The sequence below is a fragment of the Gossypium arboreum genome, chromosome 13 (assembly GCF_025698485.1).
Source record: "Gossypium arboreum isolate Shixiya-1 chromosome 13, ASM2569848v2, whole genome shotgun sequence".
Classification (NCBI taxonomy): Eukaryota; Viridiplantae; Streptophyta; class Magnoliopsida; order Malvales; family Malvaceae; genus Gossypium; species Gossypium arboreum.
In genome coordinates this window covers 33,076,121-33,148,209 of record NC_069082.1, presented here as the reverse complement: position 1 = coordinate 33,148,209, position 72,089 = coordinate 33,076,121, and the positions used below count along the sequence as shown (strand labels likewise).

General features: G+C 37.3%; 2 non-coding genes across 2 annotated transcripts; both read right to left on the bottom strand.

The window, feature by feature from the left end:
* Positions 1 to 38,137: 38,137 nt before the first annotated feature.
* Positions 38,138 to 38,243, bottom strand: LOC128287054 (small nucleolar RNA R71). Its single transcript, XR_008277753.1, has one exon. It is a non-coding gene; the product is annotated as a small nucleolar RNA R71 (small nucleolar RNA).
* A 17,723-nt stretch (positions 38,244 to 55,966) lies between these two features.
* On the bottom strand, positions 55,967 to 56,072 carry LOC128287115 (small nucleolar RNA R71). The gene has a single exon (XR_008277812.1). It is a non-coding gene; the product is annotated as a small nucleolar RNA R71 (small nucleolar RNA).
* Positions 56,073 to 72,089: the final 16,017 nt, after the last annotated feature.

Below are 72,089 nucleotides of genomic sequence, written 5' to 3'. Positions count from 1 at the left end.
AATTAATTCATGCTCATGACATCATATAAGGCCAAAAAAACATAGATATTTGCATCACAATCACAACTTTCATTTCGTGCATCATCATGTACATATCATTACAATCATATAATTCAGTCCAATAATTTAACATAGATAAGTTCATTTCATTATAATCCTTTATCTCATAAAAATTATATATCATTAGCATTCATCAACATTCGGCGTCCAAATCAAGACAAAGACATTTTCATTCAGTATCATAATATTATGACTTTTATTCATACCTCTACTACTTTCTATTTATTCCGTTCATCTTATCAAGTAAGCCACATACACTACATCATATGAGCATTAAGCAAATATGAATATTTATCACATATGTATCATAAACTTTTATTCATACTTTTCTGAACCGAGACTTATCATAATCATAATTTTACTCAAATACCTTCACATAACATTGAACATGGTCGGCAGCTCGGTTTGGAGAGTACCTGTCTAAATAAGACGGTACTCATACGCGTCGGAATACATCACACTATCACGGATCGCTGGCATGTATAGCTAAACTTTTACACATGCTAGGTTAGTCGAGAACCGACTAAACCTGCTCGATAGCACCAAATGTAACGCCTGCACTCGAGACCGTCACGAGTCGAACACGAAGTGTTAACAAACTTAATTCATTACTTAAACAGCTCAAACAATTTATTTTTAAAATTTTCAGTCAAGCTAGCAATCTGCATCACAGCAGCTTAAAAATTCATATCTCGAGTTCCAAAACTCGAAATCCAATTCCGTAAATTTTCCCTGAAACTAGACTCATAAATCTATTTACTAATTGTTTTCTAGAATTTTTGGTCAAGCAAATTAGTACATTTTATTAGTTAAAGTCTCCCCTGTTTCAGGGTTCAACTGCTCTGACCTCTATGTATTACGAATCAGATATGTCCCTGTTTATTTCTAATAAAACTAGACTCAATAAGAAATCTTTACATATAAATCATGACTTCTAATTATCTTTGAACAATTTATGGTGAATTTCAAAGTCGAACAGGGGATCCAAAATCGCTCGCCCTGTTTCACAAAAATTTAAACATCTCATAAAATATAACTCATATACTGTTTTGTTCCATCCATATGAAAATAGACTTATAATTCTTCAATTCCATATTTTATTCATCATCTAATTGTATCTCTACTATTTTTAATGATTTTTCAAACTCATGTCACTCTCGCTATCTGAATCTATTTTATGGTAAATTTTACCTATTTCATGGTTTCCATGAATTAGCTAGCAATTTAGCATACATAACACCAATATGATCATGATTAGCCATTCCAATGGCTAATCATTACCAAGCATTTCCATACCACTCAATAACCATATCATAAGACCATATATACAAAATGATTATAATGCTATACATGCCATACTCAAAATATGCAAGCCATTATGCCAAGATGGTATACTGGATAGTGTGAGCATGCCTCCATTGTTCCCGATTTCCGAGCTGGCTTGTCAACACTACAAGGAATGAAAAGGAGGAAGTAAGCATAAATGCTTAGTAAGCTCACATGCAAATAGCAAGTAACACAACTATATAAGCAAACATAAAACATCATTTGCATAATCATCACTGAGACATTCATATCACATTTTCATTTATCATCTTACCATATTGTTGTTATATCAAGTTTTCAACCCGAGGGTTAAGTACATACCTGTTCAAAGTATTCATTTCACAACACTTATCAATACGTCCCTTTCATCTCAAGTATTCCTCCATTTGAGTAGAATTTTACCCGTTGAACACATCGGAATATAATTCGGATACATGGAAAGTTTGCACATAAGTGCCACATATGTAGCCAAGCTACCATGTAACCCGCCCATAAGTGAACTCGGACTCAACTCAACGAGCTCGGGCATTCGCATCCATAAGTGAACTCAGACTCAACTCAACGAGCTCGGATGCCTAGTTACATCTCTCGAACTCGGACTAAACTCAACAAGTTCGGACATTCGCATCCATAAGTGAACTCGGACTCAACTCAATGAGTTCGGATGCCCAAATATTCTAGTGACATGTCACTTGTACCTAATCTATTCCTAAGGTTCAAACGGGATTTTCCTCGAACACATCTCTATGCCATCTTCCGTAAAATACCGAAACCAATACTCGGTAGCACTTTATATTTAACAAATAATTCACATAATTTGCATTTTATTCAAAAATAACCACAAAGCATATACTTCATGATAAAAATCAGCATATCATATAATTAACATCAATAACTTAAAAATAACAATTATACTACATTATTTACACATGAACTTACCTCGTATGCAAAAATGGCTACTTTTACCATTTCGTCCACAACTTGGTACTTTCCCCATTTTAGCCCGAATTTTAGTTTTCCTTGCTAACCGAGCTTCGAAGCTTGAAAAACCCTATCCATGGTTTCTCCTAGCTATATTCGGCCATGGGGTTGAAGATGAGCAAAATTGGCTTTTAGTTTTTTATTTTAATTCATTTTACCCCTAAATGACCAAAATGCCCTTACTACTAAACTTTCCAAAAATTCCATCCATGTCCAATTTTTGTCCATAGACTTAGAAATTGGTAAAATTACTATTTAAGACGTCCTAATTAATATTTCAAAACAATTTCATGCTAGAAACTTCTAGAATACAAGTTTTGCAAATTATTCGATTTAGTCCCTAATTTCAATTTAAGCACTTTATGCATAAAATGTCTTCACGAATTTATCACAAAATCATGCAATCATATCATAGACCTCAAAATAATCATGAAATAATTATTTCTATCTCAAATTTTGTGGTCACGAAACCACTACTCCGACTAGGCCCAAAATCAAGATATTACAGACTTTGCCAGTTGAGTCTATTGAATTTGTGATTCGAGTGTCAAACCTCCTGGGCCAGTGTGTTCTGGTTGACAAAGTGTGTAAAAATTGCCCGTTGATGATTCGAGATTCATGCTTTCCGGTAGATTTGATGTTGTTACCTTTTGATGAGTTTGATATAATTTTGAGTATGGATTGGTTGAATTTGCACGATGACGCTGTTAATTGCAAAAGAAAGACCATTGATTTGAGATGTTAGAACAACGAGATTATTCGAATTGAATCTAATGATTTGAATGGTTTACCAGTAGTAATATCTTCGATGTTAGCTCGAAAATATGTGAGAAAAGGTTATGAAGCTTACTTTGCTTATGTACTTGATAGTAAAGTAACTGAAAAGAAGATTGAATCTATACCAGTTGTGTGCGAGTATCCGGACGTGTTTCCTAAAGAATTACCGGGTTTGCCACCTATCCGAGAGGTAGAGTGTGGTATTGAGTTAGTACCGGGGATGACTCAATTTCAATAGCTCCATATCGATGGCACCTACTAAATTAAAAGAGTTGAAAGCATAGTTGCAAGAGTTAATAGATAGAGGTTCTGCACGACTGAGTTTTTCTCCCTAGGGTGAGCCAGTTCTATTTGTGAAAAAGAAAGATGGAACTATGAGAATGTGTATTGATTACCGCCAGCTAAATAAGGTGACTATAAAGAATAAATACCCATTACGATGGATTGATGACCTATTGGATCAGCTGAAAGAGGCTTCAGTGTTTTAAAAGATAGATTTGAGATCAAGTTATTATCAGTTTTGAGTCAGAGACTCCGATGTGCCAAAAACTAATTTTCGAACAAGGAACGGACATTATGAGTTTCTAGTTATGCCATTCGGACTTACTAATGCACCTGCTTGTTTTATGGATTTGATGAATCGGATCTTCAGGCAGTATTTAGATCAGTTTTTGGTTGTGTTCATTGATGATATACTGATCTACTCCCGTAATGAAACCGAACATGCCGAGCATTTGAGACTTGTGCTACAGAATTTGTGGGAAAAACAGTTGTATGCGAAGTTTAGTAAATGTGAGTTCTGGTTACACGAAGTTAGATTTCTAAGACATGTTCTTTCAACATCAGGTATTCAGGTTGATCTAAGTAAAATTTCAGCAATACTTGACTGGAAACCTCCGAGAAACTGTAACAGCCTGATATAGACCCTAGTCGGAACAGTGGTTTCGGGACCATGAATTCGAGTCAGAAATATTTAAAAATTATTTTCTATGTTTATTTTGTGTGAATTTATATCTGTGAAATTTTTGTGATTTAATATTGTTGTTTGAGTGTCTGATTTAATAAAAGGGCTTAATCGCGTAAAATGAAAATTTGATAGTTTAAAGTGTGATGACCAAATTAAATGTGTCTTTATAATTTGGAGCATTTATGTTGCAATTATGCCATTGTATAAGTGATGGACGGTAGAAACCATGAATTATAATGGTTTTATATTTTAATATAAAGGTTATATATGTAATTTGGTTAATAAATCATATTAATATAAAACATAAAATTTAAAAGCCATAGCTTATATTTTCTTCCATGGCCGAATATCAAAATAAGAAGCAAAGAACAAGGTTTCAAGGTTCGGCCACCTCGCAAGCATGATTTAAGGTTCATTTTTACTCAGTTTTTGATAATTTCTACGTTTTTGAGATCGTTGCTTCGAGTACTACAAAACCCATGCTTGAATTTTTGAATTTGATGAGTATTTTGAGTTATGCCATTGATGAGAGCTTGTGATTTTTGTTGTTTGATGATGAAATATGAAAGATATGTTTTAGATTAACATGTTTTGTGTTGGAGTTGTTGATGATTTCGAGTAATTAGGACTAAACTGCAAAAAATAATAATTTGAGGGACTAAAATGTTAAATAAATAAAATATATGGATTTGTTTGAGAGTGGGTAAAATTTGACTCAACATGGGTATGCTAAAATTTTGTGTATTTTGTGTTTTGTGTAATAGGGACTAAATTGTAAAAAGTGTAAATGTCAGGGGTAAAATGGTAATTTATCCATTTATGCATTTTTGGACTAAATTGAATGAAAATATGTTTGAATGAGCTTAATTTGAAAATGTTTAGATCAAGAACCAAAGAAATCAGATTTGGATCGGGGGAAAACGAAAGTTGTTGACTAGCTGTCCCGTTCCGTTTTACATTGTCCGAGGTAAGTTTATAAGCAAATAGATGTCGTTAATTTTAATATTTATGTGATTTTGATTTATGTGTGCGAGTAAGACCCTGTTTGGGACAGTGGCATTAATATGTGATTACATGTAAGACCACGTCTGGGAAGTTGGCATTGTACAATATGTGTGATTATTTCGAGTGTCCTATCCAATATCGAATGGCTCATCGGACATCAAAAAGTTGTGAACAAATGTGCTGAAATGATCTAAAATGATCAGGTACGAATTGGTTTATTATAAACTTGAAATAATGTGAGTAAGTTACTTTATATTTGTTGCAAAACATGCTTGAAGTAAAGTAAGAATGTATATGAATGTAAAGAATGTATTCGGCCTTGTGAATAATTAGTATGAATATTAGTGAGATGGTTTTTGAATATGGTTAATTGGTGGTATATTCGGCTATAGATATAAATATGTATATAATTGATATACTTTTACTTACTAGTATAAGCATATAAGTGTATGTGTATTTGGTATGATAAAGATGTTTTGGCTTAGCCATTGAATGATAGTTTGTTAATGTATCTTTATATATATAAGTGTTCATTCGGTTATTGCTTTGCTTATGCATATGAAGTTATTTTAATTCATGAGTATAGGCATATGGGTATAAAAGTACGTGGTCACTAAATGATTGTGCTTTGAAACTGAAAAATGCTTTGGTAATATATATATGTATCGTCCATAAATAAGTATATGTGAAAGTATAAGATAAATGTTAAATCATAATATTGAAGTTTAATTTGACTATGATAGTATAATTTGGTATAGTTTAAATGTATGAATTATGTCCTTGTATAGTTTATTTGTTTATGACTTACTAAGCTATAAAAGCTTACTCTCTATGTGTATGTTTGTTTTTCTTTTATAGATTTTGGATTCAAGTTACAAGCTTGGGAATCATCAGAGAAGCTTATCACACTATCGACAGTCTTCGGTATCTCTGAAGTGAAGTTTCGAATCTATGGCATGTATAGGTTGAGTTTTACTTTTGAAATGTTAGATTTTGGTTAATGTAACCATGAGCCATGCGAAAATGGCTTAATAATTTGTTATGCTCAAATTTAATGCTTCGTTTTGGTGATGGTTGTGTTTGGTCGTGATTTTAGTGGTTTGGCCTTTTATATTGTCACGTGAATCATAGTCACATATAATGTTAATGGTTGTGTGGATATTTGGCCTTGGTTTGAGCTTATATTGGGAGTGTGTCCAAGGTATGTGATGTTTGAGGAGCTTGTTTATGTGTCTCGGTCGTATGACATATAATGGTTATAAAATGAACTATGATATATCATATATTAGTTAGATAAAAATCAAAATATGTACAAGGATATTTATATACAGTGTTCTTTCATTAACAATTATAGTGATATGTATAATTCACGATTGGTTGATATGGTCTAAGTTTATTTGGTTATAATGTTACATGTCAAAAATGGAAGGTATTTGTGATATATGTTTCATAAATTGAATGTGGTTGATGACTTAGGGTATGATGAGATTGATTTAGCCATAGTATATTTACAAATATGTTTTAAGCTTGCTATGATATTTGCGATTGAATGATTAGGTTATAGTGCATGCATAGATAGACATGTATGTGAATTGGTACCTAAAAGTAATCAGCTATACTTTAATGTGAACGGGATTTATTCAGGCTTAGGTAATATATGATATGTTTATATTTAAGGATGATTTACTAATCTTGGCTTAGTATTGAAGTGAAATAATTACGATATGTATATATTTTAAATGGTATTAGTTATTTAAATTCAGTGGCTATAGTAATGAATAAGCGTATATACATATGTGCATAAGTCATGGTTATTAATATAATGAATTGACCAAGCAGTGACAAGTTAGATATGTTATTTTGACTTATTTATATACTACTTTGTGGTTCGGCAAATGTGATTAAAATAGGTCACAGTGTGCCATTTGTATGCTCGTGTTATAATTACGGTTAAGTAATATGTATTATAAGGTTTGATAATATTTGATAAATGAAATGGACATTGTGATATATGTTATTTATATGAAGCGAAATGATGTATAATAATATTAATTAAAGTTGGTGCGTATGAATTATAAGTTAATAGATTAATTTGTATGTAAACCATTCATATATTTTAATATTAAATTTGCATATATGATTTGAGCATGAAATGAATTACATTGGGTTACAAGTTAAACATTCAGTTTCTATGATTATTTATTTGTACTGTATTAGTAGTAATTTGAATAATTAGATAAATGTTAATGATTGAGACATGTTAATTTGGTTTAAAAAAAATTATTAGATGGTTTACTTTGTAATGAAAGTCTGTTTTAGAATGTCCTATGATCGGTAATGCCTCATAACCCCATTTCAGCGACGGATTCGGGTTAGGGGTGTTACAGAAACGTTTCTAAAGTCCAAAGTCTTCTAGGACTTGCTGGTTACTATAGACGATTTGTGAAAGGGTTCTCATTAATTGCAACCCCGATGACCAAACTACTACAAAATGATGTTAAGTTTGAGTGGTCAGAAAAGTGCCAGAAAAGTTTTGATCAGTTGAAAACTCTTTTAACTGAAGCTCCAGTGTTAGTTCAGCCAGAATCGGGTAAAGAATTTGTTGTATATAGTGATGCATCTTTAAATGGTTTGGGCTGTGTTTTGATGCAGGAAGGAAAAGTTATAGCTTATGCCTCGAGACAGTTAAAGCCGCTTGAAAAGAATTATTCGACACACGATCTAGAATTGACAGCTATTGTGTTTGCATTGAAAATTTGGCACCACTATTTGTTCGATGAAAAATGTCATGTTTATTCCGATCATAAAAGTTTGAAGTACTTGATGACTCAGAAAGATCTGAATTTGAGACAGCATCGATGGTTAGAGTTGTTAAAAGATTGCAAGTTAGTGATTGACTATCACCCGGGAAAGACTAATGTTGCTGCTGATGCTTTAAGCCGAAAATTACTATTTGGTTTGCATACAATGAATGCGCATATGGCTATGTTAGATGATGGTGCGATAATAGCTGAGTTAAAAGCAAGACTGTTATTTATTCAGTAGATTTGTAAAGATCAGAAAATCGACAATAATTTTATAGTGAAACGGGTTCAATGTGATTCAAATGAGGATTCAGAGTTTCGAGTTGATGTTGATGACTGTTTGAGATTCAGAAATCGAATATGTGTTTTGAGAAATACAAATTTGATTCAGATGATCTTGAATGAAGCTTACAACAATCGGCTATCTATTCATCCTGGTAGTACGAAGATGTATAATGATCTGAAACAGCACTGTTGGTTGCAAGGTATAAAGCGAGACATTTCTGACTTTGTATCAAAATGTTTAGTCAATCATGATACTTGAATGGAAATGGGACAAAGTCCCAATGGATTTTGTATCTGGTTTACCGTTGACACTGAGCAAGAAAGATGCAATTTGGGTTCTTATAGATAGATTGACTAAATCTGCTCACTTTGTTCCGGTTCGTACAGATTACTTGCTTGATAAACTGTCTAAATTGTATGTTTCTCAGATCGTGAGGCTACATGGTGTGCCTATATCTATTATTTCAGAAAGAGATTCGAGGTTTACATTGCGGTTTTGGAGGAAACTGCAAGATGCATTAGGTACTAAACTGCATTTTAGCACTGCTTTTCATCCCCAGACAGACGGTCAATCCGAGAAAATCATTTAGATACTTAAGGATATGTTGAGATGTTCCATTCTCAAGTTTGAAGGTACGTGGGAAATATATCTACCTCTGATTGAATTTGCATACAATAATAGCTTTCAATTGAGTATCAAAATGGCACCTTACGAAGCTTTGTACAGTCGTAAATGTCATACACCTTTGTACTGGACTGAGCTCAGTGAAAATAAGATACACGTGGTCGATTTGATTAGAGAAACTGAACAGAAGGTGAAAGTGAACCATGAAAGTTTGAAAACAACATTAGATCGTCAAAAATCGTATGCAGATTTGAAACGTAAAGACATAGAGTTTCAGATCGGGGATAGAGTGTTTTTGAAAGTCTCACCGTGGAAGAAAATAATCAGATTCGGTCGTAAAGGCAAATTGAGTCCGAGATTTTTTGGACCATACAAGATTATAGAGAGGATTGGACCGGTTGCGTATAGACTGCTATTACCACCTGAGCTGGAAAAGATCCATAATGTACTTCATGTTTCGATGCTTTGACAATATAGATCCGACCCTTGCATGTGATTAGTCCATCAGAGATTGAGATTCATTCAGATTTGACTTACGAGGAAGAACTGATTCATATTTTGGCTCATGAAATTAAAGAGTTACAAAATAATAAAATTTTCTTGGTTAAAGTACTGTGGGATAAACATGGAGTTGAGGAAGCAACGTGCGAGCCAGAGGATACAATGAAAGAGCGTTATCCGAACCTATTCACCGGTAAGATTTTTGGGGACGAAAATCCCCAATGGAGTTGTAGCAGACCGATTAGACCCTAATCGGAACGGTGATTTTGGGACCACAAATCCGAGTCAAAAAAATATTTTTCGGTGTTTATTATATGTGAATTTGCATGTGTGAAAGTTTCGTACGAAAATTTAATTGTTTGTGTGCGTAATTTGATAAAAAGGACTTAATCGCGTAAATTGAAAATTTGATAATTTAAATCATAAAGGCTAAATTTTTAGTGGCTTTTTAATATGAGGTGTTTATGTTGCAAATTGCCCATGATATTATGCCTTGGACAGTTGTAGCCTTATTGATTGCATGATATTCGTAACAGGTTTTAAAGATTTATAAATGAATCGTTCTTGAGACTAACTTATTATCACAATTAAGGCAAGTGTACTTATCAAACAGTAGTATAGTTCAACAAGACCGGATTGTCGAACCCAAAGGAACTATGAGTACTAGTATTTACTTCCTTTTTATTATCTAGCCTAAAAATTAAGAGGTTTGGTTATCTAAACTAATTACTAACTAAGAATGCACAGAAAGAAAACTTGGGAAAATACTTTTGGAAAAATTCGATTGATTGAGACAATACCTAAGGAAAAATCCACCTAGACTTCACTTGTTATTTGACTCTGAATCAAACGATTTATTCATTTGACTTAATCCGTAGAAATCCCTAAGTTATATTATTATCTCTCTCGAGACTAAAAACACCTAACCCTTGGTTGAATAGTTGAAATCTCTTTCTAATTAACACCCTAGAATTTCATTAACTCGATCTGTGGATTCCCTTATTAGGTTTCACCCTAATCCGACAAAATCTTGTCACCCTATCTCTAGGGGCGCAATCAACTCCACTTAATTATGACAAATTTACTCTTAGATAGGGTCTATTCCTCTTTTGAATAAGAGCTTAACTTGAATCAATATCCTGGAATATCAAAACAAGAATTAAGAACACATAATTAAGAACAAGTCAAATATTTATCATACAATTCAGATAATAATAACAAGATCCATCTTAAGTTTCATTCCCCTTAGGTATTTAAGAGGTTTAGTTCATACTTATGAAAGAAAACATCTCAAAAGCATAAAGATAACAAAACATAAGAAAATCCAAAACTCCTGAAGGAACTTGAAGGGAGATCTTCAGTCTTGATGATAAATCTGGCTTCTGAGATGGATCAATCGGCTTCCCTTGAGTAATTCCTTCCTTCCTCCTCTGCGTCCCCCCTCTAAGTGCCTCCTCAGGTGTTTAAATAGGCTTTGGAATGCCTAAGAGCCCTCAAAATTGGCCTTTTCTGAATTGCACTAAACTTGGGCTCGGCAGGGACACGCCCGTGTGACATGCCCATGTACGATTACTTAAGGCCGTGGTCAAGGCTGTTAAATGGGCACGTACGTGTGATCCACTCGTGTAAGTCGTGCTTCAATCCTGCCAAAGGGACACGGCTGTGGGACACGACTGTGTGAGAAAGTCCAAGCCATGTTGATTTCCCGAGTGGGTCCATTTTCTCCATTTTGGCCCGTTTCCCGCTCTTTTTACGCTCCTATGCTCACTTAAGTATAAAACATGAAATTAAAGGATTAGGAGCATCGAATTCACCAATTCTAAGGAGAAGCCATCCATAAATGCACTAAGCATGGGATAAAAATATGTATAAATTATGGTTTATTATTTGATTATAAAGGTTATTAAAGTAAATTATGAAATATTATGTACATTAAATAAAACAAACAAAATATAGCCATGCATTTTAGTTCATTTTGACCGAAACAAAAAGAAAAATAACGCTTTAAAAAGTTTCAAGCATTTGGCACTTTGGAAACTTGATTAAAGTTTAGTTTTTGTTCGGTTTTTGATAATTTTTACGTTTTTGAGATCGTTGCTTCGAATACTACCTGACCCATGCTTGAATTTTTTATTTCGGTGAATATTTTGAGTTATGCCATTGATGAATATTTGTGTTTTGTGATGTTCGATGATGGAATATCAAAAATATGTTTTAGATTAACATGTTTTGTATTGGAGTTTTTGATGATTTTGAGTTATTAGGACTAAATTGCAAAAATAATAAACGAAATATATGGACTAGTATGAGTATAAGGAAGATTCGGCCTAACTATGATGTGGTGAGATTTTGTGTATTTTGTGTTTTAAGCAATTAGGACTAATTTGTAAAAGTATGAAATACCAAGGGTAAAATGGTAATTTGCCCATTTATGTGTTGTTGGATTAATTTGAATGAAATTGTGTTTAAATGAGGTTACTTTGAAATTATATAGATCAAGAACAAAAGAAATCGGACTTGGATTGGGGAAAAGAAAAAATAGTCGAATAGCCAATTTATAATGTTTGTTGATATCCGAGGTAAGTCTTTAAGCAATTAAACATCATTTATTTCAAATATAGAATGGTTTACTATGATGATTCAAATTTTATAGTTGTATAGTAGGGTAGCCGAATGTGGTTTAACATTGAATTAATGTGGTTGAGTTTTATTCGACTAAGTTAAAACCTCTGAAAGTTTTATGAACTGTTTATGGAATGACTTTATAATAGCGATATTCGGGCTTTGAGCCTACCAAGCCTTGTGCTAGTGAATTTGATCAGGCTTTGTGCCTAGCAGGCTTATTGTCGGTGAATAAATATCAGACCTTGGGTCTAGTAGGCCTTGTGCCGGTGTGTGATTCAGGCTTATGCCTAGCGGGTTTTATACCGGTGATTTATTTTCAAGCCTATGCCTATAAGACTTCACATTGATGTGGAAATTGAGCATGTAAGTTGATCTATATGACCTTGTATATTCGGCCACATAGATATGTACATATGTGATGATATATTGAACTTGTATATTTGGTCACATATGATGTTATATTGCATGTGATATTGAAATGGGCCTATGGGCCATACCGATTACAGTAAAGGCTTCGGCCCAGTGATATGATTTATGAAAAGGCTTTGGCCTAGTAACCGTTAAACGAAAGGCTTCGGCCTAGTATATATTGATACTGAACTTGGGCTTAGGCCCAATACGCTGATATTGTTTGGGCTCTGAAAGGGGCTTGTTGCACACTGAGTTTCCAAACTCACCCCCTTCCTCAACCTTGTAGGTGAGCCTTGATGTGGGGACTTGGAGTTGGAGGGGATTCAGCGTGGCCACGGTGATCGCTCTTGGACTTTACAATAAGTAGCCGGTTTCCTTTAGTTTATCTTAAATACTATTTATTTTTGGGTTGTAATAAGGCCATTTTAACTATTTTTTTCTGGGATTATTTTATTTTTAATAACTCTAAATATTTCTAATAATAATTCAAATGGTCTAGACTTAGGGCGCGTTTACAAAATGATACTCGTTTTCAAAATAACGCAACGACATGAGTAACTGGTTTATCAAGGATATCTACTCAAATAAATTTCAACTCGTTTATCAAAGTGTGGCAATGGTTGTGGGCATGTCTAGGATTGGATCCAATCGAGAGCCTGGTACTAAAACAGCCTTCATGGCACACCTCCTCTGTTTCGGATACCTACCTGGTGCACAGCTTCCATTCACTTTGTTAACTTTGCAAAAGACGATCTTTTAAAACTCTAATATGAGTCATGGGTTTTTAAAATTTCAATGTGACACGCCGGATTCGGTCATAACGTCTGGGCCGAGTTTGGGGTGTTACAACTTCATCTGTTACTATCAATCTAAATTACGTAATTTCGTTACTTAGTAACTTGATCCTAGAAATCCCTAAATCATGTTAATATCTCTTTCGAGAGTAAGAGAAACTACATCTAGGTTGATTAATTGAAATATTTTTCTAACTAAAACCCCTATTATGGTGAAGTATCTATTGCGTAAAATAAAAATCAAATGACAGAATAACCACAAAAACAAAGAAACTCATGATGCCTTCCTAAGAAATCAAATGTGAATCTTTAATCTTGGCAGAAATCTTCTTCGAAATCGGCTTCAATGGTGTTTCTCGGGTTATTTTCTTGAATATTCTATGACGGCTCTCTCCTGTCTTCTTTTTTTCTTGTCATAACTATGTCTTAGAATGCCCAGAAAAACCTAAAAATTACATTTCTTTTTGTTGTTCAGAGTGAAAATTTGGCAATTGACACAACCTACCATGTGACAGCCCAAAATTGACCCTAGTCGGGAAGTGGTTTCGGGACCGCTAAACCGAGTCACCGAAATGTTTGAACGTAATATTTATTGTCTAGAATATGTAATTATGAATGTGTGAAAATTTCAAGCTTCGATTTGGTCGATTGCATGTGAATTCAGTTAGTAGGACTTGTGTGACACTTTTGAAAAGTGATAGGCTAATCGATAAGGACCTAATAGTGCATGTAGTCAAAAGGGAGGACTTGCATGTCAAATTTCCCCCCCAAGTGCTAGTGGCCGGCCATGACAAAGAGTGATGGGCAAAAACATGTCATAAAACATGTTGTGACAATGGTGTATGTAAGAAAAAAATAATGAGCATGGGAATTGAATAATGAAAGGAAGAAAAAAAAAGAGAATGGTGTGAGTGTCCCCCTTGCCGTGAGTTGAAGAAAAAAAAGAAAAAATTGTTCATCCTTTTCATTTCTCCGAGCCAAATTCTAAGGAAGAAGGAAGGGTTCTTGCATCATGCTTGGTTTGGAAGAGGATTAGGAGGAGGTCCGCCATACTTGTGTCTAGATTAAGGTATGTTTGAGGTTGTGCCATGAGATTCATGCATGTTTTTAGTTGCTAGCTTGATGTTCTTATTAGCCCATGGTTCAAATCTTTGCTATGTCATGGGGATGATATTCGGCCAAGGTGGATGTTGTGTTAATGCCATTGCATGCTAAATATGAAGCTTAATAATGATACATGTGATGGTGGATTGAGGACTCTTGGATTTTCTTTTAGCATTTTTGAGTGAGACATTAAGTTCTTTGTTTAACCATGACCAAAATTGAAACGGTATGGTGTTGTGGTCTATTCGGCCATGGTATATCCATAAGTATGATTTATGCATATTGCATGGTAGGTAAGATTTGAGCTTTGGATATATGTTTATATTTGGATATAAGCAACTTGAGATTCGGCCCTTGCACCTATATGTATATATGTTTGCACATGATGTATTGGTATGACATATATACTATCTCAAGGTATATATTTACTTATGATGATGTTTCGGATATGAAGTAAATGATAGATGTGTATTGAACTACAATATGTAATGCATTAGTTAGTAAAATGTATGCCGTTCATGTGTGGTATTAAACATGTAATTGGCCTCAACATCAACATGCATAATCGGCCACATGAATGAGTACATAGGTTGATGTGTTGTTCGGCCATAAGTAAGCATGTTGAAGGCTTTATCTCGACCTAGAAAATTCGGCTAAGGAGAGTACTAACTAATGTGTTGAGTTTGATGCATGATTTCACATGTATGTGACTTTAATGTCTAATGTATAAGTGTGGGCTAAGTGCCTTGTGTTCCTCTTTTCGATGCTCAAATGATTAAATCGATTTATTTATTTAATTAAGCTCAAGAGCAAAGGGGATCCAAATCCGATAAAGGGAAGGAAAAAGTGGTCGAATAGCCATCGAAATCGCTCGACAACATCCGAGGTAAGTTCTTGAGTAATACACTTAAATTATGATTGGATTAGATCATGTTTTAAGCAAATCGAAATCATGCTCTTTGTGTGTGGATATTGAGCTGAAATTTGCAAGAGTGATAAGTGTATTGTGTTTGAGTTTTGCTAATGAAAATGAAATGCGAATGTGTCATGACTTAGTGTTAAATGTGCATGGTTATTCAATGATGTCCGGCTAAGTCCCAAGGCTTTGTGCTAAGTGACCATATCCGGACTAAGATCCAAGGCATTTGTGCGAGTTCCCAAATCCGGGTTAAGTCCCAAGGCATTTGTGCGAAGCTATTATAATCGGGCTATGTCCCAAGGCTTTTGAGCGAAGTCGCTATATCCGGATAAAATCCGAAGGTACGTGATTCGTGAATGAGCAATCTTGCTGTAAAAATTTCAGTTAATACGCCGCAAAATTCCAGCAATGATGTATGTTTCAGATGTGCTTTGAATTAGTTGAGCCCTTACAAATAAGTATTCGCCGGTTGATAAACGAGCCATCGGCCTTTGGCTAAGTTGATCTTTTGTGTATGAACATAAGGGTTGGTAATGTGAAGTAAGTATGATATTGAGAATGTGTGCATATGAAATTATCCGTTTAGCTATATGAATGCTATGCTTTTGTTGTGCTGGAATCCCTTGCTCAAAACTTACTAAGCATAAATTGCTTACTCCATTTCTTTGTTCTCTGCTTTTATAGATTTTGGCTCGTCACCATCGGACTCGGGATTTTTGGAAGTCAAGTCTCCCACACTATCAAAGACCCTTTTGGTACAATTTTGGTTGAGCTTTGAAATGGCATGTATAGGACTACCCTTTGCTGTTTTTCAAGTACGTTTTGTGATGTATGTGTGTACAGCCATGCGAAAATGGCTTGTAAAAGTGGAGTATAGCATTAGACCATTTGTGCTTATGTATATATTTATGGTTTCATGATGTGACTATGGACTGGAATGGAAGTGTTGGGCAAATGATCAGCCATTGGAATGGCTAAATACGATTATATGTGGACCTATGTATGACTTAAACTCTAGTTGGTCCATGGAAACCACGAAATAGGTAAAGTTTACCTTGAAAACAGATGTTGACAAAGAAGAAGGTGTGGATTTGAAAAATCACTAAAATTTGTAGCAATGGAATTAAATAGTGAATAAATTATGTAAATTAACCTTGATGAATCTACTTTCATATGGAAGAAACGAAATGGTCATATGAGTTATATGTTAAGAGATATTAAAGTTCTCGTGAAACAGGGCCAGAACGGTTTCTGGATCCCCTGTTCCGACTTTGGAAATTCATTATAAATTAACCAGAGATAATTAGGAGTCATTCCATATATATATATTCCTATTTGAGTCTAGTTTCTATATAAACAAACGGCATCAGCATTGAAGCCCTGTGCAGGAGATATCCAAGTCGTAATGCCAAGGTCGTGTAGTCGATCCTCGTAATAGGGAGAATTTAACTAATAAACTGTACTAATTGGCCCGACCAAAAATTCTAGAAAAAAATATGTAGATGGAAATATGAGTCTAATTTCAGGGAAAAATTACGAAACTGATTTTCGAGCTTTGAAACTCAAGGTATGATTTTTAAGGCGACAGTGATGTAGTAACCAGCTTGTCTGGAAATTGTCTGGAAAATTTTTTTTTTATGGACTGTGAAAATAATTAAGTTAAGTCTGTGTGCACCTTGTGTTCGACTCCGGTAACGGACTCGGGTACGGGGTGTTACATACCACACAGACGTGTGGTAGCCTGTGTAGGTCACACGATCGTATGGAATGGGTCAGCCCATGTGACTCCTATAGCTTGCTCTGATTTTCACTCATTTTTCCGTCCTTTTGCTCCCAGATAATCTACTAGGCATAAAAACATGAATTTAAAGGGTTGGGAGCTTAAAATTCATAATTAAGATCGAATACTGACCCAAAAATTTATTATGAACAAAGTTAAAATATGTTACTTTTAGCACTTTTCATTTATGTATTATATGTTTGAATTAACATATTGTTTGTAACGCCCCAATTTTCGGGAATTCCTTGATTGTTTGGTAAAATTTAAAATTTTGTGTTCTGTCTGCTTGATGAACGTTTATTTATGATAGGGGCCTCCGAAGGCCCAAGCTTAAGCTAAAACCCAAGAACTTTGTGTGATTTTAATCCATAAGAGGAAAAGGGGTTCAGTTAGCGAGGGTCTTAAATATTATTTGGGTAAAATAAGACATAAGGAAGCAAGTGGAAAAGTGGCATGTGGCGCCACTGGGAAGGCTATAAAAGTGGCGTGTAGAAGGGTAGGAAGAGCCTGAGTTCGAGCATAAGACAAGCAAATAAGGTGTTTATTTTTTTTTTTGTGCACAAAAGGGAGGTGATGGAATTCAAAGGGAACTCTGTTAGGAGAGTTTAAGATGATAAGGGATTGAGTAAGGATAAAGATAAGGAGGAAATCTAGGATCGATCAAGGAACAAGAGGTGGCCGCCAAGGGACTTTAGCATGGGAAATTCGGCTAGGGTAGTGCTTGTATAAATTCGGCACAAGGGGGTAAGTGAGCCATTTTCTGATCACTCTTCCTCTCCTTTTATTTTTCTTTTTCTCTCCATTTGTTATTCTTTTCTTCTTCTTCTCCCCATAGCCGAATCCTTTAGCCACCTTACTCTATACCACCTTTCTTCCATTATTTTTAAAACTATAGCCGATTGCCTCAAATCCTGAAATCCTGAAAACTTGATTCCTCTTATACCGATTTCCCTAGCCAATTCTCTTAAATTTCTCATCATCTTTGGCCGATTCTCTTATCCTCTAAACCCCAAGTTTCTGTCGACAATACCACAGTAAAACCCTCATCTCTTCTTCACTATACTAAAAGTCGAAAACCCCATATTTGAGGGGCATAGCCGAATTCTTAGATCATTAAAGGATCTACTGCTACTAGGATGTGAGGGTTAGATCCACATATCAAATAAGAGCTTAAGTGAAATCGTTGACTGAAGAAACTAGTGGTAAGTTTTCGAATCTATTCTTTATTTAGGGATTTAGAAAAGCGGAAATCCCTAAAGGCTTAGGGAGGCTGTCGATTGGGCTTTAAGGCTCTAAGGGTTGTGACAATTGTTTATTATAATGGTAGTGTGATTCAGAGGCTACTGATCAGAGGCTTGGACAAGGGGAAACGACCGAATCTAAACACAATCGCTAGTTTCGGCAAAGGTAGGTTCGCTAGTGCCAAAGTGCTTTGGGCCGAATGTGGTAAGGGGTTACTTATAGTTTGTTTTTAGTAGTTAGATTAACGTGTTAGTAATCAATTGTAGGCAGTTCGTACGTGGATCTCGTCGGCGAATCGTCATAAAATAGGTGTGTAACTGACACCCTCTCATAGACTAGATTGGCAAAAGCCGAAAAGCTGAAATACCGAAAAGTCGGTATTTTGGGAATTTGCGAGTGTGCTAATGCTCGCAAGATAGTTTGTTTGTATATTTGGTAATCTAAAGTAGCAAACTACAGTACGCACGATTTCATGCATTTTGATAATTTGGGCTTAATGGGCCAAAAATCGGGTTCATGGGCCAACAGGCCCAATTCGATAAGTATGCGTGGTAAGTGTTCTGATGGTACGTAAATCGTTAGGATATGCATGAAAACCCTAAAAGTAGCTAAATTACTATAATACCCTTATGTATGGAAAATTACCATGATACCCCTGGGTGTAAATGACCGATATGCCCCTAGAGTTAATTTTGTCTGAAAAGCATGTTGATTTAAATTTGTATGATGTATGCCATGAATGAATCTTTGTTGCATGGGGACATGGGTTATATTTTGGAGGAAGCGTCCGGGTGGCTATGCCACAATTATCGATCCGTGGCTCGCCACATGTTTACGATTCGGTGGCTCGCCACGATTATCTCAGATCTGTGACTTTGTCACATTATCTGTTCTGGCAGCCATGCTACATATTTTTGAGGCGTGTAGCGGTTGGGTGAGTCGAGTAGTCTCCCCACATGGTGAAAGGTTGGTAAGGGGGTGCATGTGGTTGGTTATGGGTTGGGTTTTGCATATACATGAAATATCTGATCTGATTTGTTATGGGCCTATGGCCTTAATTTTGTATTCTGTTCTGGGCTAAGGCCGATTTATTCTATTTCTGTGGGTTGAGCTAATATGGGCTATGGTTGGGTTAATTTTACACACTAAGTTTCCCCAAACTCATCCCCTATTTTCATCCATGCAGGTAATCCCCAACCATAGTGGGCTTGGAGCTGCGAGGGATTCGAGTGGCCACTGCTCGCACTATGGTTTTCTTCCGTGAATTGGACTTCATTTTCATTTACTTTGATGATTTGGGTTTTATTATGTAATAAGGTCGCTCTATTATTTTTTATGGGTTTGGTTTATATTTTATTATGATGAACTTAATTTATATTAACTATCAAAATGGGCTAGATCTAGGGTTGGTTTTCAAAAACATAAATTGATTTCAAAGTAACACGATCTCGAACAAGGCTTCTACTATGATAGTGTTTCCCAAAATTAAATATGTTTTATTTTAAAATGAACATAATTACAATGGTAACCTAAAGGAATACACGATGTTAGAGTGTGGCAATGGCGGTGTGCATGTCTAGGATTGGATCCGAAAGAGCTTGGTACTTAAGCAGTCCGATGGACTCACCTCCTCTTTTCCGGTTTCCTACTTGGTGCGCAGCTTCCATTCACTTTAACCCTTAATGAATTAATCCTTTGAACATCAAGTACGATTTTCTGGACTAAGAATGGAAAAATGTTTTAGCGCTTTGATGTGGCGCCTCGGATCCGGTCATAACATCTAGCCGGGTTTGGGGTGATACATTTAGTGGTATCAGAGCCAAGTTGCAACAACTCGGCTATGGAATGGGTTTCAAAAACAAAGTTTAAAAAAAAAAGAAAAAAATTTTTGAAAGAAGTTCTCGGTTTTTAAAATTTGGATCTTCTAAAGGTGGCATTCCGATTCTCCGGCCCAAGCTTGTAAGTATCATTCTGAATTTCTCTGAATATTTTTCTGGATTATCCATCTGTACTGAAACTCTGCTAGGATACTCTAGATAGGATGATACTAAGACCATAGGAAAATTTGATAAGAGACTGAAACTATAGCTAGACTTCGGTTCTGCAAAAACAATCTCTGAAATACTGTCCGATTCATAAAACATCTGTAATAAACATTGGAATGTTATTAATGCATAAAATTTGTAAATAGATAATACGATATGAGTACAAGAGCCACTCGTGGAAGAGGCCGTGGACGTGGCTGAGGAAGGGCTCAAGTGGTAACTTCGTCTTGAGGACATATGCCGGCAGCAGATGCACTGGTACCGTCGGTAACGAAAGTGGAGTCTCATGATCGTGGTACCGGGGATGACGCCCTATCGCAGGCAATGCTTCGTGTTCTGGAAAGGGTTGCCGGGGCAAGTACGGGCAATGGAGTTCAGGGATCCATTTCTAAACGACTCCAGGCCAACAGAGCGGAGATCTTTAAGGGTGTGTCAGGTATCGCCCCGAATGTGGAAGAATATTGGTTGGAGGCCACAGAACGAATTATGGATGACTTGGATTGCTCGTGGAGCGGCGAAGGGAGCCGTGTCGTTGCTACGGGACGAGGCTTACCAGTGGTGGCTCACTGTGAGAGAAGGAACCCCAGCTAATAGGGTAACTTGGGAACTATTTAAGACAGCCTTTAAAGGTAAGTATGTTGGGGCAAGTTATGTGGACGCTCGCAGAAAGGAATTCTTGAATCTGGTGCAATGAGGTAAAACAGTTGCCGAGTACGAGGCTGAGTTTCTGAGGTTGAGTCGGTATGCCGTGGGCATAGTTGCTACAGAATATGAGCGAAGTGTGCGCTTCAAGGATGGTTTTAGGGATGACCTGAGGGTGTTGATTGCTCCGCAGAGGGAGCGAGACTTTGCAGTCTTGGTGGAGAAGGAAAAAATAGCAGAGGAAGTTAGCGGGCTGAAAAGTAGAATCTGGAGAAGGATCGAAACCGTTTTCGGAGGGATTCAGGTCCCTCGGGTGGTGCTAATAGGAATGTTAAGAGAGCAAGGGTGGAGGAACCAGGACGAGCAGTGCCGATGAATGTGGTTAGACCACCAATCTATGGAGACTGTGGTAAGTTACATTTGGGCGAGTGTAGGAAACGTTCCGGTGCATGTTTCTGATGCGGATCTATGGAGCATAGAGTTAAGGACAGCCCTCAGAGAGCAGAGCAGGCTCAGGTTGCTGTATAGAGGGTTGTTCAACCCATGAGAGGTGGACCACAACCACCGAGAGGACGTGGACAAGGTAGGGGTGGAAACGGAAATGGTCGAGGTCGAGGGGCACCTGGCAGGGGTGTCGAAAATGTTGAAGCTCGATAGCTAGCTTTGGTATATGTAGCTCGTCGTTGAGAGGAGGGCGACACACCTGACATCATAACTGGTACGTTCTTGGTTTCTGGCATGCCATATACTGCTTTAGTGGATATTGGATCTACTCATTCTTATGTTGCATGTGCCATATCTGGGTCGTTGGGTGTGCACTCTGAGAAGATTGTGAGTGGGGTATCTGTGTTAAGTCCTTTGGGTCACTCGGTTAGGGTAGACAAACTGTATAGGAATGTACCCTTAGAAACTCAAGGCAAGGCTTTTCCTAGAGATCTGATGGAGTTATCGTTCGGAGAGTTTGACCTCATTTTGGGAATGGATTGGCTTATTAAGCATAGGGCGACTTTGGATTGTGCTATAAAATGAATGGTGTTAAGGACCACGGAGGGTGAGGAGGTTAAGATGATAGGCGAGCGAAGGGATTATTTGTCTAATGTGATGTCGGCATTGAGGGCTGAAAAGTGGATTCGGAAAGGTTGTGAGGCCTATTTGGCATTTGTAAGTCAGTTGAAAGAGGAAGGGCTGACAGTGACAAGGTTAGGACTGTAAAGGAATTCCAAGATGTGTTTCCAGAGGAGCTTCCGGGATTGCCTCCAAACTGAGAAGTGGAGTTTGGAATCAACTTGTTGCCTGAAACGGCGCCAGTGTCTATCGCACCGTATAGAATGGCACCGAAGGAGTTGGTGGAGCTAAAGGCACAAATTCAAGAGTTGTTGGATAGGGGCTTCATTAGGCCAAGTGTGTCTCCATGGGGAGCACCGGTGGTATTCGTGGAGAAGAAGGATGGTACAATGTGGATGTACATTGATTATTGCCAGTTGAACAAACTGACAATTAAGAATAAGTATCCACTGCCAAGGATTGACGATCTATTTGTCCAGCTTAGAGGGGCTTCTGTATTTTCTAAGATCGACCTTCGATCTGGATATCATCAGTTAAGGGTTAAGGAGTCAGATATCTATAAGACGGCATTCAAGACTCGGTATGGTCATTACGAGTTTTTGGTTATGCCGTTTGGGCTGACGAACGCTCCTGCAGCATTTATGGATCTAATGAATCGTGTGTTCCAACCATTTTTGGATCAGTTCGTAGTCGTCTTTATTGACGATATTCTGGTATATTCTGAAACTGAAGCAAAGCATGATGAGCATCTCCGTGTAGTGCTATAGTTGTTAAGGGAAAAGGAATTTTATGCGAAGTTCAGCAAGTGTGAATTTTGATTGAGGTAGGTAACTTTCCTAGGACATGTGGTCTCTGCTGAGGGGATTAAGGTGGACCCTCGAAAAATTGAAGCGGTTTTGGAGTGGAAGCCGCCTAGGTCGGTGTCGAAAATACGGAGTTTCCTAGGTTTGGCAGGATACTACCGAAGGTTTGTGGAAGGTTTTTCTGTGTTGGCTACACCTCTGACAAAACTCATAAGGAAAGGGGTACCGTTTGTATGGACTGAGACCTAGCAGGAAGCTTTTGAGAAGTTGAAGAAAGTTCTGACTGAAGCACCTGTGTTAATTCAGCCGGAGTTTGGGAAGGATTTTACTGTGTACAGCGACGCATCACATGTAGGTTTGGGCTGCATGTTAATGCAGGAGGGTAAGGTGGTTGCATATGCGTCACGGTAGCTAAAGCCTCACGAGGGGAACTATCCTACTCATGATTTGGAGTTGGCGGCAGTGATATTTGCACTTAAGATTTGGAGACATTACTTGTATGGAGAAAGGTGTATTATATACACAAACCATAAGAGTCTTAAGTATTTATTGACGCAGAAGGAGCTAAACCTTAGGCAAAGGAGATGGAATGAGTTGCTTAAGGATTATGACTATTCGATCGAGTATCAGCCAGGCAAGGCTAATGTGGTAGCCGATCTTTGAGTTGTAGAACCGTAGCTGATCTAAGAGCAATGTTTGCTCATTTGAGTCTGTATAATGATGGCGGTTTGTTGGCTGAATTGCAAGTAAGGCCAATCTGGGTGGACCAGATTAAGGAAAAGCAGTTGGAAGATGAGTCTTTGGTCGATCATTTTCAACAAGTTAAGGAAGGGGGAACTTCGGAGTTCGGTTTAAATGGTGATGGAGTTTTGTGTTTCCGAGGAAGAATTTGTGTTCCGAAGGATTTTGATTTAAGGCAGACAATATTGAAGAAAGCTCATGGGGGACTATGTGCCATGCATCCTGGAGGGAATAAGTTGTATCATGACTTGCGAGAATTGTACTGGTGTCCTGGACTTAAGCGAGAAGTAATGGAATTTGTAGGAAAATGTCTGACATGCCAACAAGTGAAAGCTGAGCATCAATTTCCTTCTGAACTGTTACAGCCGGTGAAGATACCACTTTGGAAGTGGGAGAGGGTAACCATGGACTTTTTGAGTGAGTTGCCATTGACACCATCGAAGAAAGACTCGGTATGGGTGATTGTGGATAGGTTGACCAAATCGGCCCATTTCATACCAGTACGTACTGACCTTTTGCTTCAAAAGTTAGCCAAGCTGTATATGGCGGAGATTGTACGACTTCATGGAGTCCCAGTTTCGATTATCTCTGACCGGGATCCCAGATTCACATCTCGGTTTGGCAAAGGTTGCATGAGGCATTTGGGACGCGTTGAACTTCAAGACGGCTTTCCATCCCCAAACCGATGGTCGATCGGAAAGGGTCATTCGATTTCGGAGGACATGTTAAGGGGATCGTGATTGACTTTCGAGGTAGTTGGGAGGATTACTTACCGTTGGTAGAATCGCATACAATAACAATTATCGTGCAAGTATTCGAATGGCACCGTATGAAGCATCAGATGGACGAAGGTGTCGTACACCTAGTTCTTTGGATTGAGCTAGGGTAGCGACAAGTTCTTGGACCAGAATTGGTGGCTGATACTGAGGATAAGGTCAGAATAATTAGGGATCGTTTAAAAGAAGCATCGGATAGGCAAAAATCGTATGCAGATTTGAAGCGTAAGGAGATTAAGTATTCAATAGGAGATATGGTCTTCTTAAAGGTTTCTCCTTGGAAGAATATATTGAGGTTTGGTAAGAAAGGCAAGTTGAGTCCGCGGTTCATTGGGCTTTATCGGGTTTTGAAGCAAGTAGGCCCAGTGGCTTATCAATTGGAATTGCCTCTGGAACTAGACAGGATTCACGATGTTTTTCACGTCTCCATGTTAAGGCATTATCGTTCTGACCCTGTTCATGTCATGCCGTTACAGAAATTGAAGTGCAAACTGATTTGACATTCGAGGAAGAGCCGGTGCAAATATTGGATCGAGATGTTAAGGTTCTGAAAAGGAAATCTGTCCCCTTAGTGAAGGTGCTTTGGCGTAATCATGGCAGAGAGAAAGCTACTTAGGAGCTGGAAGAGGCGATGCAACGACAATACCCTCATCTGTTTGGACCAGGTAAATTTCGAGGACGAAATTTCTTTAAGGAGGGTAGAGTTGTCAAGCCCCAATTTTTGGGAATTTTGTGATTGTTTGGTAAAATTTAAAATTTTGTGTTCTGTCTGCTTGATGAAGGTATATTTATGATAGGGGGCCTCTAGAAGGCCCAAGCTTAAGCTAAAACCCAGTAACTTTGTGTGATTTTAATCCATAACAGGAAAAGAGGGTTCTGGTTAGCAGGGGTCTTAAATATTATTTGGGTAAAATAAGACATAAGGAAGCAAGTGGAAAAGTGGCATGTGGCACCACTGGGAAGGCTATAAAAGTGGCGTGTAGAAGGGTAGGAAGAGCCCAGGTTCGAGCCGCAAGACAAGCAAATAAGGTGTTTTTTTTTTTTGTGCAAAAAGGAGAGGTGATGGAATTCAAGGGGGAACTCTGTTAGGGAGAGTTTAAGATGATAAGGGGATCGAGTAAGGATAAAGATAAGGGAGGAAATCTAGGAGCTGATCAAGGAACAAGAGGTGGCCGACCAAGGGACTTTAGCATGGGAAATTCAGCTAGGGTAGTGCTTGTATAAATTCAGCACAAGGGGGTAAGTGAGTCGTTTTCTGATCACTCTTCCTCTCCTTTTATTTTTCTTTTTCTCTCCATTTGTTATTCTTTCTTTTTCTGTTCCCCATAGCCGAATCCTTCAGCCACCTTACTCTATACCACCTTCCTTCTATTATTTTTAAAACTATAGCCAATTGCCTCAAATCCTGAAATCCCGAAAACTTGATTCCTCTTATACCGATTTCCCTAGCCAATTCTCTTAATTTTTCTCATCATCTTTGGCCAATTCTCTTATCCTCTAAACCCCAAGTTTCTGTCGACAATACCACAGTAAAACCCTCATCTCTTCTTCACTGTACTAAAAGCCGAAAACCCCATATTTGAGGGGCATAGTCGAATTCTTAAATCATTAAAGGATCGACTGCTACTAGGATATGAGGGTTAGATCTAAATCGGAATCAAATAAGAGCTTAAGTGAAATCGTTGACTGAAGAAACTGGTGCTAAGTTTTCGAATCTATTCTTTATTTTGGGATTTAGAAAAGCGGAAATCCCTAAAGGCTTAGGGAGGCTGTCGATTGGGCTTTAAGGCTCTAAGGGTTATGACAATTGTTTATTATAATGATAGTGCAATTTAGAGGCTGCTGATCAGAGGCTTGGACAAGGGGAAACGACCGAATCTAAACACAATCACTACTTTCGGCAAAGGTAGGTTTGCTAGTGCCAAAGTGCTTTGGGCCGAATGTGGTAAGGGGTTAGCTATAGTTCATTTTTAGTAGTTAGAGTAACGTGTTAGTAATCTAATTGTAGGCAGTTCGTGCATGGATCTCGTCAGCGAATCGTCATAAAACAGGTGTGTAACTGACACCCTCTCATAGACTAGATTGGCAAAAGCCGAAAAGCCGAAATTTTGAAAAGTCGGTATTTTGGGAATTTGCGAGTGTGCGAATGCTCGCAAGATAGTTGGGTTTGTATATTTGGTAATCTAAAGTAACAAACTGCAGTACGCGCGATTTCGTGCATTTTGATAATTTGGGCTTAATGGGCCAAAAATCGGGTTCATGGGCCAGTGGGCCCAATTCGGTAAGTATGCGCGATAAGTGTTCTGATGGTACGTAAATGGCTAGGATATGCATGAAAACCCTAAAAGTAGCTAAATTACTATAATACCCTTATGTATAGAAAATTACCTTGATACCCTTGGGTGTAAATGACCGATATGCCCCTAGAGTTAATTTTGTCTGAAAAGCATGTTGATTTAAATCTGTATGTTGTATGCCATGAATGAATCTTTGTTGCATGGGGACATGGGTTATATTTTAGAGGAAGCGTCATGGTGGCTATGCCACAATTATTTGATCTGGTGGCTCTGCCACATATTTCTGTTCTGGTGGCTCTACCACGATTATCTGTATCTGGTGACTCTGTCACATTATCTGTTCTGGCAGCCATGCTGCATATTTTTGAGGCATGTAGCGGTTGGGTGGGTCGAGTAGTCTCCCCACATGGTGAAAGGTTGGTAAGGGGGTGCATGTGGTTGGTTATGGGTTGGGTTTTGCATATACATGAAATATCTGATCTGATCTGTTATGAGCCTATGGCCTTAATTCTGTATTTGTTCTGGGCTAAGGCCGATTTATTCTGTTTCTATGGGTTGAGCTGATATAGGCTACGGTTGGGTTAATTTTACACACTGAGTTTCCCCAAACTTAACCCTATTTTCATCCATGCAGGTAATCCCCAACCATAGTGGGCTTGGAGCTGCGAGGGATTCGGAGTGGCCAGTCATTCTGCACTATGGTTTTCTTCCGTGAATTGGACTTCATTTTCATTTACTTTGATGATTTGGGTTTTATTATGTAATAAGGTCGCTCTATTATTTTTTATGGGTTTGGTTTATATTTTATTATGATGAACTTAATTTATATTAACTATCAAAATGGGCTAGATCTAGGGTTCGTTTTCAAAAACATAAATTGATTTCAAAGTAACACGATCTCGAACAAGGCTTCTACTATGATAACGTTTCCCAAAATTAAATATGTTTTATTTTAAAATGAACATAATTACAATGGTAACCTAAAGGAATACACGATGTTAGAGTGTGGCAATGGCGGTGTGCATGTCTAGGATTGGATCCGAAAGAGCTTGGTACTTAAACAGTCCGATGGACTCACCTGCTCTTTTCCAGTTTCCTACCTGGTGTACAACTTCCATTCACTTTAACCCTTAATGAATTAATCTTTTGAACATTAAGTACGATTTTCTGGACTAAGAATGGAAAAATGTTTCAACGCTTTGATGTGGCACGTCGGATCTGGTCATAACGTCTAGGCCGGGTTTGGGGTGTTACATTGTTTGAGTAGGTGTAACCATGGGCCGAGTTATGTGGGATAACTGGACCAGCTCGAAGGTCTTCGATTGTTGTTAGATCAAGGCTTGAAAGTAAAGGTTAGTTATTGAAATTTCAATCAAATAATAATTACACAATGATTTGGAATTTAAAATTTTGCAGATAAAAAAATTATAATTCTACATTATAGTTTGAATGGATGTCATACGTCGATCCGGATATCATAGAATGCATCTAGCCTAAATTTTTTGGCATTCGGAGTATGTAGGATGCAAAGGTGTCATTTGTAGTTTATGTGACAATGGAGATGCATGAATCAGAATGAATGATGCAATAGTTCAGGTGGAGGGAAAATATTCTACCGACATTGGCTGCATTCGGACGTACTAACGTCCAGAGTGTGAATATTGTAGCAAAAGATATAGATTTATGAGGCGGTATCTACAAATATACGGGTTTAGTTGTATCATAGTTACAGTGGAGAAGGTGAATACTTCGTGGATCGTACCCAAGGGAGGCAAGTGCTAGGTCAATTTTAACCTAAACACCGAAAGATCTAATTAGTACTTTAATTTAATTATAGTACGATGGTAAAATAAAAGAGATTTTTTAGGATTTTTATTATAATAACAAAACAAAATAAAATAAAGAAATAAACTTCAAGAGATCAAAAAATAAGATAAATCAAATTTGGTTATGGGTGATTAACTCGCTTCAATATTTCCCATCAACTATCAGTTCGAGTTCCTCGTCAATCAACTTGTAACAACCCGTTTTTAGTCGAATTGAAACAGTGGTTTTGGGACCACAAATTCGAAGTCAAAATAATTATATTATTATTATTTTAATGTTTACAGTATGATAGAATAATTGTGTGAAAGTTTCGTTAAGAAATTTTATCGTTTGAATGCTTAATTTGATAAAAAGGACTTAATCGCGTAAAGTGCAAAAGTGATGTTCTAATAGTTAAAGGTATTAAATGACTATGAAATTAAATTTTTGAGGGATTTATATTGTAATTAGACCACTAATATCATGAGTGGACAATTATGGACATAAATTAGATGTTTTATAATGTTTATATTAAAGGTTAAAAAGGTAATTTAGTGAAATAAATAAGTAAAATAATAAAACAACCAAGTTGTCATCATTGTTTAGACTCCACCAAAAATTTGAAAATAGAAACTCCATGGATGCATGTGGTATTCGGCCAAGCTTTCTAGCTCAATAGGTGAGTAAATTTTGTCTCGTTTTTAATGGTTTCTATGTTTTTGAGATCATTGCAACTTAATCTAGCTAGCTCAGGGACTATTTTGCAAAAATGTTAAGGGTTTATTGTTTTTCCATTGATGAATTCATGCATGTTTTTATGTTTGATAATAGAAAATGCATGTTTGTTGTTAGATAAACAACATTTGTCAAGTGATTTTTAGTAGAATGTCCAAATAGGGATTAATTTGTGAAATGTTGAAATTTGGTGAATAAATTGTGAAATAAATTAAAAATATGGACTGCTATGGACCTAATCGAAATTCAGCTAGCATGGGTTGTGGTTGAATCGCATGAATTTGTGATTTTATGAAATAAAGACTAAATTGTAAAAATATGATATGTTGGGGTAAAAGTGTAAAGTGGCTTTAAAGTGTATTTTGGACTAAATTGAATAGAGAGATTATTAAAAAATCTGAATTTGATATTATATAGATCAAGAAAAGCGAAATACAAACTTAAATTGAGGAAAGAACAAGGTTTTGGATTAATCGACTCGTTCTACAGTTTTTGCATTCGAGATAAGTTCGTATGTGTTAAAAACTATTACACTTGTGTATTAAATGCTTTAATATTGCATAAATTGTGAACACGACATTACAGACTTATTCGACGAAGATTCAGCATTGGAAATCCCTGTTGAACCTTAGGAATAGACTAGGATACAAAATGACATGTCATGAGGGGTTGTTATTGTTTTGGGTGCTGGTCTGTATGTCCTACAAGTGGCTGAGTTATCCAGTATGTGTTGTGGATACTGTTCAGCTTGTGTGAGCAACACCGTGTAGCTACCTCATGATCGTCAGCTTGTATGAGCAGACCCGCTACAACTCGAGAGTGAGCACCATTGAGATAGATTTGGCTATGTATTGGCACTTCGTGTGTGAAATTCATTGAGATAGCTTCGACTATGTATTGGCACTTAGGGTGTGAGTTTTCGAGTATCTGATAGTATTTCGAATGGTTCAACGGGTATATCAAAGATATGAAATGGTAAGAATAGATATGTAATAGTACATGTATGTACGGAAACTATGTGAACATTGAATTTATAGAAATTATAAGTTCATGGTTATAGTTGTGATTGAATACAAGTTAACATTTTGATTTGAATGTTTTGTAGCATATTATGTTTATATTATTTGATTGTAAATACATGGTGAGTTTTCTTATTAATTCATACAAGCTTATTAAGCTTTATAGCTTGCATCGTTTGTTTTTTTTTTTTTTTTTGTTTTATAGTGATTTCAAAGCTAGCTCAGATTCGAGATTGTCGGAGACTTTGTCACACTATCCTACTATCATTTTGGTGCTTTTGAACTTAAGTATATTAAGTATATGGCATGTATAGGAGTTTGGTTATTTTGGTACATATGTGTTAGCTATGAATTTAGCCATTTAAATTGGCTTGTAAATGTCTAAAATTGTACATATGTTGTAACAACCCGTTTTTAGTCAAATCAAAAAAATGGTTTCGGGACCACAAATCTAAAGTCAAAATATTTATTTTATTATTATTTTAATGTATACAGTATGATATTATGTTGGTGTGAAAATTTCGTTAAGAAATTTTATTGTTTGAATGGTCAATTTGATAAAAAGGACTAAATCGTGTAAAGTGTAAAACTTTTGTTCTATTATTTAAAGGTGTTAAATAGCTATAGAACCTTAAATTTAAGGTCCTTATGTTGTAATTAGTCCATTTATAATGTTAATGGACATTATTGGACATGTGTTAGGTGAATTTCATGATTTATAGCAAAGGTTAATATAGTAGTAAATTAGTAAATAAAGATTAATTAAAATAAAATAATAGTTCCTATCATATTCCATTATCATTCATCCACCAAAAATATAACTAAGGAAGCCATTAACATAGCTTGAAGCATTCAGCTCATTCTCATGCTTGCATGTAAGTGAATTTCATCCCGTTTTTAATGATTTCTATGTTTTGTGATCGTTGCAACTAGGTTTAGCTAGCCCAGGGACTAATTTGCAAAATTGTTACAGATTTTGAATGTTTCCATTGATGAATGGGAATGTATTTTGGAGTTTCTTGATAGATTATGAATGCTTGTTGATAGATATACAAGTTTTGTTCAGTGATTTTTAGTGAAAATGCAAATAGGGGCTAAATTATGAAATGTGCAAATTTAGTGGTTAAAATGTGAAATAAATGAAAAATATGGGCTGCTAGGAGTATAATAGTAATTTTTCTAGTATGGGTTATGATCAAATTGCATGAATTTGTGTTTCTGTGAAATAAGGACTAAATTGTAAAAATGTTGAAATATTAGGGGTAAAAGTGTAAATGTGCCTTAAAGAGTGTTTTGGACCAAATTGACTAGAGGGATAATTAAATGAGCTAAATTTAATATTATATAAATCAAGAAAAGTGGAAATTGGAATTAGATCGGGGAAAAGACAAAGTACTCGATTAATCGGCCAATTTCATCATTTTTGAACCCGAGGTAAGTTTATATATTATAAGTTTTAATACAAATGTATTTCATATGCTTTGATATTGCATAAATTGTGAATACGAAACTATGAATATGTTCCATAGTGATTCGACGACAATTTGACATTTGAAATTTCAGTTGAACCTTAGGAATAGTTTAGGATACTAGTGACATGTCATTAGGTGATACATTGAGATGGCTTCGGGCCATGATATTAGCACTTCGGGTGCAAGTTATATCGATTTGGCTTCGAGGCATGAATATCAATTGGTTTGGCTTCAGGCAATGCTATAGTTACTTATTGTGCGAGACTATTGAGTATCCGACTTCTATTCTGAATGGTTCAACAGGTGAACGAAAGATGTAATTGAGTATGAGAATGATATGAGATGGTACAGTTATGTACGTGACATGTATAAGCTTTTGTTCGAAAAAACTTCTGAAGAATGTGTTTAATATCATAATTGTGTATATGAAAGGTTTATTAGCTAATAAATTCTAAATATTGATATATATATATATATATATTCAAATTGTTGAATTGTAATCTTGAGATTGAGTTGAGTTTATTTTATACAAGCTTACTAAGCTTTAAAGCTTACTTTGTTTACTTTTCCGTGTTTTATAGTGTTTTCAAGCTAGCTCGAATTTGAGGATCGTCGGAGATCGCTTCACACTATCCACATATCACTCCATACCTATGAAATTTGGTATTTTAAGTATATGGCAAGTATAGGGACTTGGTCTTTTAGTATATGTATTTTGGCCATTTGTGTTGGCTTGTAAATATTAGGTTTGGTTTATATATACATAGCCATGTGAGTTGGCTTATAATGGTGAATTTGATGATATATAAAAGTGTGCATATAACGCCCCGAATTTCTGGGCCTAGAAGTATTGGGCCTTGTACGTGGGAGCTGCTAGGAGACTGCACATAAAAGTTTATGTGTGGAAGAAATATCACACAAGAGTGTATATGCTTAGTGGTTAAGTGTTCTGGGTGTGTTGGAGAGGTCTTAGGTTGAATGTACCCCTTTGTAAAATAAACTAATGTAACTAGGATTTTACTCAAGTTTTCAAATAAGAAGGGTTTTCAATGAAAACATGGTTTTTGAAAAACACTTCAATGTGACACGTCAGATTCGGGCCTAACTTCTAGGCCGGGTTTGGGGAGTTACATTTAGTGGTAACAAAGCCAGGTTGCAAAACTTGGCTGTGGATTGGGTTTTAAAATTGAATTTCTGAAAGAATTATTTCAAAGGATTTGAAAGGATTTGGAGTATTCAAAATGTTTTCTAAATGTTTTCCTGAAAGTGTGGGTTACTGAGTCTCTGGCACCGAATCCGTAAGTATTTTTAAATATTAGACTGTACTTAAAATTAGATTTTTGTATTTATTTATTCTGTGTGTGCTCTGGAAGTGTAGATTCTTAAGCGAGCAACAGTAGCGTAATGGATTCTGAAGGCAAGCAAGGTCGCGAGGAGCTGCTTGTTTCCCCAGAACATGAGATTGTTCAGGAGACGGAGGTCAAGGTAAGTCTACCAACTTCGGGTAGCGATAACCCGGATCTTAGTACAGAGGCACTGACTCAGTTGGTAAGGGAAGTGATGGAAGAAGTGTTTGAGGCAAGAGTTAAGGCGAATGATGAAACACTTCAGGCTAGGTGCTTGGATTGTAACAAGAAGAGAGATTGTAGTCCGTTGAAGCAGGAGCCTCATTCTATGAAACGTATTAAGACGCGTCCGAACTTTCTAACTTGCGAGCATGGTAAAATGCGTCATCCGGGTGATTGCCAGAGGAAGACAAGAGCATTCTCTGATGCGGATCTAAGAAGCATCGGTTCGGGATTGCATAGTTCCTTTTAAGTCAGGTGTGTTTTGTTTGGATGTGATGTTTGGATATAGAAATTGTATGCATGTGTGATAAATATCTATTTGCTTCTATGGTTAGATGTTTGATTAGGTGTAAGAGGTTAGATATTTGTTTAGGTGTAAGAGGTTTCGAGATCAAGTTAAAAGTGTATTAGTATTATTTAGATGAGAGTGCGTAGCAGTAACTACCCAGTTAGTTGGAAATTTCGGGGACAAAATTTCTTTAAGGAGGGGTGAATTGTAACGCCCCAAATTTCTAGGCCTAGAAGTTTTGGGCCTTGTGCGTGGGAGCCGCTAGGATACTGCACATAAAAGTTTATGTGTGGAAGAAATATCACAATTGATTGTCTGTTGTAGTGGTTAAGTGATTAGGAGTGTTTGGGAGTGTTGGAGAAGTCCTGGGTTCAAACCTGGGCTTTAACAAAAATTTATGTTTTTCTCTTAAAGGAGCCTTGATGTTAGTAGGTAGGCTTTAAGAATATTTTTGATGAATTTATATCATAATGAGCAATGTAGTCTAGTGGAAGTGGCGTAACAAGTGAGCTAGTGGTCTGAGGTTCGAATCCCCACTTGGGAAAATAGATATTATTTTTACTGATAGCCATAAAAGGAGGTGGAGTTCGACTAAGACTCTATGGATGACTTGGTCATGAGTGTTTCAAGGAAATTTGAATTGAAGGTTAAGTGATTTAGGGGAGTGTTTCAAGGGAAGAAGATTTGGATGAAGGGATTTGTTTGTAGTTCAAACTCGGTTGGTGGCTTAATTCAAGGAGAAAATCAGGGAATTTGAAATGGGAAGGGTTGGTTACCGAAATTTGAACTCCCCATTGTGCAAATTCGGTCATAGGACTTTTTTTTCCCAGAGTTCCGAATTCTTTTGTGCCATTTTGGGTTTTCTTTGTTTTCAGTTTTTTCTTCTTTTCTTTGTATTGCCGTGCATATTTTGGAATTTTACCGTTCATGCAACCTTTCTACCTCTTTGCCATTTTAGTATAGAATTGAAAGGCTGAATATAGGAGTTGTTCTTACATGTTTGTGGCTATTCTTTTCTTTCATTTCTGAACTGAACTTCTCCACCCTCTCCCTCTCTCATTTATTTTGCGTGAGCGAATAGCTTTTGGTCTCTTCTCCTCTTTTATTCCTTCTCTCAATTGCATTTTCCTTCTTTGTGGTTTAGCCAAATAGCACTTGCCTCCTCTCCATCGCCACTCATTCGGTTTTTCTTGGCTAGTCGATTGTCTTTCTGTTTAGAGCCGAATCCCTCTACACTTGAGTAAGGTAATTGATTTTGTTTGGGTTCACGGCTACTCTTCTCCCTCTTTCTCTCTTTGTCAATATAAGTTTCCTCCTTAACACTATCTTCATACACTATTTCGAATAGGAGTGTGACTATTTTTCATGGGACCCAAATCCTAGAATGTACCTTTGGAGGCCGATTACTCTTAAGTAGTGGTAAGTTATTGTTCTTTTGTTTCTAATCTTTGTCATTCACAGTATTAGTTAACAAGGTGGTAATGCTATACAGATTTTGTCAAGTTTTGGAAGGTGGCTTTGATCGGTGGTTAACGAGAGGAATCAGTTGCTATTCAAGGTAGTCAGTCAATACCATTTGGAATCAGGTGCTATGTAAGGTTGTTAATTTTAACGATTAAAGGACTAACGTGGGGTTATGATTGAATCTAGGTTTAGCGTCGTGGGATTTGCTCACTTATCACAAAAAGGTGTGTATCCGTACTCTATAAGCGGTATAGGTGTAAAGGTTGTAAATATGTGTGTAACCGTATGCCGTGTTTTGATAACCGGCTGAAAAGCCGAAAATCTGTGTGTTGTTTACTCTGCTATGACTGTAGATCGGCGAAATGTCGAAAAACCAAAAATATGGCGTATGATGCCACACGAGCCTGCGATTGCGCGTGTGGTGAACCGAGCTCACAGAACGTGGGCGTACGATGAGGAAGGCCACCAAGAGTGAATTTGTGGGCTTAGGCCGTAGTGGGCCACTTAGGCCACGAAATGGGCTGAATAGGCCCAATGGGCCCGTAGGCCCGCTTGTGTCAAATCAACTGCTAGGTGGAATATGGTTGGGCTTGTCATGTCGCATACATGGCATAGGCCGTTTTGGGCCACGTTGGGCCAAACTAGGCCATGTGGGCCCAATGGGCTTGTGGGCCCACATGGATAAAATGTATGTTATGTGGTCAGTTTTGGAGTGGGTTACGTCATTCGTATAGCCGTGAATGGTTCTGGGTTAAATAGGCGTATGGGCCCAATGGGCCCATGGGCCCGCGTGGGTAAATTTCGCTGTTAAGCGGGAAGTAGATAGACTTGTCATATCGCGCACATGACTTAGGTTGTTTTGGGCCTCGATGGGCCGCAATGGGCCGTATGGGCCCAATGGGATCATGGGCCCACACGGATAAAATCTGCGATAAGTGACTATTAATGAACTGGGCTATGGTGTAAACATAGCTGTATCTAAATTTGGGCTAAATGGACCACACGAGTGTGTGGGCCAACTTGGGCCGAGTAATGGGCCTTAGGCCTACTTGTACCGTTATGTCTATTTAGGTTACTTAGGTAGCTCAAGGAGTCAATGGACCCTCGGTTGGGTCGTTAAGACCCCCGACTTGTAAAATTACTGAAATACCCCCATTTTGTAAAATTATCGAAATACCCCTATAAGGTAAAATGACTGTTTTGCCCTTATGGGTAAATGACCGACTTAGACTATGAATTTGACCGATTTGACTGTGATCGTATGACTGTGTTTTAACTGACTTGACGGTGGTTGCACGATTGATATGCTTTTAATATATGTTTAAATGATTGTTATTGAGCATGACCATTTGGCATACACGTGTGATGGTTGAGCATAACATACACGACATATTGCAAATGTTTGGGACATTGATACAGAGGAAGTTCTGATAGGATCTCATAGGTTGCACAAGACGACTATGGATCCAGTGTTGATCTATTAAGGTCGCACGGGCTGTACAAGATGACTGTGGACCGATGGACGGCTTAGTGCCGCTTAATCTGATTATGGCTCTGTGCCAACCTAAAAATGGCTCTGTGCCATCTTGACTATGGCTTTGTGTCAAACGTATTTACTCATGGCTATGTGCCTAACATATTTATTGATGACTCTGTGTCAATCATATTTACCTAAGGTTGTGTGCCGATTATATTATCGTCGCTGATGGTTATGTGCCAAATATAATACAGTTACCGATGGCTTTGTGTCAATTATAATACTGCTACTGAAGGCTCAAAGTTGCATATATACTAGCAGCTTTGCTGTGATTTTAGTTAGTGTCGCAACCGGTGCTAACATTAGTGTGCTGGCTGGGTGGGTCAATTTTATCCCCACGTAAGTGTAGGTTTGGTACGGATGGTGTGTTAGCTGGATCGTGGTGGGATGCATCCTCATACTATTGCATATTTGTTTATGAGATCTGTCACTGCATTGGGCTTAGGCCCACTTGTTCTGTTATTGGTTTGGGCTAGGCCCAATTGATTCTGTTATGGGCTGTGACCCAAATGATACTGTAATGGGCTTTGGCCCACGTATGCTCTGAACTGAACTGTACTGTTACTGTTAAAGGGCTCTAGCCCAGATTGTTTCTGTTTCTATTTCGGTACACTGACTGTTATTCTAGTAAGGGGATTACACACTGAGTTTTCATAAGCTCACCCTGCTTATTAACTGTGCAGGTAATCCTTCTATTTTCTATGAATTCTTAGTTTAGTTAATTAGTTAGTTAAAACAAACCCCATTATTCTTAGGCTAGATAATAAAAAGACAGTCATTACTAGAACTTTTAGTTCCTTTGGGTTCGACAATCCGATCTTGCTAAAACTATACTACTGTTCGACAGGTACACTTGCTTTCATCGTGATAATAGTTAGTTTCAAGAATGATTCATTATAAATTTGTAAAACTTATCACACACAAAATCACGATCAAGTTTTTGGCGCCGTTGCCGGGGAACTAAGATATTAGGAACACTCAATTTTTATTACTTTAGCCATTTTATTTTTCTTGCAAGTTAATTCTATTTTATTTTTATTATTATTTATTAATTTACTTTTTCTTTCTCTTGGAAGGTTTTTATAGTTTATGACAAGAAGAAACCCATCAGGACCACTACTTTTTGACGAAGAAATCGATCGCACAGTTCGCAAAACCGAAAGAGAAATAAGGCGAAGCTTAAGATACAAAGAGAACACGCAAGAGGATGATATTCAAACCCCAACCGAGGAGATGGCTGAAAATCAAGACAATCAGCTACCTCCTGCGATACCCGCTGAACTAGCAAATTAGAATCCTACTCCTTGTACTATGTATGATTATGCTAAACCTACTTTAACAGGAACTGAGTCAAGTATAGTTAGGCCTGCTATTGCTGCGAATAATTTTGAACTAAAACCTAACACTATTCAAATGATACAGCAATTTGTTCAATTTGATGGTTTGCAGGATGAGGATCCAAACACTCACTTGGCAAATTTCTTGGAATTCTGTGATACATTTAAAATTAATGGCGTTTCTGACGATGCCATTCATCTTCGGTTATTCCCTTTTTTATTAAGGAACAAAGCTAAACAGTGGTTGAACTCGTTACCACAAGGGTTATTTACTACTTGGGAACAAATGACCGAAAAATTTTTATTAAAATATTTTTTGCCGGTTAAAATGGCCAAATTACGTAATGATATCTCTTCATTTGTGCAGATGGGCTTAGAAACTCTTTACGATGCATGGGAGAGATACAAGGACCTACTACGTAGGTGTCCTCACCATGGATTACCTCTATGGTTGCAAGTTCAAACATTCTACAGTGGTGTGAATCCCTCGACAAGACAGATGATTGATACAGCAGTCGAGGGAACCATCAATAACAAAACATCTGAAGAGGCTTATGAATTTATTGAAGAGATGTCACTGAATAGCTATCAGTGGCAAGTCATGAGGACTAAGCCAACCAAACAGCAAGCGTTTATAATGTCGATTTGGTTACTATGCTTTCAAACCAGGTAGAGCTTCTAAATAAAAAGATTGATGGTTTACTTGGTTCTTCGCAGGTTCATCCAATAATGCACTGTGAAGTTAGTGGAGGTGGATCAAGCAATTCAGAATATCAATCCTATGGCCACAGCATGGAGAATGAACAATTAAATTACATGGGTAATAATCCTCGATGTCAAAATAATCCATATAGTAACACTTATAATGCAGGTTGGAGGAACCATCCCAATTTCTCCTGGGGTGGTCAAGGGAATCAAAGGCCACAGAATCCTCTGGGTTTTCAACAACCACCCTATCAATAGGAAAAGAAACCGAACCTTAAAGAGATGCTATCTAAATTTATCTCGGTGTTAGACACTCGTTTCCAGAACACCGAGACAACACTTAAAAATCAACAAGCATCAATCCAAGGGCTCAAAACTCAAATAGGCCAGCTGTCCAAACTAATCTCCGAATGACCACAAGGTAGCTTGCCATGTAATACTAAACCCAACCCAAGGGAACAACTCAACGCAATCAATGTTCAAGATAAAGAAGGATTCGTTGAGCCTGAGCCAGAACCGAGGCAAGAAACTATGGTGGTGAGCCAAGGTCAATGTGAGGTAGGTCATAATAAAAAGAAATCAGTGAATGTCAAATATAAACCTCGTGTGCCGTAACCTAATGCGACAAGGAAAGACCGCTCAGATGAAAAATTTGGTAAATTTCTTAAACTTTTAAAAAATTACAAATTAACTTACTATTTATTGAAGCTCTATCACAGATGCCAAACGCAATGAAATTTTTAAAAGACCTTTTAGCAAATAAGCGGAAGTTGGACGAGGCATCGCATGTGGAGCTAAACGCAGTTTGCTTAGCTATTCTGCAGAATAACCTACCCAACAAATTAAAAGATCCAGGGAGTTTTACGATCCCTCACTTAATTGGTAGTTTAGATGTTAATCATGCTTTAGCTGATTTAGGGGCTAGTATTAACATCATGCCCTACAAAATGTTCAAACAATTAGGTCTTGAGAAACCCAAACAAACTAGGATGAGCATTCAATTAGCAGATAAAAATATAAGATTTCCTAGGGTATTATTAAAGATGTGCTAGTTAAAATCGATAAATTTATATTTCCCGTTGACTTCATTGTTCTAGACATAGAGGAGGAAAGCAACACTCATTTGATTTTAGGAAGGCCCTTTTTAGCAACTACTAAAACGATTATTGATGTTGGCACAGGTGAGCTCACACTTCGTATGGGAGACGAAACAATCACCCTTCAAGCTCGCAATTCTGGCAACACATCAGAAATTGAAGGTGATTGTCTAAACCATTCTACTAAAACTAACAATATGGTGCAACCTACTTTGCAGGAAATGAGTCTGAAGGAAGTACATGAGCCATTCTCAAGCAATAGTAGAGGACCTATTCATGAAGAACGAAGGCTACAAATTGAGGAGCTAGATGAATGGCAAACGCATAAACCGAGAACACATGATAAACAAAAACTACGCCAGGATGAGCTCAATACCTTTCCAAATCAACTTAAGGTTAGAGATAAAGTTTTATTAGATGCCGCAGATCCTCACATTATCACTACCAAACCGAATGACGAAATCCCTCTTACGGTACTTAGCATTTTCCCATTCGGTAAAGTCGAGGTAAATGATCCTAAGTTTGGCACTTTTAAGGTAAACAGTACCCGCCTAAAACGTTATTTTGATAAGATTCACAGCCGGAATGAGGAGTATAAACTCCTCGAACCACCATGACCATTCAATGGAGAAGCAAGTCGAGCTTAGACTATAAATAAGTGCTTCTTGAGAGGCAACTCGAGCACTAACAGTATTAACTTCTTTAAATTTTAGTGTTTTAACACCTAACTTACTAACGGAGCTCTTGAATACAGGTTTCCCATACAGACACGGCCTAGCACATGGACGTGCCTTAGGCCGTGTGGAAATAGGGCAAAGCTTTTTCCTAGCACGAGCTACGATAAATCGCCATGGCCGTGCAACATGGCCATGGGCGAAGGTACCAAAAAAAAAATGGGCGTGCGACACGCCCGTAACTTAAGACCGTGGCTAAACCTGTCAAATTAACACGGGTGTGCGACACGCCCGTGCCAAGCAACTGTGGTCGAACCTGTTAATTGAACACGGGCGTGGGACTATATACACGGGCATGGGGGAAGCGAGGCCATGTGCACCCACACGCCCAAGGAACACGGGCGTGGGGCAACTGTCAGACGCGCACAAATTTAAAATTCGTGAATAACACAGGAAAAAATTGGGGAACACGAGCGTGTGTCCCAAAATCTATAAACACCTTGCACTATTCATTGTCTTCTTCACTCAAAATCCCTAACCCTAGCTGTTGCAAGTCCACACGGCCTCCCTGTCACGCCCGTGCACCACTTCCCACTCCATTTTTGACGCCCAATCTCTGTCCCTTAGCGTTTGTTTACTCTTTTCACTCCTATTTTACTTATTTCTAATGCTTAGTATCAAAATAATCTTCATTCTTCTCATAATATTTTCATTTTGCTCATTATTCTATTATTTAATTTGCATTCTTAGGTTATTTATCATACATTTCGTGTTGAATCTAGTTGTTAGGAAAGCCTCATTCTATTGTCATACCCATGCCATTACTATGCTCATTCTCATGCTATTACCCTACTAATGTCACGAAATTATGCTATCAAATTGATTATTTTGGTTGAGTTTTGTTAGAATTAGTAGTTTTGGCTGACATTGTTAGTTCAAATGTATGGCTTTTTCCTTTTTAAATTCGTTTACCTACTATTGTTCTTTTTATATTGCAAGTATACAATGTCGTCTTCACCTGGTAAAAAGGTCGACGTCCTTGCTTCAAAGAAAAGAAAGGGAGCATCATCTTCCTCGGGTCCTACCGCGAAAATTCGCCACCCTTTCCTGCAGTTCCCCATTGGGCCCCAAGAAAAACTTTTCCAAATACTCCGGGCCTGACCTTTAATTGCGGGCCGCTGCATCGACTGGGCTACAGTAGAACAAGTTTAGTTGACTGATGCAATTCGGGCTCTCCTAACTGCCGACCCTTAGGAGCTTTTATTCGGGATCATCGAGCCAACATATCTCTAGCTCACGATGGAACTATGCTCAATGTTTCATCTTCAGACCGTAATGACAAACTACGATGATCCCAGCACGTTCCAATTTTGCCTCAGTGAATTAGTCCACCAGCTAAGTCCCAGAATTCAGTACTGCACTGGGCTTATATACGAAGGAGGTCAAGGAGGAGAATGACTTACATGCTCTCAGCCGCCACATCTATCGTTCCCCCTCAAAGTGCTGGGATGCCCTCGCCCCCGTCGCTACCTCCTACAATCCTAGCCACTCCAAGGCATCGGCTCTGCCTCCGTATCTGAGGTACTTACATGCTATTTTGGCTCACACGTTAACCGGAAGGAGAGAATGTGTAACACCCCGAATTTGGGCCTAGAAGTATTGGGCCTTGAGTGCGGGTCCGTAAGGAGGTTGTATATAGGTATTTAATTGTGCAATGAAATGACACAATTAAATGTCTGCTTTGGTGGTTAATGGCCCTAAGAAGTGTTAGAGAAATCTTGGGTTCAAACTTGGGCTTTAGCAAAAATTTTGGTATTAAGTGAAAAAAAAAACCTGGATGCTTGGATGAGGGCCTTTTAAATTATTGTGTTAAATAAATGACATAAGGAAGCTTGTAGTCTAGTGGTTGTGGCGTCATTAAGGTTGTATGGGAGCCTGGGTTCAAGCCTTGGCTCTTGTAATTTATTTTGGTTTTTTTAAGGGAACCTGGACTTTGCCCTTTAGACTTTATAATTAATTGGGGATAAAATATGACACAAAAAGCCTTGTGGCTTAATGGCAACTAGCGTGTGGAGCATCTGAGGAGAGGCATGGGTTCGAATCCCATGGCAAGCAAGGAGCATTTATTTTGCTAATAGGGGGCGGCAAGAGTTGGTGTTGAATTTAAACTCTGATGTTGGAGGATCCCACATCGGAAGCTAACATAAGAGTGGTTCTGGTCGGCTTTAAATAGAGGAACCATGAGGAGAGTAAAGGTACCTTTCTTGGTTGATCCCTTTCGCTGTATGGCGTGCTCGTTTGGGTTGGGCATCGGCTAAGAGTGCTCGGAGAGTGGATTAACTCCAGTCTCCTATCAGGTGTGTATTTATCACTACTCTAGCTGTAGGATGGCTACTTCGGGCCGTGATGGGCCGAAAGGGGCTATGTGGGCCCAATGGGCCTGCGGGCCTAATTGGATAAGTTGTTTGATTGTGTAGTAAATATTAGACTAGGCTAGGTGAATCCCATATTCGTGGCTAGATTTGGGCTAAAAGGGCCACACGAGCGTGTTGGCCTATTTGGGCCGAGAATGGGCTTTAGGGCCATTTGTATTGTTATCCCTGTTTAGAATACTTTACTTTACCAATTATTGAAATGCCCTCTTGTAAAATTACCAAAGTACCCTCGATTTATAGAATTATCATTTTACCCTCGATTTATAAAATTACCATTTTACCCTCAGTTTACAAAATTATCGTTTTACCCTCGATTGTGAAATTACTGAAATACCCACAGAGGATAGAATTACCAAAATACCCCTAGTTTGTAAAATTACCAAAATACCCCTAGTTTGTAAAATTACCAAAATACCACTGGTTTGTTAAATTACCGAAATACCCTCAATTTGTAAAATTACCAAATACCCCTAATTTACAAAATTACAGAAATACCCTTTACTTTCTAAAATTTATAGAAATACCATTGGTTTACAAAATTACTGAAATACCCTTGGTTGTTAGATTTACCAAAACACCCTTGTAGGATGAAATGACTAAAACACCCTAATAGGTAAAAAGACCGTAAAGCCCACAGAGGGTAAAGTGACCGTAATACCCACATGTGGTAAAATGACGAATATGCCCTTATGTTCCGTATGGTGATGTGCTTAGGATTTACATATATTGATATTGGATTGGTTAAGTTTGAGTTATAGGTGGTGGTTATCGTAGGTGATTGATTTTGGAAACGTTTCAACTTCAACCCATAACAAGTGTGTAATAACCCTCGCAGTAGCTTAGATTAATATTCGCCGAAAAGCCGAAATGCTAAAATTCTGGCATTTCGGGAACTTGTGATTTTGCCTTTGCTTAAATATGCGATAGATATGATATGATCGGTGTTTGGATCGATGGAGCCGGTAAGAGCGCAATTTTGTGCACGATGGTAAGTTGGGCCTCAATGGGCTGGAATCGGGCCCAATGGGCTTTCGGGCCCATTTGGGTAAAACTGATAGAAAATGGAATCTGGAAAAGTTGCATGTTAACATGGTTAGTACTGTTGTAAAATTTGGATTAAGCAGGCTTAGTGGCTAAATCAGCGTTCGTAGGGCCCATTAGAGGTTTTGGGCCCAAAAGCCCGAATTTGATAAAGTGGGTTAAAGATCATTGTTTAAACACTCGAAAATATTGATAATTGTTAATGAACATGGAAAACCCTGATATTTGGTAAAATTACGAAATTACCCTTATAATATGAAAAATGACTGTTTTGCCCTTGTGGGCAAGTGACTGACTTGGACTGTGTGGTTGATGGATTTGATTGTGAATATATGTTGGTGATATGAATGACTTGGCTGTGATTGTTTGATTCAACTATGGGCATGACATTCTGCATACATGACATGTTGCATGGGTTGGGTTTTATAAATGGAGGAAGTGCTAAAAGGGCTATGCCCTAGTTTACCGAAAAGGGCTTTGCCCGGTTTATCAAAAACGGCTTTGCCCAGTTATTAAAGAGGCTAGGCCTCGGTTATATGATAAAGCACTATCTTGCCGAAGGAGAGTTTGGTTGGGTGGGTCGAGTTATTCCCCACATGGTGTGTTGGTTGGTACGGGTGGAGAGTAGCGGATGGTAGGTTGAGTAGTCTCCCCAAATGGGCTTGCATACATTCATTGATATTACATGTGATATTGAAATGGGCCTTTGGGCCATACCGCTTACAGTAAAGGCTTCGGCCAGTGATATGATTTATGAAAAGGCTTCGGCCCAGTATATGTCGAGACTGAATTAGGGCTTAGGCCCATATCGCTACTATTTAAGGGCTAAGGCCCAGACTTTACTGTTACTGAATAGGGCTTTGGCCCAGATTGTACTGACACTGTGTTATTCACTATTTGTTTGTTGTTGGGGATTACACACTGAGTTTTCGTAAACTCACCCCGTTTCTAACTGTGCTTGTAATTCTTAAGCTTAGATGGTTTGGAGCTGCGAGGGACTCGGAGATGGTCACACTACTGTTTTTGTTTCTTTTAATTGCAATAAGTAGCCAATTTATTTCTTTATAAGTTTTATCTTATTAATATTATTATTTGGTTTGGGTTGTAATAAGGCCATTTTAATTATTTTTCTGGGATTATTTTATCTTATACCCTATATTTTTCTAATAACAATATGAGTTAGACCTGGGGCGCGTTTCCAAAATGATAATTGTTTTCAAAATAACGCAACGATACAATTAATTGGTGTATCAAAAATATCTACTTAAATGAATTCCAACTCGTTTTTCTCAAAACCTAACCTAGCACCAAAGTGTGGCAATGGTTGTGGGCATGTCTAGGATTGGATCCAATCAAGAGCTTGGTACTTAGCGACCTTCATGGCTCACCTCCTCTGCTTGGATACCTACCTGGTGCATAGCTTCCCTTCACTTTATTAACTTAGCAAAGACTATCTTTTAAAACACTAAGAAGGACGTTGAAAGAGGCATGGGTTTTCTTAAAAACTTTAATGTGACACGTCGAATCCGGCCATAATGTCTGGGCCGGGTTTGGGGTGTTACAAAATACACTGGCTTCGTCAACACTCACAATGCCTACTTTTTATGGTGTATGTTGCACGGGCACGTCATAGACCTTGCTTATTTCATCGCCCTCGCCATTCAACATCAGACGGAGCGGCATAGGAAAGGGGCCATCTCAATTGGCCCTTATGTGACTCGACTGACGTGACACTTTGGGCTCCTCAACATAGTAGCCTAATCATCCTCCCTCACCCTCATGGGCCAAATATCCCCACAGGGCATCTCGAGCATGCTAAGTATGAGGATGATCGAGAAGCGCCGAGGAACCTACCCTCCTCAATATCATCTTGCCTGATCTTCCGAGGAAAAGGCCGCCGAGGACATTGACGATGTCCCTCCACGTCACGAGGACCCACCGTCTCAGCCACCACCACCTTCTCGTCCAGTTCATGCAGCGGCTTCATATGCTAACATCTCTGAGTGCCTCACTCGATTCGAGCAGCAGTGTTTTCAATGATTTAATAACATTGATGCTACTCTACAATAGATTAGCACTTCCACATCTCATCGCCGCCACCACCTCGCGAACCATTTAGCGATGAAGATGTTTAAAAACTTTTATTTATTATTTTATTATTTTACTTTTATTTTATTTTAAGACTACTTTTTATTTTTCTTTCACCTTATTTTTATTAGGACTTATAATTATTATTTTATAATTTTTAATTTTGGCTAATTCATATTGAGTACTTACCCTTCCTTATATATTTCCTAAAAGAGTTTCTGATTCTATCACAGTTATAAAGAGCTCCAAAGCTCACTATTACTCAGGGACTCGAAACTCCACTGGGAAAGGTTCTCCACGACTACCATGTCCTGCTCGACCACGACCATAAACCAACTTTAGATATAATATTCTTTTGGCGCAGGACTTATGGACTAATAAACCTCTACCACCACCGGAGTATCCTCCTCCTCCCTCACGCCAATTATTTTCCAAAACTCCAGTTCAAGGAAATCCATTATCACTTAAGAAGTTTCACTTCTTTCCCATTCTTATTTTTATATTCTTTTCTACATATCTATCTTTGTACATTGAGGGCAATGTACATCTTAAGTGTGAAGGGTATTCATTTCACTATCAGAAAAATCACTGAATGATTTCCTTGTTCTCTTGAAAAGCTCTCATATCATGTTTGGGATAAATTTTGATTGATTTATGACTTTTATTGATATATCTTGAATTAAAACATAGGCATTTATGCATTGATTGTTTAAACTTTAAGACATCAAGGAATCAAGTATGATAAGTTGATTTTTGAAGAATTAAAAACTTTTAGGTTGTTTCCTTAAGTTTAGGTATTATCTTAAGTTGGAATTCACAAGTTTAAACATCAAAAAGTCATAATTTTTGTGAGATCTTGAGCCTTTAGAGCATCTATTATTTCTTTCATGCTCACTTTCATTATGAGTGCGTCAGTATTGAATTGTTATTCTAGAACTTGCTTGATTATGCATGTCAAGACCACACGATTTGATTTGATATGTCAAAATGATAAAGGCACTTAGGTTTAACCCACTCACTCCATAAAAGCCTACCTTCACAATTAACCCTTAGTGAACCGCCTTGAGCCTAACAACCCATTCATTTATTTACCCTCAATATTAACCCATAACTCATTATTGTTGAAATCCCCTAAATTAATTTGATCCCTATTTTTGTCGAGATTTGAGTTGGAATAATTGCTTCGCTATGTTTTATTCTTTTTTTTTTAGTAATTTGACTTGTTCTTAAAAAAATGTATACATATTAGTAATAGTGATCTTCTGAGCTAAAGAAGTTAAATTCCATATTCTGAGAAGAAAGCTTTGTTGTACGCAATTGTTGACTAGTCATTTTTCTAGTTAGGTAATTTTTCAATTAAATCTTGATTCTAACCCTTTCTTTCAGCTTGTGACCACACCCCCTAACCAAGCCTCATTACAACCCTCTAAAGACCTTTCAATTGATGTTTCATCTCAATTTATAGTGGTGGAGATTTGATTTTCATACAAGCCTATGGTAATGACTTTTCATTATTGACTATTAAGTGCCTCATTTATTGTCCTTAAACACCTCGAGTGATTTGAGTGAATCTTTAGTGAGATGTGAAACTCTGTGAAATTTTGAATCAAAGGTAATTACTTAGACGAGGGAAGACACCTATGTTTTCATGATAAAATACTCAACTTGGAATGTTTGAAACTTTGATGTTCTTTCAGTTGAAATTTCAATGTATGATTGCCTATAGATTATTTTGAGATATTATCGGTAGAAATTATAAGTTGAGAAAAATTTATTTTGATTATGAGTTGAGGATTTTGCTCGAGGACAAGCAAATGCTTAAGTGTGGGGGTATTTGATAAACCATAATTTATACATATTTTTACCCCATGCTTAACACATTTTATAAATGATTTTTCCTTAAAATTGGTGAATTTGATGCTTCTAATGCCTTAATTTCATGTTTTATACTTAGGCGAGCATAGGAGAGCGAAAGGAATGAGAAATAGGCCAAAAACAGAGAAAATGGGCCAACATAGGAAATCAACACGGCCTGGACTTCCTCACACGGGCATACCACACAGCCGTGTCAATTTGGCAGAATTGAAGCATGACTCACAAGGAAAGAACACACGCCCGTGCCATTCTAACAGGTTCAAGCACGGCCTGAAGTAATCACACATGGGCGTGTCACGTGGGCATGTCCCTGCCGAGCCCAAGTTTAGTCCAATTCAGAAAAGGCCAATTTTGAGGGCTTTTAGGCATTCCAAAGCCTATAAATACACCCTAGAGGAGGAGGAAAAGGACACACAGAGGATGAGGCAGGGAACTGCTCAAGGAAAGCCGATTGATCCATCTCAGAAGCCAGATTCATCATCAAGACTAAAGATCTCCCCTCAATTTCCCTTCAGGAGTTTTGGGTTTTCTTTATGTTTTGTATTCATTATTCTTCTGAGATGTTTTCCTTTTTAGTTATGAACTAAATCCCTTAAATACCTAAGGGGAATGAAACCTAAGACGAATCTTGTTATTATTTTCTAAATTGTATGATAAATATTTGACTTGTTCTTAATTATGTGTTCTTAATTCTTGTTTTGATATTCCAGGATATTGATTCAAGTTAACCTCTTATTCAGGAGAGGAATAGACCCTGTCTAAGAGTACATTTGTCATAATTAAGTGGAGTTGGTTGCACACCTAGAGATAAGGTGACAAGATTTTGTCGGATTAGGGTGAAACCTAATAAGGGGATCCATAGATCGAGTTAATGCAATCCTAAGGAGTTAATTAGAAAGAGATTTCAATTATTCAACCTAGGGTTAGACGTTGTTAGTCTCGAGAGGGATAATAATATAACTTGGGGATTTCTACGGATCAAGTCAAATGAATAAATCCTCCGATTCAGAGTCAAATAACAAGTGAAGTCTAGGTGGATTTTTCCTTAGGTATTGTCTTAATTCAATCGTTTTTCCAAAAGTAATTCCCCAATTCTATTTTCTGTGAATTCTTAGTTTAGTTAACTAGTTAGTTAAAACAAACCCCATTATTCTTAGGCTAGATAATAAAAAGACAGTCATTACTAGTACTTTTAGTTCCTTTGGGTTCGATAATCTGGTCTTGCTAAAACTATACTACTGTTCGATAGGTACACTTGCCTTCATCGTGATAATAGTTAGTTTCAAGAATGATTCATTATAAATTTATAAAACTTATCACACACAAAATCACGATCAATTATACATATTTTTATCCTATGCTTAGCACATTTATGGATGATTTCTCCTTAGATTTGGTGAATTCTATGCTCCTAATCCTTTAACTTCATGTTTTATACTTAGGTGAGCATAGGAGAGTAAAAAGAGCGAGCAACGGGTTAAAAATGGAGAAAATGGACACATGTGGGAAATCAACACTGCCTGGACTTTCTCATACGAGTGTGTCACACGGCCGTGTCCCTTTGGCAAGATCGAAGCATGACTTACACGGGTAGACTACACGTCCGTGCCTGATCAACAGCCTTGACCACGGGCTGGAGTAATCGCACATAGGCGTGTCCTTGTCGAGCCCAAGTATAACCTATTCGGAAAAGGCCAATTTTGGGGGCTCTTAGGAATTCTAAAGCCTATTTAAACACCTGATGAGGCACTTAGAAGGGGGACGTAAAGTAGGAAGCAAGGAATTACTCAAGTAAACCCGATTGATCTAGCTTAGAAGCCGGATTCATCATCAAGACTGAAGATCTCCTTTCATGTTCCTTCAGAAGTTTTGGGTTTTCTTATGTTTCATTATCTTTATGCTTTTGAGATGTTTTCTTTCATAAGTATGAACTAAACCCCCTTAAATACCTAAGGGGAATGAAACCTAAGACAGATCTTGTTATTATTATCTGAATTGTATGATAAATATTTGACTTGTTCTTAATTATGTGTTCTTAATTCTTGTTTTAATATTCCAGGGTATTGATTCAAGTTAAGCTCTTATTCAGAGGAGGAATAGACTCTGTCTAAGAGTAAAATTGTCATAATTAAGCGGAGTTGATTGTGCGCTTAGAGATTCGGATTAGGGTGAAACCTAATAAAGGAATCCATAAATCGAGTTAACGCAATTCTAAGGTGTTAATTAGAAAGAGATTTCAATTTTCAACCTAGGGTTAGACTTTATTAGTCTCAAGAGAGATAATAATATAACTTACGGATTTCTATAGATCAAGTCAAATGAATAAATCGTCTGATTCTGAGTCAAATAACAAGTAAAGTCTAGGTGGATTTTTTCTTAGGTATTGTCTTAATCAATCGAATTTTCCTAAAAGTATTTTCCCAAATTTTCTTTCTGTGCATTCTTAGTTTAGTAATTAGTTTAAACAACCAAACCTCTTAATTTTTAGGCTAGATAATAAAAAGGAAGTAAATGCTAGTACTCGTGGTTCCTTTGGGTTCAACAATCTGGTCTTGCTAAACTATACTACTATTCTATAGGTACTGTAACACCCCTATCCCGTAACCGTCGCCGGAATAGGTAAGGGGCATTACCGGACTTGTAACTCATGCCAGATCAGTAAAATTTTGAACATTTTCTTGAAGTAAAGATCATTCAATTGGATAATTGCTAGACACAACCAGGGATAAAATTTAAAAACTTATAAAAGTAAACATTCAAAAGATGTCATATTCGCATGGCTTATATACATTAACCAAAACATCCTCCCACTACTAGTCTATTCTATACATGCCATAAGGTAATCCAAAACATAGCGGTACCAAGCAAAGGATAGTGATAGTGTGACAAGTTCTTGACGATCCCCGAGCAAAAAGGCCAGGATCAATAATCTATAAAACAGAGAAACATAACAACAGAGTAAGCTTTTGTAAGCTTAGTAAGTCTTAAGCAATTTAAAAGCAGTGAACCCAAATATAACCAATTTGTTTATTTGATTCACATATAACATTTCATTTCATATCTATCCTCATCGGACAAATCAAAATCTATATCTCCCAATATCCTATAGTATTTCTCCATAACCGAATACTCACATATTCATATGGCATTTTCATATTTGCTTTTCACTTTACAATCATGATTTAATTCTGATGGGTCTAACATGTACAAGTATTTATTACATACCTAACCAACCAAATTAAAAGTTGATCTTACGAATTCTCATATAACCTCTTTCTAGGTATACTACCCTTTTTGGCCGAATATACACAATTACGTAATACACAATAAGCAAATAAATTCTCACTTGATAGTGATCTCTTATAAACATAGGTACATTACATATTTTCACCCAACTTTTCACATTGACCAAATGCACAATAATCATAGAACAGTCTTATTGCTTTACTCACATATGCATCACATAACAACCTTGTGATTTAATCCAAATCATGCTTAAATATAATCTCAAAATACATACCTGACCAACTTAACGCATTGAACGTATTTATTACCAATTGTTACTGTGAAGTCGTATAATCTTATGCTTTACTCGAATCTTCAGCGAGACCTTTAGCTCGAATAATCCCTACATGTAGTTATCGGGTCTTACCCGGACAAAATCTCCACACGTAGTCATCGGGTCTTACCCGGACATAATCTCCACACGTAGTCATTGGGTCTTACCCGGAATATATTTCCAGGTTTCATGTACATTTAATCACATGTTACAACATTCACATCGACTGTCATATTTGTAATTCATTTGCCTCATCAAAAATCTAATAATACACACCTTTCACATTTGGTCATTCGGCCACAATATATACACATCTCATACATATTTCACTTTAGCCATTCGGCTTTACCACATATACATATCTCATACATATTTCACATTAGCTATTCGGATTTACCATATATATATATCTCATACATATTTCATATTAGCCATTCAGCTTTACCACATATATATATATCTCATACATATTTCATGTTAGACATTCGGCTTTACCACATATACATATCTCATATATTTTTCACATTAGCCATTCGGCTTTACCACATATACATATCTCATACATATTTCACATTAGCCATTCGGATTTACCACATATACATATCTCATACATATTTCATGTTAGCCATTCGGCTTTACCACATATATATATATCTCATACATATTTCATGTTAGCCATTCGGCTTTACCACATATACATATCTCATATATATTTCACATTAGTCATTCGGCTTTACCACATATACATATCTCATACATATTTCACATTAGCCATTCGGATTTACCATATATACATATCTCATACATATTTCATATTAGCCATTCAACTTTACCACATATATATATATATCTCATACATATTTCATGTTAGCCATTCGGCTTTACCACATATACATATCTCATATATTTTTCACATTAGCCATTCGGCTTTACCACATATACATATCTCATACATATTTCACATTAGCCATTCGGATTTACCACATATACATATCTCATACATATTTCATGTTAGCCATTCGACTTTACCACATATATATATCTCATACATATTTCATGTTAGCCATTCGGCTTTACCACATATACATATCTCATATATTTTTCACATTAGCCATTCGGCTTTACCACATATACATATCTCATACATATTTCACATTAGCCATTCGGATTTACCACATATACATATCTCATACATATTTCATGTTAGCCATTCGGCTTTACCACATATATATATCTCATACATATTTCATGTTAGCCATTCGGCTTTACCACATATACATATCTCATACATATTTCACATTAGTCATTCGGCTTTACCACATATACATATCTCATATATATTTCACATTAGCCATTCGGATTTACCACATATATATATCTCATACATATTTCATATTAGCCATTCGGCTTTACCACATATATATATCTCATACATATTTCATGTTAGCCATCCGGCTTTACCACATATACATATCTCATACATATTTCACATTAGCCATTCGGCTTTACCACACATATATATATTTATCTTGTACATCAATTTCAGCAATAGCTTATAAGCAACTCAAATAGTTTCATCAATGTTTACAACAAAATCACATATTCACTACAAGCTGTTTTCTGAGCAACAGTCATTAAATTATTTGTAACTGGAGCTACAAAACTCCAAATGAAGTGTTGTTAATTTTCCTGAAAACAGACTCATATATCTTCTATCCATAAAATTTTTAGAATTTTGGTTTGACCAATCAATACCAGAATTTTTCTTAAAGTTTCCCTATTTCACTTGTTTGACTATATTGACCACTCTTCACTCTGAATCAACTTTCTCATTGTACAGAATTCAAAATATGTTCTTGTTTATTTCATTTGAAACTAGACTCATTAAGGAGTCTAAGCATATAAATTTTATCTTATAACAATTTTTTTGTGTGATTTATAATGATTTTCTAAAAAAATAATAGGGGATTTTGGAGTCATTTTGACACTATCTCACACAACTTTAAATATCTCTTTATAGGAAATTCCTTTGCTTACACGGTTTCTTTTATAAGAAACTAGACTAATTAAGATTTGATTACATATTTTATTCAGCCTATAATTCCTCACCAACAATTTATGGTGATTTTCTAAAATCACGTTACTGCTGCTGTCCTAAGCAAATTATTACAATTTGCTCTTAAATTTCCAAGTCCAAACACTTATGAACTTTACCAATTGAGTTTAAAACATATCATGGCCACATCATATCTTATTAAATCAACTCATTATGTCCTATTATGATTGAATTTACTCAACATTTAATCACTTAAAACTTACCTCGGAAGTGGTCGACGACTAGATATCCACGGCTATTCGTTTACTTTCTCTTTTCCCCTATCCGACTTTGATCCTCTTTGCTCTTAAGCTTAAGTAAAACAATAGATTTTCTTAAGTACTTAACTAATATTATTCACTTAACAATCACATTTGGCAATCACATATCATTTAATCTATATCTAAAACAATAGATTTCAATATGTATCATATTTAATAAAACATGCCATGACTCGATTTCATGCTTATTTAATTTATATCTAATTCACATTCACAAGCAAAGAGTCACTTAATTTATCATGCTTTCTTATACATGAATTTAATCATATTGCTGAATGTCCTTATGTGTACATGGTACATACATAAGGCAAATATATATATATATATATATATACCTATATATGACCATTACAATTTAAACATTTAATCATAATCGGCAAGCTTTATTTCAACTATTTAAGGTGCAAACCAATTATGTTATTCATTAACATTTCGTCATATTAAATCATTGATTAACCAATTTAACACATACCAAAATCCAATCATACATCTAACCTTTATCTCAATACCAAACCGAGTTATAAGATTATACATTACACTAAGCATATCATTAAACATACCTATTCAATTTAGCTAATTTCATAGCCGATTAATCACCTTACCCCACATTACTCAATGCCGAATATTAACCCAACATCACAAGCATAATCACCATGAAACTTACCTTAATACACATTTTATCCCATTGCCGAATACATATATATATCATCAATAAATATTTATTCACATAACAACAATTCATTCACATCTCTATAAATGATCATAATCGGACATTATAAACAAATCAACTAGTTTAGCATTCAAATTCTTCTAACCATTCCTCAATCACTTACTCAATGAACAAAAATCCAAGCACATCAAAGCATAGTCGAATGTATCATTCTTCTTAAATTCAAAAATAAATGCATGGGCTAACTTCAAAATCTATTTAACAACTCAACTTTACCAAACTTATCAAGAAATCAAGCCAAGCATACCTCTAATTGCTAATATAATTGCCATACGTCTAAGGGCCCCCTTTTGTTCTTCTTTGATCCTAAGAACCGGCTATTGAGAGAAAGAATGGATAAAACTTTGTTTTCATCCCCTTTTTTTTCCATTATAAAACTTTATTTCATATTTTATAAGTCTTTATTTAATTCTTTAACAAAATGTATATAATATCATTTATTAGCCATCATTACAACAAATAAAATACATATTTTCTCACCTAAAACCATCATGGTCGGCCATTATCATGAAAAATAGGGACTTTGACATGCAAGTCCCCATATTTAATCCATGCAACAATTTGGCCATTTTAAAAATTAACCAACACATTTTCAATGTTTCTCACATAAGCCCTTTTGATTAAATTCGCATTCAATTGACAAAATCAAAGCATCAATATTTCACACATAAATTGTAACATAAAATAGACATGAAATTTAACAATCAATTATTTGTGTGACTCGGCTTTGTGGTCTCGAAACCACTTCCCGACTAGGGTCAAATTAGGGATGTCACAGGTACACTTGCCTTAATCGTGATAATAAGTTAGTCTCAAGAATGATTCATTCATAAATCTTTAAAACCTGTCGCGAATATCACGTATCAAGTTTTTGGCACTGTTGCCGGGGAACTAGGATATTAGAAACACTCAATTTTTATTCCTTTAGCCATTTTACGTTTATTGCAATTTAATTTTTTATTTCTTTTCTAATTTTTTATTTATTTTCTTCTAACAGGTTTTTCTAGTTTATGACCAGAAGAAACCCGTCAGGACCACTACTTTTTGACGGTGAGATCGACCACACAGTTCGCAAAAACCGAAGAGAAATAAGGCGAAGCCTAAGATACACAGAGGACGAGCAAGAGGACGATACTTCAACCACAACTAAGGAGATGGCTGAAAACCAAGAAAATCTGCTACCTCATGCGATTGCTGCTGATCCAGTAAATCAGAATCCTGCTCCACGCACTATGTATGATTATGCTAAACCTAATTTAACAGGAACTGAGTCAAGTATAGTTAGAGCTGCTATTGCTGGAAATAATTTTGAACTGAAACCTAACACAATTCAAATGATACAATAGTTTGTTTAGTTTGATGGTTTGCAGGATGAGGATCCCAACGCTCACTTGGAAAATTTCTTAGAGTTTTGCGACACTTTTAAAATCAATGGCGTTTGAGATGACGCCATTCGCCTTCGGTTATTCCCTTTTTCATTGAGAAATAAGGCTAAACAGTGGTTGAACTCGTTACCACGAGGGTCAATCACTACTTGGATACAAATGACTGAAAAGTTTTTATTAAAATATTTTTCAAACAGCCAAATTACGTAATGATATCTCCTATTTTGTGCAGATGGATTTAGAAACACTCTACGATGCATGGGAGAGATACAGGACCTTTTGCGATGATGCCCTCACCATGGGTTACCACTCTGGCTACAGGTCCAAATGTTTCACAATGGCCTGAACCCTTTGACTCGGTAAATGATTGACGTAGCCGCTGGTGGAACTATCAATAATAAGACACCTGAGGCGGCTTATGAATTTATTGAGGAGATGTCGCTAAATAACTATCAGTGGCAAGTTATGAGGACAAAGCCGATGAAAGCAGCCGGTGTTTTCAACCTCGATGTGATTACTATTCTATCTAACCAAGTAGAACTCTTAAATAAAAAGATTGACGGTTTGTGTGGTTCTACTCTAGTACATCTGGTGATGAGGTGCAATACGAATGGAGGAGGAGCATGCACAGAATATCAACCCTTCAACCTTAGCATCAAGGAGGAACAAGTCCAATATATGGGTAACAATAACTCTAGACCCCAAAATAACCCGTATAGTAACACTTATAATGCAGGTTGAAGGAACCATCCCAATTTCTCATGGGGCAGTCAAGGAAATCAAAGGCCACAACATCCTCCAGGTTTTCAACAACCACCTTACCAGTAGGAAAAGAAGTCGAACCTTGAGGAGATGTTAACAAAATTCATCTCGGTGTCAGAAACTCATTTCCAGAATACCGAGACAGCCCTTAAGAATCAACAAGCGTCGATCCAAGGGCTCGAAACTCAGATAGGTCAGCTCGCTAAATTAATATCTGAACGACCACAAGATAGCCTACCGAGTAATATTGAGCACAACCTAAAAGAGCATGTGAAAGAAGTTACACTAAGGAGTGGGAAAGTGTTAGCTGAATCTGAGAAGAAGCCACCACAAGAAGCTGACAGAAAGGAGGTCGAACCTAAAAATAATGACAATCTAATGCCAAAAGAATATAGACCACCAATCCCATACCCAGCAAAGTTAAAGAAAGACCGCATGGATGCACAATTCAATATATTTCTTGAACTTTTTAAACAACTGCATATTAACTTACCTTTTGTTGAAACTATATCACAGATGCCTACATATAAAAATTTTTTAAAAGAGCTTCTAACAAACAAAAGGAAGTTTGAAGACTTATCTATGATGGAACCTAATGAAGAGTGCTCAGCCATACTCCAGAATAAATTGCCAACCAAACTGAAAGATTCAGGAAGTTTTACTATTCCCTGCTTAATTGGTAGTTTGAATGTTGATAAAGCACTAGCTGATTTAGGCACCAGCATTAATTTGATGCCATATAAAATGTTGAAACAACTTGGTCTTGGGATACCTAAACCCACCAGGATAAGTATTCAATTAGCTGATAGATCTGTTAAAATCCTAAGGGAATTATAGAGGACGTACTTGTAAAAGTAGATAAATTTATATTCCCTGTTGATTTCGTTGTGCTTGACATGGATAATGATGTTGAGCTGCCTTTAATCTTAGGTCGGCCATTTTTTGCCATTGCTAGGGTTGTAATTGATGTGGGTGATGGTAAATTGGTACTTAGAGTAGGCGACGAAGAGATTATTTTTAAATTTTATGATGCCATGTGATTTTCTAGAGAACAAGATGACTCATGTTATTTTATCGACTCTATTGACCATGCTACTCAAGATTTTTTTCAGGAAATTGTACAGAAGACACAATGGAATTGTGTCTGGCCTAAAGAGAGGGGATGGATGATGATTCTAAAATAGGAACCGAACTAAACTCCAAAGAAACCTCCCCAAAACTAGCAGAATATGAGGGAATTAAGGTAAAAGATGAACTTAAGTAAAACCCTCTATTGACGAACCTCCCAAACTAGAACTTAAACAATTTCCGAATCACTTGGAATATGCATTCCTTGGAAATAATTCCATATTACCGGTAATTATTGCATCCAACTTGCAACCTGAGGAGAAAGAAGAATTACTCCAAGTATTAAGAGAGCATAAAAGGGCCATAGCTTGGAAAAGTTCTGACATTAAAGGGATCAGCCCTTCTTTTTGCACCCACAAAATTTTAGTGGAAGATGAATATAAACCATACGTGCAAGCCCAAAGACGACTGACCCCCAACATGAAGGAAGTTGTTAAAGTTGAGGTAATTAAACTCCTAGATGCTGGAATTATTTATCCTATTTCTGACAGTTCTTGGGTAAGTCTAGTGCAGGTTGTTCCTAAGAAAGGAGGCATGACTGTTGTGGCTAATGAGAAGAATGAATTAATCCCAACAAGGACAGTCACAGGTTGGAGAGTGTGCATTGATTATAGGAAGCTAAATGATGCCACGAGAAAAGATCACTTTCTCCTTCCATTCATTGACCAAATGTCGGAAAGATTGTCAGGACACATGTACTACTGCTTTTTAGACGAACTCTCTGGCTATTTCCAAATCCCAATAGCTCCTGAAGATCGAGAAAAGACGACATTTACATGTCCATACGGTACGTTTGCTTATCGTAGAATACCTTTTGGATTATGTAATGCTCCTACTACTTTTCAGCGCTGCATGATGGTCATTTTTTACGAACTCGTAGCAGACGTCATGGAGGTATTTATGGATGATTTTTCAATTTTCGGTAACTCTTTCCATCTTTGCCTCAAAAATTTAAAACAAGTGTTAATTATATGTGAGGAAACAAACCTTGTGCTTAACTGGGAAAATGTCACTTTATGGTTTAAGAAGGTATTATGTTAGGACATAAAATTTCTAGTAGAGGGATTGAGGTTGATAAATCTAAAATTGAAACCATTGAAAAACTACCTCCCCCTAATTCGATTAAGGTTATTAGAAGCTTCTTAGGACATGCTGGGTTTTATAGAAGATTTATTAAAGACTTTTCTAAAATAGCTAAGCCCTTGACTAAATTACTAGAAAAAGACGTGCCATTTAATTTTGATCAGGAGTGTTTAGAAGCCTTTAATACTTTAAAGGATAAACTGACTAAAGCTCCAATTATAATTGCACCTGATTGGAATTCACCTTTTGAACTAATGTGCGATGCGAGTGATTTTGTAGTAGGTGCAGTTTTGGGACAGCGAAGAGGTAAACATTTTCATCCTATCTATTATGCTAGCAGGACTTTGACAGCCACACAAGAAAACTACACCACCACAGAGAAAGAGCTGCTAGCTATGGTTTTTGTATTCGATAAATGTAGGCCATATTTAATATTGTCTAAAGTTGTCGTTTATACTGACCATTCCACTCTTTGCCACCTTTTGATGAAAACTGATGCAAAACCTCGGCTGTTTCGATGGATCTTATTACTACAGGAATTTGGCTTGAAAATTAAGGATAAGAAAGGAGCTGAAAATCTTGCAGCTGACCATATCTCCAGGCTTGAAAACTCAAGTACCAAAGAACTAGATGACATTGAAATAAATGATTCATTCCTTGAAGAACAATTTTTTGCTATATCTGTTTTTGAGGTACCTTGGTTTGTAGATATTACAAATTTTTTAGCCGTTAACATTATCCCAAAAGGGTTGACACATCAGCAAAAGAAGCGATTCTTCACTAATGTGAAAAACTACTTCTGGGAAGACCCTTTTCCTTTTCCGTAAATGTGCAAATCAAATCATAAGGAGATGCGTTACAAGGACAAATGCATTGAAAATCTTGGAACATTGCCACTCAAGACCGACTGGAGGACATTACGTTGGAAATAAGACCGTACATAAAATCCTCGAATCAGGTTTTTATTGGCCCACTCAATTCAAAGACGCCAATAGGTATGTTACTTATTGTGAAAAATGTCAAAGGACAGGTAATATATCCAAACGTGATGAAATCCCTCGGACATATATGCTCTCATGTGAAATATTTGATGTTTGGGGTATCGACTTCATGGGTCTATTCCCTAGTTCATTCGGGAATAAATACATCTTAGTAGTTGTTGATTATATGTCCAAATGGGTTGAAGCCCAAGCTTTACCTACTAATGATGCTAGAGTAGTAGTACGATTCCTTAAGCAACTTTTCTCTCAATTTGGTACACCTAGAGCAATTATCAGTGATAGGGGTACTCATTTTTGTAACACCCAATTCGACAAGATCCTTAAGAAATACGGAGTTCATCACAGAACAGCTACCCCTTATCACCCTCAAACTAGTGGCCAAGTCGAAGTAGTGAACCGAGAGCTTAAACGTATCCTAGAAAAGACAGTAGAATTAAACAGGAAGGATTGGGCGATGAAAGTAGATGATGCTTTATGGGCTTATAGAGCTGATTTAAGACTCTCATAGGAACATCACCTTATAGACTTGTTTATGGGAAAATTTGTCACCTACCGTTTGAGTTAGAACACAAGGCATTCTGGGCTATAAAATTTCTAAATCTTGACCCCAAACTTGTAGATGAAAATAGGTTGATGCAGTTGAACGAGTTAGATGGGTGGCAAACCAATACATATGAAAATTCACACCTATATAAGGAAGTGACGAAGCGCTGCCACGACGCCCATTTGAAGCAATGAAGGCAATTTGAAGTTCGAGATCTTGTCCTGTTGTATAACTCGAGGCTCAAATTATCTCCTGGAAAGTTTAAATCAAGATGGTCAGGTCCTTTCATAGTTCAAACTGTGTTTCCATATGACACAGTAGAGGTAAGTCATCCATCACAAGGCACTTTTAAGGTAAATGGACATCATTTCAAAATGTATAACGGTGAGAATTTTAAAGACGATAAAGAGGAGCTACAGCTCCACGAAGTTACCTAAATATACCCATAAGGTAGAGTCAAGCTTAGACTATAAACAAGCACTTCTCGGGAGGCACCCCGAGCACTAACAGTGTTAACTTTTTTAAATTTTAGTCTTTAACATTTAATTCACTAACTGAGTCACTGAACACAGGATTTCCCAAACCACACGGCCAGGCACACGGGCGTATTGTAGGCCATGCACATACCATGGGATGCAACACGGCCGTGCAATACGGCCGTGTGAAAACAGAGCAAAAATGTTTCCCCAACACAGGATCCGATAAAGTTGCCACGGCCGTGCAACGTGGTCATGGGAAATCCTTCCAAAGTAACACGGGAGATCGACAAGACCGTGCCCACCGACCGTGGTCGAGCCTGTCAAAATAACACGAGCGTGGGCCTGCATACACGGGCATGGGAGAAACGAATGGAGATCGACACTGTCGTGCAACATGGCTGTGTACACCAATGCGCCCAGTTTCGAAAACCACAAAACACACGGGCTAAAATGAGAGCAAACAGGCATGCCCCTCAGCTGTGTGCCCCAATTTCTCTATAAACACCTATTATTTATTTTATTTTTGTCTCTATATTTTGAAATTATTTTTTTATTTCCTTTTAATACTATTTTATCTTGAGTTTTTACAATATTTATTTTCAGCTATTTCATTACGAGTAATTATGCTTCATTATATTGTCTAAAGTGTAACACCCCGTACCCGATACCGTTGCCGGAGTCGAACGCGAGGTGCTAACAGATTTAATTACTTTGTTTTCACAGTCCATTTAAAAAAAAAATTCAGACAGGCTGGCTAACTGCGTCACTGTCGTCTTAAAAATCATATCTCGAGTTCCAAAACTCGAAAACTGATTCCGTAAATTTTCCCTGAAATTAGACTCATATATCCATCTGTGGATTTATTTCTAGAATTTTTGGTTGGGCCAATTGGTACATTTTATTAGTTAAAATCTCCCCTGATTCTGAGTTCGACTACTCTGACCTTTATGTATTACGACTTCGATATCTCCCTGTACAGAGCTTCAATACTCATGCCGTTTGTTTCTAATGAAACTAGACTCAAAGGGAAATCTATACATATAAGGCATGACTTCTAATTGTCTCTGGATAATTTATGGTAAATTTTAAAAGTTGAAACAGGGGATCCAAAACCCGTTCTGGCCCTGTTTCACGAGAACTTTAATATCTCTTAATATACTGTTCATATGATCATTTCGTTACTTTCATATGAAAATAGATTCATCAAGGTTCGATTACATAATTTATTCAATATTTAATTCCATTCCTAAAAATTTTAGTGATTTTTCAAATCCACACCACTGCTGCTGTCAGCATCTGTTTTCAAGGTAAATTTTACCTATTTCGTGGTTTCCATGGACCAACTAGAGTTTTGTCATACATAGGTCCACATATGATCATATTTAGCCATTCCAATGGCTGATCATTTGCCCAACACTTCCATTCCAGTCCATAGTCACATCATGAAACCATATATATATACATAAACACAAATGGTCTAATGCCATACTCCACTTCTACGAGCCATTTTCGCATGGCTATACACACATACATCACAAAAAGTACTTGAAAAACAACAAAGGGTAGTCCTATACATGCCATATCCAGAGTTCAACTAAAAGAGTACCAAAGGGCTTTGATAGTGTGGATGACTTCGACTTCGATGATCCCGAATCCGATAGCTAACGAACAAAATCTAGAAAACAAAGAGCCAAAGCAACGGGGTAAGCATTTTAATGCTTAGTAAGTTTCAAGTAATGAAATCGGCTTTGACTAAAATATTACGTTCACATAGCTAAATGAATCACTTTACTAATACACATTCTCATAATCATACTTACTTCACACTTCATCAACATATACACACACAAGGTATCAACCTATCTAAGAGCCGAAAGTTCGTTAGTCGATTGAACGAATACTATTTCAAACGAATCGACTTTTCCGATGCACATGCAAACATACCTTATCGTTTGGGTTTTTCGAGCGTATTAATTGAATTTATTACAGCACAAAACGCTCACCTTCAACCCAAGTTTCTTGAATTTAGCGGATATAACCACAAGCACAATTGCCTTGGTCTTAACCCGGTATAGCAACTTCGCACAAATGCCTTGGTCTTAGCCGGATATAACAACTCGCACAAATGCCTTGGTCTTAGCCGGATATAACAACTTCATACGAATGCCTTGGTCTTAGCCCGGATATAATCACTAGAATAAATGCCTTCGGGACTTAGCCCGGGTATCATTCAAATGCTCATGCACACATATATCAATAATCATGACACATCAATATTTCATTTTCGTTACTAAGGCTCAAACACAAAACATTTATCAAACCTTTCCAATTTCAGCTCAATAGCCACACACAAAGAGCATGATTTCAATTGACTTTATAACGTAGTCCTTACGCACATTCGGCTATCTGCCATAATATGACAAATCATTTCAATATAATTCAAGTAGGGTCATTACTCGAAGACTTACCTCGGATGTTGTCGAACGATTTCGACGGCTATTCGATCACTTTTTCCTTCCTTTTATCCAACTTTGGTCCTCTAAGCTCTTGAGCTAATTCAAACAAATTTACTTCTCAATCAAACACATACATACGACTACCATATACAATTCAAAAACCAATTCATTCGTATCATTTGTCCATATTTTAGCTTTTAGCATTTTATTTACTTCATGATACATTCGCCTTGGCATAATTTCATTAAAATCCCTATTAGCCACTTCACCAATCAATCATATCATCCCTAGCCGAATACACATTATTTTTTTCATTCATCCTTAACAAAATCTTATCAAGCTTAAATCCCCATTCCATCACTTTTAAAATGCCAATGTTACAAGAAATGTTACCTAAATTCACATTCGGCAACTACACATACACAAGCCGATTTTCTTCCTATCATCCAATTTAACATGAATCACAAACCTAAACCCTCAATAGGTACTATGGCCGAAAGTCCTAGTCATGCCAAAATCAAAATTCCTAGCATGGGCTACCTAAAGAACTTGATAACTAGTTCAAATCTCAAACCATCTAACATACTTATCAAGTGTATACAACATTACCACCATTTTATCTCAAGTCATACTCATAAGCACATCCATCCAAACACATTCGTACTTAAACATCATTCCGGCTTAACACCCATATCACATTTACTCATTAAAACATGAAGAAGGTAATCAAATTTCTTCACTAACAACCATGGCCGAATGCTTCATTCACCACCCAAGTCCAAAATTTTAACATAGGCTAATTAAAGAACTTAGTAATTAACTTAAATTAAGCTAAAATCCCAAAATCTAACATGAATTACTAACCTCGTTTTGAGCTTAAGACAACCGAATGCTATATCCCTTTCTTCCTTTAAGTTTCGGCCAAGCTAGAACCAAGGATACAAGCTTTGTTTTCATTACCCTTTTTCTTTTTCTTTCTTTTATTTATTACCTTTCTTTTGCATAAAATAATAGTCATTTAATTAAGATTTAATACATATTATATATATGTGACCATCATGGTGGCCACCACTTATAAAAAGAAGGGTATTTGACATGCAAAACCATTGTTTTGCATGCAAGATTCAATTAGTCATCACACATTTCCTATCCTACTTTCAAAGTTTACTACTAGGTCCTTTTAGTGAAATTCACATTTATAACTCTAAATCAAAACATCAAAAATGTCACACACGAATTAACACATATTATAGGCATCAAAATGAATATTAAATTATTTTTATGCCTCGGTTTTGTGGTCCCGAAACCACATTCCGACTAGGGTCGTTTTAAGCCTGTCACAACTCTCCCCCTCTTTAGAAATTTTCGTCCCCGAAAATCTTACCGGTAAATAGGTTTGGGTATCGCTCTTTCATAGAGTTCTCGGGTTCCCAAGTAGCTTCTTCCATCCCGTGTTTGAGCCATAACACTTTCACTAATGGAACCCTTTTGTTTCGCAACTCTTTCACTTCACGAGCTAGGATACGAATCAGCTCTTCTTCATAACTCATATCGGGTTGAATTCCAACCTCTGATGGATTAATTATGTGCGATGGATCGATCTATAACGTCAAGCATCGAAACATGAAAGACGTCGTGAATCTTTTCAAGTTCGGAGGCAAAATCAATCGATATGCAACTGGACCGACTCGTTCGGATACTTCATTTGGCCCGATGAACCTCGGACTCAATTTGCCTTTACGGCCAAATCTGAGTATCTTTTTCCAAGGCGAAACTTTAAGAAACACTTTATCTCCCACGATACTCAATGTCTTTTCGTTTGAGATCCGCGTCGACTTCGACAATGGAGGCTATCTTCAGACTTTCACGGATTACTTTTACTTTCTGTTCAGCATCTTTAATCAAATCCACTTAGAAAATTTTGCTTTCACCGAGCTCGGTCCAAAATAATGGAGTACGACATTTACGCCCGTACAAAGCCTCGTAAGGTGCCATCTTAATACTTGATTGAAAACTATTGTTGTAAGCGAATTCAATCAAAGGTAAATATCGTTCCCATAAACCATTAAACTCAAGGACGCAACATCTCAACATATCCTCAAGTATCTGAATTACCCGCTCAGATTGACCATCGGTTTGTGGATGAAAAGCGGTGCTAAAATGCAGCTTGGTACCCAAGGCTTCTTGCAATTTCTTCCAAAATCGCAAGGTGAATCTCGGATCTCTATCCAACACAACAGAAATCGGTACCCCGTGTAATCTCACAACTCGAAACGTACAATTCAGCTAGTTTATCCAATGAAATATCCGTATGCACGGGATAAAGTGAGCCGACTTAGTCGATCTATCAACAACAACCCAAATCACATCCTTCTTACTTGTCGACAATGGCGGTCAGGACACAAAGTCCATTGTGACTCGATCCCATTTCCACTCGGGTATCGTGATCGGTGAAGTAATCTGAAGGCACTTGATCTTCCGCTTTCACTTGTTGACATATTAAACATCTCGAAACAAAGTCGGAGATGTCTCGTTTCATACCATGCCACCAAAACTGACGTTTCAAATCGTTGTACATTTTCGTACTCCCCGGGTGAATTGATATTCGGCTACAATAGGCTTCGTTCAGAATCATCGAAATGAGTTCCGAATTCCTTGGAACACACAAACGACTTCGAACCTCAAACAATCATCATCATCAATTTGAAACTCCGATTCCTTGTTCGAACACACTCACCCGTTTTGCAACCAATTCATCATCGACTTTCTCGAGCTTCACGAATTTGATGAATCAATAATGGTTTGGCTTTTAATTCACTACTAACACATTGTCGGGTAGAAACGACAAGTGTACATTCATCGCTTCATAAAGCAAACGGTGATTTCGGCTTAAGGCGTCCGCAACCACATTAGCCTTTCCCGGGTGATAATTAATGACAAGCTCATAATCTTTCAACAACTCAAGCCAACGCCTTTGTCGCAGATTCAAGTCTCGCTGAGTCATCAAATATTTGATACTTTTGTGATCCAAAAATACATGGCACTTCTCACCAAACAAATAATGTCGCCATATTTTCAAAGCAAATACGATGGTGGCTAGTTCGAGATCATGGGTCGGATAATTTCTCTCGTGTGGCTTTAATTGTCTCGACACATAGGCCACAACTCGACCTTCTTGCATCAATACGCAACCCAACCCAAGTAGGGATGCGTCACTATAAATGACAAACTCTTTGCCTGATTCGGGTTGCACTAAAATTGGAGCTTCAGTCAAATAAGTTTTCAGTTGATCGAAACTTTTCTGACATTTCTCCGTCCATTCGAACTTAAAATCCTTTTGAAGTAGATTCGTCATTGGTGTGGCTATTATCGAGAAACCTTTTACAAATCATCGGTAATAACCGGTGAGCCCCAGGAAGCTCCGAACTTCGGTAATATTTCTTGGAGGCTTCCAGTTAAGTATGGCTGAAATTTTGCTCGGATCAACTCGAATGCCCGATACAGATACTACATGACCCAAAAAGCTAAATTCTCGTAACCAAAACTCACATTTACTGAACTTGGCATATAACTGCTTATCCCGTAAAATTTGTAACACTAATCTCAGGTGCTCAGCATGTTCGGTCTCATCTCTTGAATAGACCAAGATGTCATCAATGAACACAAACTATGAACCGATCCAAATATGGTGCGAAGATCCGATTCATCAAATCCATAAATACCGCAGGGCATTAGTGAGCCCAAACGGCATCACCAAGAACTCGTAGTGACCATATCTCGCTTACAAGGCGGTTTGGGTATGTCCGAATCTCGAATTCATGAATCGATTATAGCCCGATCTCAAATCTATTTTGAGAACACCGAGGCTCCTTTAGTTGATCGAACAAATCATCGATCTGTGATAACGGATATTTGTTCTTTATTGTCACTTTATTAAGTCGACGATAGTCGATGCACAACCTCATGGTTCCGACCTTCTTTTCACAAACAACACCGGTGCACCCCAAGGTGAAAAACTCAAGGCGAGCAAAACCTCTATCCACCAACTCTTGCAACCGACCTTTCAACTCCTTTAATTCCGTTGGTGCCATACGATCACGGAGCTATCGAAATCGGTGTGGTCCTGTGTACCGATTCGATGCCAAACTCTATTTCCGAATGTGGTAAACCCGGTAATTCTTCGAAAAACATCCGGTATTCACAAATTCTGTACCGATTCAAGTTTCTTTTCTAATCCTTGTTATCAAGTACATACGCAAGGTATGCTTCATACCCCTTTCTTACATATTTCTGAGCCAACATTGAGGGTATTACAGCTGGCAACCCATTCAAGTCCGTAGACTCAACTCGGATTATCTCGTTATTTGCGCACCTCAAATCAATAGTCTTGCTTTTGCAATTCACAACCGCATCATGCACGGTCAACCAATCCAAACCAAGAATAACAACAAATTCATCAAGCGGCGAAGCATCAAGTCCGTGAAAAGCAGAACCTCAATTACTAGGGACATTTCTTACACACTTTGTCGACAAGCACGTAACGACCCAAGGGATTTGACACCGAATTACGAACTCGAGAGATGATTAGGTAAAGTCTTCTTGGATGCTAAGGTTTCACATATATAAGAATGAGTAGAACCGGGTCAATCAAAGCAATTACATTAGTATCAAAGAGAGTAAAAGTACCGGTAATAACATCGGGCAAAGAAGCATCCTCGCGGCACGCATAGCATAAGCTCTAGCAGCGCACGAGCCTCGGATCTGGTTGTAGCACCTCTAGATCCTCTCGACCGCCACTAGCATTGCCGTGTTTCTAGACGGTCTACCCGAGCGATAGTAGCACCGGTTTCCCACTCGACTTACATTTTGTTCAGCAACCTCGGGCAATCCTTGATAAAGTGGTCACCGATCCACACTTATAGCAGAGTGGTCATGGAACCTCTGACTCCCGAATGCCATTTACCACAATGTCGACACTCGTTCTATCTCGACGTTCATTCCCAACACTGGCGATCAAGTGCCTCGTGTACCCAGGGGTCGATCACGATCTCGTCTAAAAGGCCCGAAGTGCCTCTAGACCGCCCACATCATCTCGAAATTTCTTTGATGCTGTTGAAGAGACTTTCCGAGGATCTTTTACGAAACTCTCCGCTTCCCACATCAACTTTTTGTTTTTCTTTTCTAAGCTCTTGACTTTACAAGCTCGCTCGACAAGTACTATGAACTCTCGTATTTCAAGAATGCCAACGAACATTTTATATCTTCATTCAGCCCATCCTCGGCGTTTACACATGATAGCCTCGGATGAAACACATTCCCGGCGTATCTACTAAGTCTAACAAATTTTGCTCGTAATCGAATCGACATAGAACCTTGCTTAAGCTCAAGAAATTCCTTCCGCTTTTGATCAACAAATCTCGATGATATACTTTTTCCAAACTCGGTTTGGAAAAACTCCCAAGTTACTTGCTCTCGGGGCACAATGTAAGTCGAGTACTCCACCAATAGTAGGGAGAATCGCGTAGCAAGGAGATAGTACACTTTAGGCATTCATCGGTGTACAAGATAGCTCATCGAGTGCGGATAGTGTTGTCCAACCAAAATTCAGCTTGCTCGGCATCGTCGCTATCCGTAGCTTTAAATTCAAGAGTCCCACGTTTTGATTCATCAACTGGGGCTTATTTGACCTTATTTGGTCGATTCTGGGAGGTATTGTAGGTCTTGGGTTGTATTAGTCGGGAATGGAGGTTGTGGAGCAGTAGTATTAGTTCGAATGTATTGGTTGAACCAATCATTCATCACGCTATAAAAAGCTTGCCTAGCCTTATCATTCGGATTGCTAGCAATAGGTTGAGAGTCCGCCGTGCTGTCCCTTGTCTTGCGGGAGCAAAGCGTCACTCTCCACATCATCGCCTATCGCTTCGGTTGGGATCGGGATCCATTACACACAAATTCAAATGTCGAAATCACCACACTATCAATTAATCACATAATGGCATGTATAGCTAGACCCAAGCGTATTACGGTAGTCCTAGAATCGACTAAACCGTAGCTCGATACTAATAAAATTGTAACACCCGTGCCGATACCGCTGTTTGAGTCGAACGCGAGGTGCTAACATTTAATTACTTTGTTTTCACAGTCCATTTAAAAAAAAAGTCGACAGTCTGGCTAACTGCGTCACTGTCGTCTTAAAAATCATATCTCGAGTTCCAAAACTCGAAAACTGATTCCGTAAATTTTCCCTGAAATTAGACTCATATATCCATCTGTGGATTTATTTCTAGAATTTTTGGTTGGGCCAATTGGTACATTTTATTAGTTAAAATCTCCCCTGATTCTGAGTTCGACTACTCTGACCTTTATGTATTACAACTTCAATATCTCCCAGTACAGAGCTTCAATACTCATGCCGTTTGTTTCTAATGAAACTAGACTCAAAGGGAAATCTATACATATAAGGCATGACTTCTAATTGTCTCTGGATTATTTATGGTAAATTTTCAAAGTTGAAACAGGGGATCCAAAACCCGTTCTGGCCCTGTTTCACAAGAACTTTAATATCTCTTAATATACTGTTCATATGATCATTTCGTTACTTTCATATGAAAATAGATTCATCAAGTTTCGATTACATAATTTATTTACTATTTAATTCCATTCCTACAAATTTTAGTGATTTTTCAAATCCACACCACTGCTGCTGTCAGCATCTGTTTTCAAGGTAAATTTTACCTATTTCGTGGTTTCCATGGACCAACTAGAGTTGTCATACATAGGTCCACATATGATCATATTTAGCCGTTCCAATGGCTGATCATTTGCCCAACACTTCCATTCCAGTCCATAGTCACATCATGAAACCATATATATATACATAAACACAAATGGTCTAATGCCATACTCCACTTCTACGAGTCATTTTCGCATGGCTGTACACACATACATCACAAAAAGTACTTGAAAAACAACAAAGGGTAGTCCTATACATGCCATATCCAGAGTTCAACTAAAAGAGTACCAAAGGGCTTTGATAGTGTGGATGACTTTGACTTCGATGATCCCGAATCCGATAGCTAACGAACAAAATCTAGAAAACAAAGAGCCAAAGCAACGGGGTAAGCATTTTAATGCTTAGTAAGTTTCAAGTAATGAAATCGGCTTTGACTAAAGTATTACGTTCACATAGCTAAATGAATCACTTTATTAATACACATTCTCATAATCATACTTACTTTACACTTCATCAACATATACACACACAAGGTATCAACCTATCTAAGAGCCGAAAGTTCGTTAGTCGATTGAACGAATACTATTTCAAACGAATCGATTTTTCTGATGCACATGCAAACATACCTTATCGTTTGGGTTTTTCGAGCGTATTAATTGAATTTATTACAGCACAAAACGCTCACCTTCAACCCAAGTTTCTTCGAAATTTAGCCGGATATAACCACAAGCACAATTGCCTTCGGGTCTTAACCCGGGTATAGCAACTCGCACAAATGCCTTCGGGTCTTAGCCCGGATATAACAACTCGCACAAATGCCTTCGGGTCTTAGCCCGGATATAACAACTCGCACGAATGCCTTCGGGTCTTAGCCCGGATATAATCACTAGCATAAATGCCTTCGGGACTTAGCCCGGGTATCATTCAAATGCTCATGCACACATATATCAATAATCATGACACATCCATATTTCATTTTCGTTACTAAGGCTCAAACACAAAACATTTATCAAACCTTTCTAATTTCGGCTCAATAGCCACACACAAAGAGCATGATTTCAATTGACTTTATAACGTAGTCCTTACGCACATTCGGCTATCCGCCATAATATGACAAATCATTTCAATATAATTCAAGTAGGGTCATTACTCAAGACTTACCTCGGATGTTGTCGAGCGATTTCGACGGCTATTCGATCACTTTTTCCTTCCCTTTATCCAACTTTGGTCCTCTAAGCTCTTGAGCTAATTCAAACAAATTTACTTCTCAATCAAACACATACGCATCGGCTACCATATACAATTCAAAACCAATTCATTCAGATCATTTGTCCATATTTTAGCTTTTAGCATTTTATTTACTTCATGATACATCCGGCCTTGGCATAATTTCATTAAAATCCTATTAGCCACTTCACCAATCAATCATATCATTCCTAGCCGAATACACATTTTTTTTTCATTCATCCTTAACAAAATCTTATCAAGCTTAAATCCCCATTCCATCACTTTTAAAATGCCAATGTTACAAGAAATGTTACCTAAATTCACATTCGGCAACTACACATACACAAGCGATTTTCTTCCTATCATCCAATTTAACATGAATCACAAACCTAAACCCTCAATAGCTACTATGGTCGAAAGTCCTAGTCATGCCAAAATCAAAATTCCTAGCATGGGCTACCTAAAGAACTTGATAACTAGTTCAAATCTCAAACCATCTAACATATTTATCAAGTGTATACAACATTACCACCATTTTATCTCAAGTCATACTCATAAGCACATCCATCCAAACACATTCGTACTTAAACATCATTCCGCTTAACACCCATATCACATTTACTCATTAAAACATGAAGAAGGTAATCAAATTTCTTCACTAACAACCATGGCGAATGCTTCATTCACCACCCAAGTCCAAAATTTTAACATAGGCTAATTAAAGAACTTAGTAATTAACTTAAATTAAGCTAAAATTCCAAAATCTAACATGAATTACTAACCTCGTTTTGAGCTTAAGACAACCGAATGCTATATCCCTTTCTTCCTTTAAGTTTCGCCAAGCTAGAACCAAGGATACAAGCTTTGTTTTCATTACCCTTTTCTTTTCTTTCTTTTATTTATTACCTT